The following is a 72,089-nucleotide window of genomic DNA, read 5'->3' on the forward strand; positions in this document are numbered from 1 at the left end:
AGAAACCCTCGAGACGAAGGAGTTGGCGATGCGCCGAGATTTGTTTGTGTTGAACGTTGGTTGTTGTTTATTCCATAAACCCTAGATACATATTTATAGTCCAGCGGACTTTCTAACGTGGGAATAATCCCACCGTGTACGAGACAAACTCTAACTTTTAATCTAGATACAATCTACTATAATTAAAGATACACGGGCAATCTAGCCCAAATTCTCCGTGCAAGGCCGCTTCAGAGATCTTCCACGTGTAATCTTCCAAGCCCATCCTGATCGCGGCCCACCTCCTGATTTGGCCAAAATCTGGTGATAACACTCACTTACTAGGACTAGAACAGCCCACCTTATATACCACTCCAACTCTCTCCCAACTAGCAATGTGGGACTAAACTTTAGCTCCCACTAGTGTTGCCACTGATTATTGGAATGGGCCATGTGAGTTTCAGAATTTGATAATGGGCCATGGGCCAAAGGCCAAATGCCCCAAATTCCAGACAATCCCCCACAAACTCTCATTGGCACATCTCATCAATAAGTTCCAGAACATTGTTTTATATACCGGTATGTCGTGGAGACTGTTAAGTTGAACTTCCACTTAAAGCTTCATATTACACTAGATTGCAACTTGGATAGTGGACTATGCCTTGAACTACAAGTTTTCTGCGCACTAGCTTCATACGAAGCCTAGACCGATACTAGGCTGCCGCGAGGCTTCCTCGCGGTTTGGAGCTTATACGTCATACTCCAGGGTCTTTCATGAGTTTACTAGAGAGCACCCAACTCTCATAGATTGCGACGTTTAACAATCACACTCATATAGGTGTGTTCTTCAAAAGATGTTCTGCAGGACAACATCTTTGCTAAAATAAGCCACTTAGAACACATTAAGATAATTATCAACCTGCCATGCAGATTAGGAGAGTATTGCATCTTACGGAGTGGTAAAATTGCTATAGGGATATATACTCTCCTCCCAGCTAACCAACAGCTTGTCTCCCGGCTCTAATTCACGGGATCTCCGATCACATAGAGTGGGTTACCACCGTGGGCAGCTCATACTATGGGTCTCATACCCATCTCCCTTGATGCATTTTCTATCACATTTCGTGATAGTCCCTTTGTGAAGGGGTCTGCCAGGTTTCTAGACGCATGGATATAATCCAACGCTATAACTCCGGAGTTTCTCATTTTCCTGACAGTTTTCAGTCTCCTCTTCACATGCCTTGATGACTTCATGTTATCCTTAGAGCCTGTTTACTTTGACGATCACGGTTTGATTATCACAGTTCATAGGAATAGCGGGTATTGGTTTCTCAACCACGGGTAAGTCCATCAAGAGCTCACGAAGCCACTCTGCTTCAACGGTAATGCTTGTGAGTTCCGCTTCCATAGTTGACCTCGTAATGATGGTCCGCTTGCAAGACTTCCGAGAAACAGCGCCACCTCCAAGTGTAAACAAATAACCACTTGTGGCCTTAGTCTCATCGGCATCGGATATCCAATTTGCATCACTATAACCCTCAAGTACCCTTGGATACCCAGTATAGTGAATGCCATAACTCGCAGTGCCTTTCAAATAGCGCAAAACTCTCTCAAGAGCATGCCAATGAACATCTCCAGGTCTAGACACAAAACGGCTGAGCTTACTTACAACAAAGGAGATGTCAGGCCTCGTGGCGCTGGCTAAATACATAAGCGAGCCAATGATTTGCGAATATCGCAATTGATCTCTAGCAATTCTTTTATTCTTACGAATTATCACACTAGGATCATAAGGCGTTGGAGAAGATTTGCGGTCGCTATACCGAAGCGACTTAGGATCTTTTCCACATAGTGGGACCGAAGCAATGTAATCCCACCATTGTCATCCTTCAGCGAGCTTAATGTTTAAGATCACATCAGCTACCCCCAAGTCCTTCATCTCAAAACAACGAGATAGGAACTCCTTGACCTCCTTAATCACAGTAAGGTTGGTCCCAAATATCAATATTTCATCGACATAGAGACAAAGAATAACTCCCTCGCCCCCACCATGGCGATAGTATACACACTTGTCAACTTCATTTACAACAAAGCCTTCAGCGGTTAAAGTTCTTTTCAAACTTCTCATGCCACTGCTTAGGCGCTTGCTTAAGCCCATATAAAGATTTCAGTAATTTACACACCTTTCCTTCTTGACCATCTACTACAAATCCATCGAGCTGCTCCATATAAATTTCCTCTTCAAGCTCTCCATTAAGGAAAGCAGTCTTAACATCCATTTGATGAACGAGAAGACCATGTGAGGCAGCCAAGGATAGTAGCACTCGAATGGTGGTCAATCTGGCAACAGGTGAGTATGTATCAAAGAAATCTTCACCTTCTTCTACGGGTATAACCCTTGGCCACAAGACGTGCCTTGTACTTTTCAATAGTACCATCGGGCCTAAGCTTTTTCTTGAACACCCACTTGCATCCTACAGGTTTGCACCCATAAGGACGATCGGTAACCTCCCAAGTTCCATTAGCTAAGATGGAATCCATCTCGCTACGGACGAGCTTCCTTCCGAGTAGTCGGCATCCCGAGATGCATATGCTTCGAAATAGAAGTGGGAGTATCATCCACGAGGTACACAATGAAATCATGACCAAAGGACTTTGCAGTCCTCTGTCTCTTGCTCCTTTTGGGAGCTTCATTGTCATCCTCTACGAGGATTGTCAAAGTGTTCTATAGCCATGGTAGGTTCAGGAAATAATTCCTGAGTAGATGAACTAGGCATCTCCTGAATTGATGAGCTAGACGTTTCTTTCATAGGAAAGATGTCCTCAAAGAAAGTCGCATCATTCGACTCCATAATTGTACCAACATGCATGTCGGATACCTCAGATTTTACTATCAAAAATCTGTAGCCAATGCTATGAAATGCATATCCCAGAAGAACACAATCCACGGTTTTTGGTCCAAGCTTGCGCTTCTTAGGTATCGGCACATTTACTTTCGCCATACAACCCCAAGTTCGTAGGTAAGAGAGTTTCAACCTTTTCCTTTCCCATTCCTCAAAAGGGGTAATGGTTTTGTTCTTTGTGGGGACACAATTTAGGACATGACACGCAGTCAATATCGCCTCCCCCACCATGCCTTGGATAGACCCGATGTATCTAACATGGCGTTAACCAAATCAGTTAGAGTACGGTTCTTTCTTTCGGCCACCCCATTTGACTGAGGTGAGTAGGGAGGCGTCCTCTCATGGATAATACCATGTTCCGTACAGAAAGAATCAAACTCGTTGGAAAAATACTCTCCACCACGATCGGACCTTAGCCGCTTGATCTTTCTATCAAGTTGGTTTTCACGCTTCAGACTTTAAAGATTTTGAAGTGATTAAGAGCTTCATCTTTAGATTTCAGGAGGTACACATAACAATATCGACTAGAGTCATCAATTAAAGTCATGAAGTATCTTTTTCCTCCTTTTGTCAATTCACCATTCATTTCACAAAGATCTGAATGTATAAGCTCCAGTGGTGCCAAGTCTCTTGCCTCCGCAGTCTTATGAGACTTACGTGGTTGCTTAGCTTGCACACATACTTGGCACTTGGATTTCTTGACAATAGCAAATTTCGGAATTATATTCATATTCGCTAGCCGCGTCATGCACCCAAAATTAATATGACAAAGTCGTGAATGCCAAATATCGGACTCACTATCATTGCAAACATGATTAATAATTTGAGTACATAAGTCTGACAAAGATAAGCGGAACAGGCCTCCGCACACATAACCCTTTCCAACAAATTGTCCACACTTGGAAATTACAACTTTATTGGACTCACAAACCAACTTAAAACCATCTCGACATAAAAGCGATCCGCTAACGAGATTCTTATTAATGGAGGGAACGTGCTGCACATTCTTCGACTGGATGGTCTTTCCGAAGTAAACTTCAGATCCACCGTACCAACACCACGAACGAAGCACGTGAGCCGTTTCCCATCAGGACGGAGGAAGTCCTTGCGACCTGATAAGAAGAAAACATAGACACATCAGAACATACATGTGTATTGGCTCCGATGTCTATCCACCAATCAGGAGAATTACATACTGAAAGGACAGTAGGGGAAATACCGTACCCAACGTCCTTCATCTCAGTATCAACGCCAATAACAATGTTTGCGGACTTGCCGCTGTTCCCACGCCGATCATGGCGTTCTGGGCAATCGGGAGCCCAATGTCCGGGAGCGCCACAAACATGACAGGTTCCTTTCTTCTTATAAGGAGTCTTCCTCTTGAAGTTGGTTGAGTTGGAGGCTTTGTTCTTCTCATCAAACTTGCCTTTTCCATTGTTCTTATTCTTAGACTTGTGAGATTGGAAGTTCTTCTTCTGTACCACATTGGCACTAGAACCTGTTGACGTCAGAAACCCACTGGCGGGCAGAGACGGGCAACACCGTAGAGCCGGGAACAACTAGGGCTGCGGCTGGCCCTAGTCCCTCTGAGCGACGGCCCGCAAAGCCTCCTGGTCGCACGCACCGATGTTTATCACAAGGGCGTGCCACCTGACCTATACCTGGTCGGGAAGGTGTGGATGATGCCTCGCTTAGTTTCCTGCAGGGCACACACGTAAACGTTAAATACGAGCCTCGATCGGCTCTCGGGTTATCCCGTGAATCGGCTCAAAGAGCCGATCCACCCATGATTCAGACGAGGTGTCCGAATATATGGTGGTCCTGCTTGATCATGGTAAAGCTAATGAGATCTACGACGATGTGGGGTTTTCACCGCATAATCGGATCGTCCTACTCCAGGTTGGGCCTCGCGGCCACGCACGGTGATCGTAAGCCGACCCTAAGCAAGGCCTAAAAACTAACACGAGGTTGATCCTCGGAACATCCTGCTTAGGGCCAACGAACGACACCCTACATGCCGCTGGATCCTCCCCCCCTTCGTAAGGCCTAACTATTGCGAGATATTAAACTAATCCTTGTAGAACAAGGAGTAATCGTAACGGATCAGATCTACTAAACTACGATCAAGCGGGGTGCCGCCCCTACGCCTAAGATAGGCGTAAGGGCGGCTAGACATGCAAGGGTTGCACTACGAAAGCATGTAACATGAAGAACAATGCTAACCCTAACATGTCTAAGATAACTACGTTGCTCGCCATCAAAAAGGCTTCGATACGAGCAACGCATGAACAACGTAGGCAGGCTTGTGCTGCCTAGATCGCAAGATGCGATCTAGGCGACATGATGCTTACCGGTAGAAACCCTCGAGACGAAGGGGTTGGCGATGCGCCGAGATTTGTTTGTGGTTGAACGTTGGTTGTTCTTTATTCCATAAACCCTAGGTACATATTTATAGTCCAGCGGACTTTCTAATGTGGGCGTGCACTAAACCGTGCACGAGTAAGATTCTATCTCTAAACCAAGATGCGATCTAATATGTTACAGATACACGGGCAATTAAGCCCAACTTGGTATAAAAGGCCGATCCACATATTCCTTCTATATATCTCTTCAAACCCATGTTGATCGCGGCCCACCTCCTGATTAGCCAAAATCTGGTGATAACACATGCCCCCTGGTTTTGGTAATGATAATTTCAAAACCACTCTGTTTTTTCCTCCGAGGGGTCGTGTCATGGCGAGGCGAAGCTGTCGCGACATGCTTCATCATGACGACTTGCCTTCCCAACTTCTCTGCACGATTTGACAGTTTTGGCACCATGTCCTCGAGAACTGCTCGAAAATTAAAACCCCCAACTCCTTTTATTTAACCGCATCGAACAGTTCTCCCCTTCACCCCTTCCGCATTGGCACTCCAAAAAACCCTCCCCTGCAACCATGTCTTCTTCCTCTTCCTCTTCTTCTTCATCGTCTCGCGCGCCGACGCCGGAGCCGAACCCGGCGGAGGCCCATGCTGCCAACACTCGCCGCGCCATTGAGGCCGGGGAGGAGTCTAGCCACGACTTCTCCCTCTGGTCGGAGGGCGACAAATCCTCGACGGACGGGGAGAGCGACCTCCGCTTCCTTGTCGGCGAGGAAGCGGAAGAGGAGAGCGATGACGATCGCTTCTCTTGGGACGACTTCACCACCCCCGAGGAGATGGAGGAGGACGAAGAGGAGGATGACGACGACAGCTTCCCCGACGAGCCGCCGGCCAAGCGCCATTGCCCCTGGCCGGGGAATCTGAGCGATTTCGACAGTGACGATGACGACGACGAGGAAGACGAGGACAACGAAGGTCCTGCCGGCGGCCACTGGAGTAGCGACGACGAGCCGGCCGGGAGCAGCGCCGACAGCGGCCACGGCGACGATGAGGGCAGCATCGGCCCGTAGATAGGGTCGTAGCATAGGGCCAGTAGTAGTAGGTGGGGCAATGTATCCCCTTAGTGCTTCCTTTTGAGAGCAATCAGCTCTTCATGTAAGAAATCGTGTTCATCAATGGAAAATTTCCCCTTTTTGATTTTGCCGATTTCCTTCACGCCGATTTAGCCGATTCCCCCTTACACTGACTCTGCCGATTATCACTTTGGTCCACGCTCAATGAGCCGATGGCAGCACATCGGTTTCTCGTGACAACTTTCGAGGTAAATCCATCCGTGCTTCCAAACTTCCAGCTGAACAGGGCCAAGCCACAATCATGCCAACCCCAGATTTTCTTTGCCTCCAGGAAATCCCTAGGACTGTCGCTGGATCAACTCGACTGCTGAAGCTAACACTCTTGCAGAACAGGCACTGTTTGCCCACCACTATCTCTTTGAAGTCACAACACTGGTCCAGGACCTACCAACGATCGTGGCTCTCCTCCCACATTCCTCTCCTCCGCTCCGGCAGTTCCCTTCTGCAACAATTCATCACCTTTCAAATGAGCTTTGATGAATAGGGAGCCGATTTCGACGAAAGTCGGCTCCGTAGAATAAGACCTTGAGGGCGAGCTGCCCCCCGAGCCTCAGTCAAGGCGAGGATAAAGGTGGACCAACCTAGTAGGCCATCATCGGCTTCCCAATTGTGGTGCTTTGCATCGGCCGATTCTAACAAATCGGCTTTCCGGATCATCGATATTTCGGGGCAGCCTGCCCCGAGCCTCTGCAGTTCTATCAATGTGGCGGTAGGGTTACCACCCATAGAGCCGATGCACTTAAACGGGCTTAGGAGAAAATCACAACCCCCTCGTGTCTTGCTACTCGAGTCGACCCCTCATTTCGGCGATCCGACGTCGCTCCCGGCGAGAATGTTGATGAAGCCGTTACCTTTATCAAGACATGGTGACCATGGGCTGCTCTGATCTGTATGTTCACGTTGCTCTTGCTGTTGGCCAGGGCCGTGATCCTCCGTCTTGCAGACAATCATCAGCGGCTTCCACTGAAACAAAGGTAGCTCTGGTTGCCAAAAGTGACATCCCTGCCAGCACCGCTGATCTTGAAGACTTGTCAATGGGGGTTAGGAGTCTTTGAAGAGAGGATTCGAGCCACCAACAGCTCCCTTGAGGAGCTTACTTATTAGAGCTTCTTCACGTAACTCTATAACTGCTCCATTGGGTTCCCTTGAGTCGATGGCCGTACATCGGCTATGCTCGAAATTTCTGAATTTTCGGCCGATTTGTGTATCGGCCCCCATACTCAAATACCCATCATTAAAGGATGAGACTGCTTTTCCTCGTGTTTTATCCTTCCATGTGCCCCCCGAGCCGATTCTGTCAAGAGAACTGATGGTATCGGCTCCGTTGGATCATGTGTTGAACCTAGGCAGACCGGATGTTGAGGATAATTCTGGCCGATCGCTAGAATCGGCCTCCCATTGCTCTCTCGGTGAAGGCTTTGTGATGTCCCTTCACAAATATTTTTGGGGCCGATCACAAGGATCGGTCTCGCCACGTTTATCCATCGACATTCGCTTTTGTTACACGGTCAGGCCGGTGGATAAAACCAGCCTAACCCCGTTCTTTGTCACGTCGATGCGCTCACAGTCGTCCAAATTGATACGTGAGAGCGGCTCTTGGCCTGATGTCTCCCAAATGTCCATGCCGACTCGTTGAAACCTCGACTCGAATCATCCGCACGGACGACTTCCACTTCATCTCCATCCCACTGTATCAGGCATTGGTGCATTGTGGATGGAATGCAACAGTTGGCGTGGATCCAATCCCTCCCTAGTAGGACGGCGTAGGTACTCTTTCTGTCGACGATAAAGAACGTCGTAGGGACGAGCTTTTCTTCCTACGGTCGGATCCACATTCAGAACACCTTGCGCGTCGGATGCTTGGCCGTTGAAATCGCTCAATGTTACGTTGGTCTTGATCGGATCCGAGCTAGAGCGTCCCAACCGACGTAGCATGGAGTATGGCATAATGTTGATCTGCCGCTCCGGTGTCTACCAACATCTTGCTGACAGGCTGCCCATTGATGTAACCTCGCGCGTACAGGGCCTTCAGATGCCTGTAACTCCTTTCCTTTGGCTTCTCAAAGATGACCGGCCGTGGGCCGCAGTCTAATTGCGCCACAGGTGCTTCACATAATCTTGGAGCGCTAAACTCCGATGGAAGAATGAAGACCATGTTTGTGCCAGCCGATGTATCATCATCGGCTTTCTTCTGCTTGGGGTGCCATTCTTTTCTTTGTGGCCATCCTTCTTCGTCCAGGGTTCGCCGGATTTTGGCGGCCAGGTCAGGCCGTGCCTTCCTTAGCGTGCGCAGGTACAATCTTTCAGCTTCTTCTAACCCACGCAGACGCTGAACCCTCCGCTTTTGGGAACGGCTTAGCCCATCAGGACACCACCTGGGCCGATGATACTTATCTTCTTCCTCCTCGTCCTCCGGTTCCTCGAGATCTTCTACCCGAGCGGGCTCAGCATACTTGATCCGAGGTGGGAGAGGCCCTAGACGCTCGAATACGGACACGTTAGCGGCGTTCTTCTTCCTCTGTTGGCATTCTGGGCAGTTCTCGATCGTTGGCAATCGGCTCATTCCTGAGTCCCAGCAATGTTTGAAGAACGGACAGCTCCAGTGCCTATCCATGTTATCCTGCCCCCTTGACCTTCTTTCAGCGCGACGATTGTACCCGTCGTCGCTTCTATCATGCTGACGGTACCTCCTGACCTTTGCCTCAGACCGACAATTCCTTTCATCATCTACGTCGTAGTGCCGACGTCGGTCGTGCTGCTGCTCATATTTGTGGAGGAGGTGCTCGGAGAGTGGACGCTGATACCGCACGCGTCTTATCCTCTCCCCTGTCAGGTACCGCCTGTCATCATCTTGGGGCCGGTCGCGTGGATCGGCCTCCTCTTCGTCGTTGCCACGGGAGTGGCTGCTTTCTGCTTCGTCTTTGCCGTGGCGGCTTGCAAGCCCTGCCATGTTGACACCAAAGGAGGACTTTGGCTGGCCTATGGAGTGGCTGAGATCCACCATGTTGACGCCGGGCGACGGACTTGAGTCTCTATCGAGCTCGATATCGTGCGGCCAGGTCTTCTCAGAGGAGCCGATGGGTTCGGCTTTGAGGGTTGCCTTGATCTCATCATGTTTCCTTTTGAGCTCCTCGGGCAGATCCTCGTACTTCAGTGGCCTGGTGCGTTCTTCTGACGGGGTGGACGGGTCCACTCCATCGAGTGCGCCTTCAGGTGTGAAACCCTTCCACCTGACGCCATGGGAGCGGGTTCGGTGGAAGGAGCCGATGAGTTCGGCTTCGAGAACTGCCCTGATTTCGTCGTGCTTCTTCTTGAGGTCATCAGGCAGGTCCTCGTACTTGACCGGAGAGCTTTCCGCCATCTCGGATGTAGACGGCGACGTGGTGGATGTAGTGGTCCCACCGGGCGTGCCAGAATGTGTTGACGTCAGAAACCCACTGGCGGGCAGAGACGGGCAACACCGTAGAGCCGGGAACAACTAGGGCTGCGGCTGGCCCTAGTCCCTCTGAGCGACGGCCCGCAAAGCCTTCCGGTCGCACGCACCGATGTTTATCACAAGGGCGTGCCACCTGACCTATACCCGGTCGGGAAGGTGTGGATGATGCCTCGCTTAGTTTCTCGCGGGGCACACACGTAAACGTTAAATACGAGCCTCGATCGGCTCTCGAGGTTATCCCGTGAATCGGCTCAAAGAGCCGATCCACCCATGATTCGGACGAGGTGTCCGAATATATGGTGGTCCTGCTTGATCATGGTAAAGCTAATGAGATCTACGACGATGTGGGGTTTTCACCGCATAATCGGATCGTCCTACTCCGAGGTTGGGCCTCGCGGCCACGCACGGTGATCGTAAGCCGACCCTAAGCAAGGCCTAAAAACCAACACGAGGTTGATCCTCGGAACATCCTGCTTAGGGCCAACGAACGACACCCTACATGCCGCTGGATCCTCCCCCCCTTCGTAAGGCCTAACTATTGCAGATATTAAACTAATCCTTGTAGAACAAGGAGTAATCGTAACGGATCAGATCTACTAAACTACGATCAAGCGGGGTGCCGCCCCTACGCCTAAGATAGGCGTAAGGGCGGCTAGACATGCAAGGGTTGCACTACGAAAGCATGTAACATGAAGAACAATGCTAACCCTAACATGTCTAAGATAACTACGTTGCTCGCCATCAAAAAGGCTTCGGTACGAGCAACGCATGAACAACGTAGGCAGGCTTGTGCTGCCTAGATCGCAAGATGCGATCTAGGCAGCATGATGCTTACCGGTAGAAACCCTCGAGACGAAGGGGTTGGCGATGCGCCGAGATTTGTTTGTGGTTGAACGTTGGTTGTTCTTTATTCCATAAACCCTAGGTACATATTTATAGTCCGGCGGACTTTCTAATGTGGGCGTGCACTAAACCGTGCACGAGTAAGATTCTATCTCTAAACCAAGATGCGATCTAATATGTTACAGATACACGGGCAATTAAGCCCAACTTGGTATAAAAGGCCGATCCACATATTCCTTCTATATATCTCTTCAAACCCATGTTGATCGCGGCCCACCTCCTGATTAGCCAAAATCTGGTGATAACAGAACCTCCCTCAAAACTACGAGCGCGTGTGTCCTTTGCTCTCGCCTTCTCTTCCACATGAAGCGAGCCAATGAGATCCGAAACGGAAAACTCTTGTCTCTATGTTTCGGAGAAGTAGCAAAGTTCCTCCACGAAGGAGGAAGCTTGGCAATAATGCCACCGACCACAAATTTGTCCGGTAAGGTACACTTAAACTGCTCGAGTACTTTGGTAAGGGACTGAATCTCATGAGCCTGCTCAACCACGGAGCGCTCATCAGTCATCCTGTAGTCATAGTATTGCTCCATGACATACAGTTCAGTGCCAGCGTCCGAGACCCCAAATTTGGCCTCGAGCGCATCCCACGCATCTTTACCATGGTCGAAAGCCATGTACGGGTCAACAATGTTGTCCCCAAGAATACTGAACAAGGCCGCCTTAAACATGGCATCGACCTTCTCAAACTTTTCCTGCTCCTCTGCAGAGAGAGGCCCCTCAGGTCTAGCATCTATGGCGCTAAAACAGCCTAGGTTTGTAAACCATAGAAGTGCTTTTGTGCGCCACCTCTTGTAATGCATACCATCAAAGAGGGGAGGTCGAGTAGAGGCAGCAACGCTGCTTGAATTGATTTGCCTAAAATCAGGTTTTTGGATTGTTGAATATATAAGCAAATATCCATGTGAAATAATTCGTACAGATAATTGATAAATCATGACTACGAAATAACAAGTAAACTAATCATGCAAACTAGTAAAGTAGATGAACAGATCACATCTAAACAAGACAAACCGATTGCATCTACCATAGAAACTAGAAGAAGAAACTCTAACAGAAACTGAAAGAGAAACGACAAGATCACATACTTCGCAGCAGCTTCGTTGTCGCCCATGTTGAGGTTACCGAGGAAGTCGCTGAGGTCCGGGAAGAAGTTGTCGGTGTGGAGAAACTCGTCGTCCGAGGACGACGTCGTGATGCCAGTAGTCGCGCCGGAGCGCTCCCCAAAAACCTGATTGCCCCTCACCCGTACAGGTTCACGAGAGGCGGGGTTCCGGAGGCCTCTCGTCCTGGCAGTCGGTGCACGCCGACGGACGGGATGAGGAAGACGAAGGCGGCGGCGCAATGAACTGGAAACAGGTAGTCGCATGTGCGTCTGGTACAGACTAGGGTTGGAGTCCGCGCTTATATAGTGCGGTTCGGGAAGGTCGTGGGACGCATCCCACGTCCGAGTCGGCACAACCACGATCCAGAAAAACCGGAAGGCAAAACGGCTGAGTAATGCGTTCATTAATGACTCGAAATTGATTACACAATTAATTTCCCAAACAGCAAAAAAAAAAAAAGCTCGGCTCGGCGAGATTCCCGCAACCCGCGTCGTGACGTGGCGAGGCGAGGCGGGCGGCGGAGGAGGAGGAGTGCGCGAGGGCTCTCTCTCTCTTCTCACTCACTTACTAGGACTAGAACAGCCCACCTTATATACCACTCCAACTCTCTCCCAACTAGCAATGTGGGACTAAACTTTAGCTCCCACTAGTGCTGCCACTGATTATTGGAATGGGCCATGTGAGTTTCAGAATTTGATAATGGGCCATGGGCCAAAGGCCAAATGCCCCAAATTCCAGCAGATGGAGACAAGGCAATGTAGACAGTAGGAAGAGAGCCCCGGCTTGACATTTCTGGGGGATATTACTTGTTGATGATTACATGAGCCTCTGGCAATTATTCATTTTCACTTTTTTAGCTCATGGTTCTTTAAATCAGTCCATCAATTATTCCTTGGCATGATAATCTTGGAGCTCGCGCCTTATTTCACTATGGTACCTTATTGCAAAGGTTGGAGCAGGAGCGGAACAATACATGAGCCTCTTTCAGTATGACTAGAAGAAGGCCTCATTTGGTAAGCTCTCTGTGATACTAGACATTATCCTTGTCTTTCAAGCATTTCTAGCTTAGCCCTTGAATCAGTTTGCCTTTTAATTTAAGCTGTCTTATGTTAGGGACATCTTCTCTGCTTTTCTCTTACACATTTTGTTCTTACTGTACAATTGGCTGCTCTATAATTAGAAAATGTTCGTCCTTAGTGTTCCTTCATACCTTGTACAGAAGGTTGATGTAGCTTCTTTTGCATAGGAAAAACGGTAAGTGCATTTCTATGTTTATGAGGTCGGTTTATAAATTCAACCATAAGATTCTTCACTAAAAACCTCCTATAACAAATCCTGTAGTGAGGTCCTGAGAATGAAAAACGCCTTTTTGGTGACCTCGTCTCAACGATTGTCTCTTAGCGGTTATGGAAAGCATGCAGTCAACTCAAACACACTTTTTGGATTTTTCTTATGGATAGACTTATTATAAGAGAGACACGCTGCAGCACATGGATTTCTGGCTCTCCATAATGTTATAGGTCTTTAGATGCGGGATAATCCTTGAGTTGATGCATAATGTCTTCTACCAAGCGAAAAGAAGAGTATACAATGGCCTAGAGGCCTGGATAGCAAGATTTAGATAACTCTTTCTCTTTTTTTGCCTCTTTATATACCCTCTTTTATAATTCGCAGTCACTATTTGCCTATTGTTGACCTTTCAGAAAATATTTGCACTTGATAAAAGCACTAAACGGAAGAAATTTTCTTTCAGTTGATGGCAGTTGGTTATTGTTGTTGTCCATGTGGTCTTATTTTCCTTCGATTGGAAGGTAAAATCTTATATGACTCGTTGTATTTGTTTGACAGCTTTGAGACAAAAATATAAGAGCTCTGTTTCATGTGACTTTTAGTTGTCTGTACCCACCTATTCCTATGCATCTATTAGTTAAATGAATTTTTATCATAGATGGATAAATGAACAAGCGACCTGGTATGGTTGGTTTTCAGTTTGCACGCTTCACACCTGTAGGAAGCATGGCTTTAAAGGCGGTAAGGCGTCTTAGAGCGGTTAGGGGGCGCTCTGATGCCTAAGCGACGCCTAGGCGGGCGCTTTGGACGCCTAGGCGCCTAAGGCGGTCGATTTTCCAAGGCGGAGGGCGGGCGCCTTGACGCCAAGCGTCGCCTAGGCGACGCCTTAGGGACGCCTTTAAAACCATGGTAGGAAGGGTAATGCGCCTTAAGCATGGCAGTGGTTGCAAACCAAGTATAGATCCAGCTATTATGCGGGCCGCTGATATGTTACTTGTGACTTCCTCTTACCAGACTATCTGAATAAGCTTTGCAATTGCTTATGGGCTGCTGACTATAGCAGCAAATCCACGGTCCACAAATGAGGATGTTTGAAGCCTTTTCATGTACATCCAACATAAGTAAAAAATTATAACACCAGTAACTTTAAGGTGCGTAACAAAATGCAAGAAAATTACAAGACGTAGGGTGCCAGTAAGATTGGAGTCAAATTATCTTTCATACAGAAGAAATATACAACTGAGTTTGGGGCACTTAACACTTACTGGTTTAGTTTTGGAATTTTATCATCATGATAGCTCTTTGTTAGTAATAACACTTGATATTTAGTTTATGTTTGGTCCTTCAGCCGGATGATGCAATCATAAACCTCTTGAGGTGCAGAAAGTTAATTTAGGAATTTACTCGTCATGTCTTTTTCCCTTCTTGATATTCCAGATGTTCTTCATCTGAAACACATGTTGTTAGTGTATACCTGAACCATTTCCATGTATCTAGAACCCATATATGTCTTCACTTAGTTTTACATTGCATTTAACAAGTTGTGATTCCCATCTTGGTTACTGAATTTAAAAGGAGTCCTTATGCAGAACACAAATTAATCGTATGGACTCTGGGCTTGTTCAGGTATTACGAGGGAAAACATCTATTTATGAATTTCAGTTTTGGAGGTTCTGTTTGCTAAAACTAGAAAAATAGCAGTCTTTTGATGTGTTTTATCTTATGGTAAACACTCTAGATTGCAGTCCGACGGGAGTCAATTCATCGGACCCATCGCTTGTCGTCGATCTCTGTACCATCGCACGGTGCACACACCATGTTAATTCCCACATTAAAAGAAAGAAACAGGCCCGTTAATCCAGCTTCATGCCCACATGCACCCGAAATTGTAGCTCCCAGCCGAGTTGCTTCTCCCCCAGATCGTCTCCACTAACATGCGTTGTCCATGCTTTCTTCGCCGGGTCGCCATTGTTCTTGCCAACAAGCTGCACCTTTCCACCGTGCACGCGACCTGCTGCTCCACCCGGATCGAGATCTGCGCAAAAAGCATGTCGTTCCGCCATGGGGAATCATTATCGGGCACCCCTGATTGCCGACGGCCACGGTAGGTGGTGCGGGCACGGTTTAGCCTAGGGCTGATCAAGCTTGACTGTCCCCTCCAAAGATCAGCAGCGGGCAAGAGACTTCTTCCATCCAATATTCCGATCCCCGTGTGGGAGGTGCTGCCGCCGGTGAGCCAGTTCATATCCTCACCGATATCCACCTCTGCCCCGTAGCGTGCCGTCGTGTTCAGTGCCGGCTAGATTGCATGCACTACACGATGTGCGCCTCCCTCGTCAGGCCTAGCTCAACATCAGGCCATCTCGTAATAGAGTTCGCCTGACCAGTTTCGGGCATATTATGCTCGGAAATGCAGGTTCGACAAACTTTCGGATGGTATCATCAAGGCTTCTATTGGCTGTGGTATGTGCTTCTACGTCAGAGAAGTGTTGCTTCTATGACGTACACCATGATTCTTTGTTTCTTACTAGGTTTCTGTTGTATACCAGAGATAGTCTCTGTCATGGTTGTTGGCTGCTTGGTGGAAGCACGGCAAGGAACGGCAAGGAGCTAGACCAATACATGTGGTCGTCGGCCGTGCTTCCAATCCCGAGCATGGTGAAAGTTGTGTTGCAACGAACCGCATCAGTTCCCCAACGACATTGTTTGGCAAGTGACCGTCAAGAGACACGAGCTCGCCGCCCTCAACGGCGAGAAGGACGATGCTCCAGCGGTAGATGCGCGGAGGGCACGAGTGTCTGCCGCCAAGACCAGGGAGGACCGGTGACCCCGAGTTTGTCGTGGACTCCTTCCCGGTTGACGAGGTGCGGGCGAGAGGATGCTTCCGCTGGTCGGCTCGCGTGTTCGACATCCTCGTGCTGGTTGGACGGTGTGGTGGCTGCACTCCAGCCATGTCGTGCGAGGTGCCTTTGCAGCGTCCCAAAGGCTCTAACGGTCATGTTGTCGTGGTCATCCCCATGGCTGCGCGCCTGCGCCTTAGTAGGTGTCGACAATTGCATCCGCTATCCTAACGACGGTGTTTGCCTACGTCGTGCCCCTAGCTTGCTTCCTCTGCCACATGCCGCCGAGAGCTGTGTTCCTAATGATGTCTACATCGACGAGAGTGTTAGATGGAAATATGCTCGAATCAGATTTTGTTTTCATTGAAAATATATGTAATAGTTTTTGGAACAAACGTGGGTTGCTACTTTGCACATGTAATATATACTGTACGTTTCAAGTTCTTATCAGTTTTGCACCCAGCATTGCCATCTTCTGATTCCTGTACAGAAGAATGATGTTACTGTTACCCCATAGTCAAATGCCGCAAGTTTTGTAAATCTGTAGCTTCCTATGGACATGAACAGAGTTTTTATTACACACTAACCATGCTTCAAATATTAGTGTAATATGCTTCACATGTAGTAGCCGAATAAAGCTGATGTAGGACACTGATCAGTTATATAGTTCATGCTTCAGAACTAATTAGTTTTTGCTTCGACCATCGTCAACTTAAGCTTCCATTATCCTGCAACACAATAAGTTTTTCAGTATCACATCTCACAAGTGATGTGCTTCAAACCTAAACACAATATGTTCATATTACTGGTAATCTGATATACGTGCTTCTTTGCACTGATGTAAATGAAGTCCTAGTGGACAAATCATTTTCAGATCGAATCAGCTTTCAGTTATTTTGGAAGCAACCCGTAACAACATTGGAAGTAAGATTCCATCCTTACGAAGCACCCTAGATTACCTGGAAACATATTCTGATAGAGTAATTAGTCTTCTTAGAATACAGAATTAGTTTCCAAAAATAAAAAAACTCAGAGATTAAATCGGGAGTAATTAACAACCTATCCCACGAAATTAGCATCACAATAGCTGTTTTCGGAAGCATTCAATCTGAGTCCGCGTATCATGGAGAGAGTCTCGTGTGGGCCTTGTTTACAAAATCTAACGTCCATCGTGGTTCTAATCCTGCGGCCAGACGTTGGTCCGATGGGAAGGTATGTATCGGGCTCCGATCCCTAGTGGTTCCCTTATCTTATTATTGGCCAATGGTATTGTTCGCATTTGCTAAATCAATCTATATCTCTGTCAGCATATTTTCAGATGCACGTATCAGCTCTAGGCTTTATGACAAGATGAGCATGATAGGGATATGACAACGAAACGGCGTCCATGGAATATGACAAGGGCTTCAGGATAATATCCAAACTCGACCTGAGCCTTTTTCCCCTCTGGTTCCTTCACAAGGTTATGAGCTTATTCTTACCTTCTTTGTGCAAGACCCTATGAGCTTTCAACCTATGTGGAAACATTCCTGGTTCTTCACAAACCGCATCTCTGTGTAAGTTAGATCTAATGATCCTTCAAATGGAAGGTTATATATATTTGGTTCTCTGATACCTTCTACTTCTCTATCTGCAAAATGATTAGTTAGATTATTGATTATTAGGGCCAATAGTCGTTCACTTCATCATTGGGTAAACGCATTAGCTGTTGGCAATTGGCATGTCCTTCTGCTCAAACTTGATATATCTTTTATTTAAATGCAGGGTTTTATTTACACAAAAATTGTGTCTTCACCATGGACAAAAAGATTGCCATGTACATATTGCTTTATTTTTCCTTCTTTCCAGAGTTTTTTGTGCATATATTTGTTGATTGCTTCCTTGCAAGAATGAGCTGAGTATACCTTCTGAATTATACACACCGGTAGATTCTAGCAATGAGTTGTTTTAGCTTCATCCAACTTATTTGTATTAGTGAGCAATGATCAGCTCAAATGGGTATTAACCTAACTGTCTATGCTAACCATGGGCAAATATCTCAAGTGAAGACAAGCCAATAGAAGACATATCTAGATGCTTTTTTTACAATACTGAATACTGTGATTGCACGATGCAACTGAACTCCTGCCTTTTTGTGTCTTTCTATGCCTTCCTATATGTGATACAATACAATTCACACAATAAAATTAGGATGGTAAGGCATCCCCTCAATCTGAATAAATTATTACCTCAGTTCTGACATATAGTATGTTTTGGGAAGCTAATTTAGCTTCCCAAAACATATTACAGTTCCGAACAGAGGTAGTACCATTTTAACTACTGGACCCATTCTTGGATCTCATATTTCTGTGTGAATTGTAGTGGAAATTCATAAACACATTATTGTTTGCCCATCTATTATGTATTAGCGTCATAAAGAATAGAAACCGGTGCGCGAGAGCCACGGGACTGCGCCAAGGGGCATCCCTCGCTCACATTCAGAACTAACATTTGCATTTCCAGTTGAACTCCACTGCCACCAAACCAAACCTTCGAAAACAAGAAATTTGAATGGTGCATTAAATTTCAGCGTGCTTTCCGGTACATGTCATGTGGTCGTCAATTAGAGAGTTACACATTTCCCATTATGGCTGAAACATTTTGTTCTCAGTTTAGCATGTCTACCCTTACCATGAGAGGTACACACTTACTGGATTTTTGTATTCAATGAACTGAACTATTGCAAGATATACTGCCATCAAGCCGGTGGTTAAAAGTCTGAAAAAATATGTATTGCGCTAGGCAATTTTGGTGCGCTAGCTGTCGTGTTATATGCATGAATTACTTACGATGCTGTGACTGATGCCCAACCTTTAGAAGATAATAATCCTAATGTTCGTCCATTCTACGGTAATGATGAATGCCAACTTTGTGAAAGTTCTAACAGTAATAATGATGATCTTCTCACCACTTTTAGTGATGCGTTTTGTTTATTGTCAGTGCATGAATAACTTACAGTACTATGAGTTTCTTATTCATTATATCCTCACAATACCAACCTGTTGGAGTAATCACAACAAGTAGTGTATTAATTAGCTCAACTGAAAGTGTTCAATTAAATTGTTGTGTCTCTGTACCATGAACTTCTTAGACTTCCATTACTTGAGGATGCTTGTTCTTTTTATTTTCCAGAAACCTACTCTTGTGTTGGATCAATTTCGGAAAGAGAAGATCGCTTCTGTTTTGTGACATGAACTTTTCTTGTTGCCATTTGCATGCGCTGAAATTATGCATTGTACTTTCCTTCGAAGATTCTTCAAAGATGTACTCTGTTATGTTGCACATGGAATGTCATTTACATTCTGTGAGTGTCAAATCTTTCTTTGTTCTATGTTAGAAACGGAAAATGTTCTTGTCTGATAAAATGGTTGTCGGAAATTTTGAAGGTGGTGGTGCTTATGGGTATGGGGGCCTGACATCTTCTGATACGGGAGGTACACAGTCAGCCTGAGCGACGAGTTGTTCGATAAGGCAGTGCATGTAGTGGCTGCTACGAGCTCTGGTGCTTGAAGACTCGCTGGCGACTTTGGTGGTTGGTGTAACTTCCCGAAGAAGCACCTCAAGATGACCGAGGTCGCGTTCCTCTGGGTCGCCAAGGCGAAGTCTGACATTGTCCAGGTGAAATTTTGAAGGTAATGACAGTTGAAATTTTCACAAGTTTCTAAATTTCTGGTGGTTTGCAAGGCTAGCAAGTATGGCATTATCATTGTTGAGTTTCGCAAGTGATGTGGTCGGTCACCAATTGTTCCAAGGCTGGAGGAGAAGAGCAGAATCAGAGGTGCAGGTTCTTGGCTAGGTGTCGTGCTGTGCCGGAGTAGGGTGACCTGACGGCCAGAGGAGATCTGGGCGTCCAGATGGCCAGTGGAGATCGGGGCCCAGGTGCTGCCTGGGGAAGAAGGTGCTGCCTGGAGATCTAGGCGGCCTGATAACCATATGAATCTGGGTGACCCGATGGCCAGAGAAGATCGAGGCGGAGGTGCTTCCTGGAGGTGCAAGATAAGGAGGACGACGTTGGGATTGCTATTGAAGACCATGATGTGGATCCCGATTCAGCAAAGGGTACCGGTGTAATTTCGCTCGCTTTTCACCTGGTTGAAAATCTAAAACGTCTTATATTTTGACACGGATGGAGTATTTGCTATAATATATTCCCCTATTATATATGTAAGTGTTTGTTATGTTACTCTAATACTCCCCCTATTTTCATGGCTATATATGAGTGTTTGTTGCTCTGTTTGTAGTTTCGTGTGACTTATTCTAATTTCATACTAATAACACCATTTTGCAGAAACTAAAATATGTATTACCATTAAATTTTACCATTGTTCTTATACAAAATAAATATCGACGAGCTTTACGGGATCGTGCGCCAAGGCGCACTTTTAAATCTAGTATAATAGAACTACTGAAGCTTGAAAGAGAAACCTCAAAAGCTCCTTGCTGCGCATCTGAATGTGCGAAATGAAAAACAACAGAAAACATCAGTCCCAAAACAGATATGAAAGTAAACCCGAGTTCACTACATCAGTTGGCTGCAGGAAATAAATTTTGATTTTATTATCAGAGACTTAGCATGGAAGAACATACCCCTGTATAAACCTGTTTTTATGTGGGAAAGAAAGAAATAAGGTTTTCCCTACAATATCTTTTGCAAACGATCCACTTGTTCTGAAAGTATTGGTGATCTACCTTCTGATTATATGATATATACTAGTGGAGCATGCAGATTAGTACTTGATAATCAAAGAAGTGGTGAACTGTAAGAGATTTACATCCTGTTTGCTAGTAAGAGAAGTACCTCATACTAAGATCAGCAGAAAGATGTTCATGGTAGGAATAAGCTAAGTAGTGGAGCAAGGATGTCCTGTAACAGTTTCATGGCGTTTACCTACAAATTGCATCGATCAATAGAAGCTGGACTCCTCTCTATAGAAGAAGAGAGGCATTAGCTTGCAGACTTTTCTTCGGATTGGGTCCTGCTTGGGCCTTGGGCACGAAGGAGCGAAGGAAGGAGAAGTAGTCGTGAAGATCATGTAAGCGGCGAGGTCGGCGACGCCGGCTAGGTGCGGCTTGAAGACATGCATCCGGTTGACGAGACCGTGCTTGCACCAGCACTGGAGTGCATCATGCGGATGTGGTGCGGCTTCATCAGGTGCCCGTGCCCCTGCCCATAGTAGTAGTTGCCCACCTCCGGGTCATGCCCCAACCCGTAGTGTGGTTACTGTTGAGGACGCTAGCGGCGGCGGCTATGGCGACCGACGAAACGGACGTTGGCGAGATGAGGGTGGACCCGGGTCGGAGGGAACGTAATAGGTTGCGAACAATATCGGCATCAATTTCGTCCGTGATCTGGGCATCGTGGGAGGTTGGTGGGGATGATTTACATCGTGATTTGCCCGAGATTAGCGGGGATTGCTGCGGGATGTTTTGCAATGTCATTGGAGAGACCTGTACCGTTTGATTTTAAGTAATGAAAGGCTGAGATTGAATGTTTCTACCATGTTTGTGCCTTTATAAGTAGTGGAGATGGAGATGGAGATGGAGAGGAGATGGAGATTATAAGTAGTGGAGATGGAGATGGAGATGGAGATGATCTGGGCATCGTGGGAGGTTGGTGGGGATGATTTACACCGTGATTTGCCCGAGATTAGCGGGGATTGTTGCGGGATGTTTTGCAATGTCATTGAAGAGACCTGCACCATTAGATTTTAAGTAATGAAAGGCTGAGATTGAATGTTTCCGCCATGTTTGTGCCTTTATAAGTAGTGGAGATGGAGATGGAGATGGAGATGGAGATGGAGATTGAGATATGGTTAGTGCGTTTAGCGGAGGAGCTGGTGGCATGGACCCTGTATTCCTGTGGGTTCTTTTGTGGTACCCTCAAATAAATTACAGCCATTAATTTCTGTCCATCCAATGGCTCAAAAAGATTCATACCACAGTCTAAAACTAGAGAGGTATGTTACATACCTCAGGCATTTTTCGCACCACAGAAAGAAAAATGTAGACGGACCTGGCCCAATAAACGGGCCCAGCCCAATAGACTGGTCCAGCCTCAGATCTTGTGGTCGCAGGTCGCAGCGGGTAAGGTTCATTCTCTGCGGAGGTCCTGCCGCCGCCGCCGCCGCTCTCTCTCCATCCACAACTCCGGCGCCACCGTCCCCTTGCCCCAAATCTTCCGCAACACCAGAAGCTCATCCTCGACACGCATCCGCCTCCTCGCATTCCCGACTACGTCGCGGACGTCCGCTCGCGTCACCGCACCGGCATGTCGTCGCCCTTGTCGGTCTTCTCCACTCGCGCGTCAGCGGCGCTGACCCTGCTTCTCGGCGGCGTCCACTCACCCCCATCTGCCGTCTTCCCAATACTATCTCGGCGGCGGCAGCCTTGGCCCTTGGCCTACGCGTGGATCACTCATCACTGGATCCAAGATCGGGGGCGCCATCTTCGTCGCTCGCCAAGGTGGCCAAGCACACCACGCGGTTCCAGGAGCGCTGCCTGGCTGTCGTCTTGGCGGTCTTGCGGGAGGTGGTAGGAGGCCGACGAACTCCTTTCATTCGAGGTCAAATGGAAGGAGTCGATGGTAGGCGTCGCCGGCGCTTGTTTCGGTGGTCGCAGGCGCGTCTCCTTCTCCTCGTCTCTGTCTTCGGTCCTTCCGTGTTCTCCTCTGCATGGTGCTCCATATAAGTGCATTTGTGGTACCAGTTTTCCATTAGCACCCAATCATACACATGAAGCAGCTTGTCAGCGTGGATCGAGCAAATTGCACCTAGCACCATATCTTGGGGCATGTTTTGCAAGGAACCACAACCATGACTTGTTTTTGCACAGAACACCATATTTTGTTGTAATCGTTGCACAAAACACTAAGTATGATCGTTACCTCGTTTGATACATAATTACTCCCATAAGCCCACTGACAATACATACATGGACTCCGGCGTGGACCCTGACTAGGACCTGCCGCATAACACTTCCTACTGTTCGACCCCACCGCCACCATCTCGGTCTCCGACCATCGTCGTCGCCTCCCTCCTCTGGAATGAATCCACTTTTTCATTCTCAATACTAGGGCCCGCCCCTGGTCCAGGGGAAAAATGGTCGAGGGGGAGGTAGGTTCTCCGGCGCAGGCGACGCCGGTGGTGGCAACACCTGGTGCGACGCCTAGATGGCCGCCTCGAGGCCAATCCATCGGGCGCGCTCCTCGGGGCGTCCGTGGGCATAGGAAAGGTGTACTCTGAACACTCGTCTTTCGTTGGCACGTACTCCTCCTCCTTCACGGGCAGCGGTGGCAGCGGTTGGTACGCCTCATAGGCCTCGTTGCCGACATAATCGTCATCGAGGCCCTCGAGGTGCGCCTCGATCATCTACCGCTGAGCGTTGTGCTCGGCCTCAAACCACCGGCTCTACATCGGGGAGTCGAAGGTGTACACCGGATCCCGCTGCAGATCAAGCGGGAGGTGGGCTTGGCTGCGGAGGATCTCCGGGCGGCACCCGGAGCCACGCAACAGGATGGCCGACACCGGCACCCGTGCCTGGTTATTAAGATCAGCTAGCGCGTGTGCGTGTGGACGACAAGTGATTGGAGCGCGATCGCGATCTTCATTTATTAAGACCAGCCGGCGTTTGTACGTGGGTGTGGGCCCGCGTCTTCTCACCTCCCTCGACCACTAATGGGGGGGCTCGAGGATTTTCCGAGGCATACACGTTGCCGTCCGCGGGCAGCACATAACCAAACCATGGGCCTAATTGTGTGTCAAACGAGCTAATATCCCTATTTAGTGTTTTGTGCAACAATTACATTAAATATGGTGTTCTGTGCAAAAACAAGATATGGTTGTGGTTCTGTGCAAAACATTCCCTAACATATGTTGTTATGTGCAATTTCCTCGCGTGGATCCAAATGGCATAATTGCACTAGTTCTAGAGTTCCAGGCCTCCCAAAGTTTCCTATAGGTTGTATCTGTTGGGTTAGTTGACATTTTGAGATCAAGGATGAGATATGATTAGGCTGCAAGTTAGACTGCCACTTTGCCCCCAAAACAATTGCTTAGGTTTTTGAGGAATGAGATCAGATTGCATATTGTGCAAGTATGTGTATGCAATTGTGGGTGTGTGTGTGACTGTATGTGCAGGGCTGATCAGTTCTGCTGCATTTAGTGTAACATATCCACTCAAACCACAGTCCTAAAAATTGAAGTACCTAGTGTAAGAGTCACCCAAGCTTGTCTATTTTATATGAGCATTGGTAGGAGTTTTATTTATGTTTATATTTTTTAGAACTATTAACATTAGCTGAGTTAAGGTGCAAGATCGGGTGATTTAAACTCTGTTGGCATTACGTTGCTAGCATGTATAAGATGGTACTTTCTTTATTTTTTTTATATACTGTTTTATAAAATATTTATCTATTTGTTTAAAAAGTGGAATAAAACATGTAAGTGTTGATTTGCGGTAAAACAGTTGTTTTGCTTGAATGTTTGTGTCTGTAATCACATGTTCTCTTCCTTATTCTGTGGTGGAGATGAATCGTAACTTTTTTGTTCTGGATTTTCAATTGGTTCTGTGTGACAGTCCGATCAAATTAAGCAGTCACATAACATAATTTTATAGTATTACCAATTGGTTCTGTGGATTGAACTAAGTATAATGGTTATAATAATATGAATTTTGTGTCACTTCACATGTTGGCTTGAAGCTTATGTGAGTGGTGTCTTAGATCTATAAACAAGTTTCTTGCTCCTTAGTGCTACCTAGTGTAGTTCTGTCTGTTACATGTTCCTTATCTCTATCTTAATTGTAGTTTGAAATTTGACTTTCCTTGTAGTTTAAATATTTGTGTACTTTACATATACTGCCAGTCATTGTCAATTTCTCCCAGGTATATCTCCGATATTTCTGTTTAGTCATCTCTGACTACTATAGGCTTACGGTTACTTAGGATTGCTTCTTCAGTTCAACTATGGTTGTTATCAAGTGCACTATAACCGCTGTGCTACTAATAATACTCCTTTAACTCCTTTGATAGGATAAATCTTGGTGTGTCCGCTATATGGTTGCCAATTAATTATATCAGCTTTGTGAGGCTGTTGGCCCAGAGCCTACAAGGTTAGTGTTGTTTTTTTCATCTATTCTAACATTTTTTTTTTCCATATCTGTATATGGTGTATGGATTTTTTTTGAAATGGATGGTAATTGGATATACCCATGGGGCAAGTTATGTATATGTCAATAAATAGATTTTAACCCGATTGATCTATTTGCTCATGTGTTGGGTAATAGAGCGGACCTGGTGCCTGCATATGTTTGCCTGCTTCGTGATAATGAGGGTGAAGTGTGGAAAGTCACGAAGTTCTGTAGGATATTAAGTCCAGAACTTGCAATTGCGCACATTCTTCCATGTGTTAAGTTGGGAGGACAGGGCCGTCACTGAACATCGTTTGTATTCTGCTGCTGTTATTGTCTACAGGCTAACTTGTGCCAATTATATTTGCAAGACTTATCATCGGATTTGTCTCAGCATTTCCTTTGTTAAGCTATAAGACTTGGAAACCAACGTCATTGTTCTTTTTCATGGAGGTGGGTTTGTTGCTTGGTGCTCATACAAGACCATGCCACTTGTTGAAGATAGTGGGTTCAAAGTCAATGCAATGGTGCTGATGTACTGGAAGATGGAGTTTCACACTAAGCTGAGCATTGAGGGCCTCCCAGAGGAGCCGCAAAGGCGTGCTCGGCGAGATGCTGCCGGCGACTCACCTCTGGTTGTGACGGTCACTGCGTCCAAGCTTTATTTATTACTATGGCACATTAACTTATTTAGCATGAAACAATTATTAATTTATCATCACAGATGTACTCAAAGTTGGAGATCTTGATTCAATTACTATTTCTGTGTACATGGCATTACATATCGTCAGGTTAGTATTGACTTATTCAGGCAATTTTGACTCCTAGATTACAGGGTTTCACTTAATGATACCTAGATTCTCTACCATCAATCTGCTGCAAATTATCAAATAAACTGCACAAATGCAAATGTGACTCTTGCCCTGTTATCCTCCCTGGCCTGATCTTCAATTAGTAAGTAAGCTCTTTACCTCACCAGCGCCTTGACCTTACATGTCTGAAAACCGCAAACATAAAAATAAGATTCATGTTACTAGTCAAGTAAAATGGATATGTTGTTTCAAGTGATAGGTCAAGCAGCTCTCATACATTCAGAAGTCATGACAATTCATAATATGCAGATATGGAACAAACAAAGTAGTTCCCTAGAATTACAAAACACTGCAGACCTCAGCACCTAGCAGATACCTGGGAATCAGATAATGCACGGCGTTTTGTTAACTTGCTATTTTCCACAACTTTCAGTTGTATGTACCACATTCATGCATGTTATTTTGAGGGTACAGACAAAACATGTACTATCTTAATTGAAGTGGTAAAACCATCTCCAGAATATAAATGCACCATTCAGCTGGTCCATGACCAAAAGCAAGGGAAGTCTAATACTATATTAATCTTTATCATGGATGCTGCAGAATGATATGAACATTAGCTTTGACTGTGCCACTGATCTACCTAAATTGAAGATTACCGTGTCAAGAGTACCTGAGTTGGCAACTAAGCTAAGAATAAAGAGTCGAGGATTCTAAGATCAGTGTACATGGCCTTTACTTGTTATTCTGTTTTGATGCTTAAATAAAAACACTTCTACTATAACAATTTCTACACCTTTACCCTAAAGCCCCACCGACCACCCTGCAATGGTATGATCTAGTGTGCAGCTTCCCAGTCAAAATTTAACCATTTCATGCATTGCACCTCCTTTCAAGTCGCTACACTGGATGGAGACATGTTCTAGAGACTAGCAGTGGTGTTGATAGTGTGTTCTGAATTGTATGGTCCTGTATCAAAGCAACTCAATTCAACCGGCCAGCTTGAAAAAGTACTCACATTTAGCTAGAATTGACTGTTCCAATTTGAATCAAATCACACAAGAAAGCACTAAATTGAAAAATCAAACCTGCTGAATTATTAATGGCTAAAACTGAGCGCTAAGCACTAGAACAACCACCAAGATTTCATAGTATTGGACAAAGTACTCGCCTTGAGATTAGACTTAAAACACAGAGCACACCTGTTTGTGCGTGGGAGCTAACATATTTTGCCGAGCACGATATCATTGGTTAGATAAACCTAACCTAAAATTCTACATCTAACTGACCTACTTGTCATCTACAAATTCTCTACTGATCTGAACAAGCACACTATTATTGAACCTCTTATTTTATCTGCATTTAATCCTAATTACTGCCAACTCAGCACAATTAATCAAATATGTTCGTTCATGTAGGTAGAGAGAGAAGACGGGAGGTTTCCTAATCAAATTTGTTTTTTTTCATTACTTACGTACAGCTGGGCTGCCGGGCCTAATCTAACTCGTTTAATCTTAACCGATACCTCTCCCATTTTAGGAGTGGTAAAAGGTACTGTAAAATAAGCCTTAAATTAAGGTCAGTATGCTAGTTCCTGGTACGAAAATCATGGCAGGAGTGAAGATCACAGACGAAATTGATGCCGGTATTGTTCGCAACCTATTCCGTTCCTTCTGACCCGGGTCCACCCTCATCTCGCCAGCGTCCGTTTCGTCAGGTCGCCATAGCCGCCGCCGCTAGCGTCCTCACTACATCTGAAACAGAACCATACTACGGGTTGGGGGCATGACCCGGAGGTGGGCAACTACTATGGACAGGGACACCTGATGAAGCCGCACCACATCCGCATGATGCACTCCAGGCTGGTGCAGTACGGTCTCCTCGACCAGATGCATGTCTTCAAGCCGCACCTAGCCGGCGTCAGCGACCTCTGCCGCTTTCATGATCCTCACGACTACTTCTCCTTCCTTCGCTCCTTCGTGCCCGAGGCCCAGCAGGACCCAATTCGAAGAAAAGTCTGCAGTTAATGCCTCTCTTCTTCTATAGAGAGGAGTCCAGTTCTATTGATCGATGCAATTTGTAGGTAAACGCCATGAAACTGTTACAGGACATCCTTGCTCCACTACTTAGCTTATTCCTACCATGAACATCTTTCTGCTGATCTTAGTATGAGGTACTTCTCTTACTAGCAAACAGGATGTAAATCTCTTACAGTTCACCACTTCTTTGATTATCAAGTACTAATCTGCATGCTCCACTACTATATATCATATAATCAGAAGGTAGATCACCAATATTCAGAACAAGTGGACGTTTGCAAAAGATATTGTAGGGAAAACCTTATTTCTTTCTTTCCCACATAAAAACAGGTTGGGAAAAGTGTAACCGCGCAGGTGCGCCCTGCGCACGGCTATCTTCACCATCCATCAGGAAGTTGACTTTTCTTTTTTGCTACTCTCTCAACTACATGCATATAATCCAAAATTTTGTGCCATCTTTCTTAGAAAAGACAAAACTCACATGCATGCACAGATTCTTCCACCAAAGCTAACAATCACAAAAAGACAAATCTACAGTTCGCGTGCGCGGTGCGCACCTGCTCAAAAAATCCAGCCTCAAACAGGTTTATATACAGGGGTATGTTCTTCCATGGTAAGTCTCTGATAATAAAATCAAAATTTATTTCCTGCAGCCAACTGATGTAGTGAACTCAGGTTTACTTTCATTTCTGTTTTGGGACTGATGTTTCCCGTTGTTTTTCATTTCGCACATTCAGATGCGCAGCAAGGAGCTTCTGAGGTTTCTCTTTCAAGGTTCAGTAGTTCTATTATATGCTTGTAGCATATGCAACCTATATTTACTTTGAAGCAAGTGGGAGCAATAGTACTAGCCGTCAAATGGGAGTGTAAATGTGGCACCTTAGATATTTATGCCTTGCTGATGACAAGACTATAACTCTGATCATATAGTCTATAGTATATATTTTGATTTTGTCATGTTTGTTTAATCAACGCATCATATTGGCCCTTCCGATTTGGAGCGCCTTATGAGAAACAAAATTTCCTTGATTAAGGATTGTTTATATCCAAGCTGGCTTAGATCACTTAAAAGTAAAGTTGCAAAACCATAATTCATCATTTGCTGAAAGTTCACCAATATTATTAATACGGCGAAAGAGGTGCTTAATGAGGATGCACCGAGGAAGATGAAGTGGTAGAGATTAGCATGTCGGAGTACATGGCTCGCAGTATTAACGATATGGATTTTTGTCCTTTCTGAATACATGGCTAATGCCATTAAGGTATTCTCTTTCTCCCCCAGTACAAAAAGTTGAAAAAAATCAGTTTTTCTGGTTATTTACAAAAATGTTCATCTTTAATTATGATAAAGTGATATGACTGTATCACTTATGATAACTGATGCTTACTACAGTAGACATAGATGTAATAGCTACCTTGTAAGACAGATTTAACTACTTTTGCCGTGCTACTAATATTTTGTTAATCTTACATGTTAACTGTATATCTCTGCAAGGATGTAATGGTCACTAATTTTTTCTGTTGCTGTCAGAGAGCACCTGATTCGTGGAACATACCAGTGGCTTTTATCAGTGTTATTATTTTGCTTCCTATCATGGGAAATGACATAATTAACGATAGGTGTTTGCTTGCGGTAATGTCAATACTTGTTCAACTAAGTACGCTACTGATATTTTTTTTATATAAAGTACGAAGTGTGCTGTTGGTCAATTCGTAGTAGAAACTGTCCTAGAGAGGTGGAGTTCAAAGCCAATATTTGGTGTGTTTTTGAGTGAATCACAAGTTCATTACAATTTGTGTTTTATTATTACAATTAGTGCCCCATTTACTATGTAAGGCGGTTACCACTTACACCATAAACTTGGGTTGCTAAAAAGCCATATGCAATTGGGAAGCTTATTATATATGTTGTGTTGTGATTTTGTTATATTAATCGAGACGTGTGTTGCACGCGCATGCTAACTAGTAGTACAAGCCCACGTGTATTTACTAGCCCACTCAAGATTTTAGTTAATTCAGTTTATTATACATATTACCGTCTATATGATGCATTCATGTTATTGCGCATACTTTCCATGAGGGCACCATACTGGCGCGATCATTGCTAGTACTTATTATGGATTGACATAAGAGAGTATTTCTGAAAATTACGTGAACATATTTATAGATATGTGAAGATATATTGTCTAAATTACGTAATACATATTTTGATAAGAGGATTTTTTTTCACATGATTATGCTTATGGGCCTGTGACCGGATGCTGGCCCTATAGAAACCGGGTCCCTTAATTCGAAAAGGAAATCTCATGGGTCGTGGGCTATTAAGTTGTGGATTTGGGCCGTTCTGCAGAGATTAGGCCTCAATCTTTGCTTATCAGTTCAATTCTAATTAAGGTTAGTGTCTGCTAGTTTCTTAAATATTTGAATCTTAAAAATTGTTTTTTGTGAAGTCTTAATTAGTTGGATTCCGGTGTACATACATAAGTTTCAAAAGAAAATCCACTCTACCAATTATGTACTCAATTTTCTTTATTTAGTACATATCAATTATCTTGATTTGAGGGAACATTTTAGAGTATGAAAAATGACTAAGTAAGGAATGCTTAATTATAGCAATAAATTTTGATTCAATAGGACAATTAATTTCTTTATTTTGAGGAACACTTTGATGGAATGTTAATTATGCAGATAATAATTTGATTGTTTATGATTTGGTGGGCGGCCTATATATAGGGCAGATGCCTCCGCCTCAGTGCACTATATATACTACTATCCTAGCCCTCATATTAAGATATATATCGACTATAAACTTTGCGCAATCGAAGCAACAAGCCATGGCCATGCAACATATACTCGCTCCTCGTCTTCATAGCTTCCATCCTCCACGCCGCCTCATCCACCTCAAGCAACTCAACGATAGATGGTACGACTGTGACTGCGTACGACATCCTAGAGCAAAACAACTTGCCACGGGGTCTTCTCCCGCTTGGTGTGGAATCATACGTGCTCCACGAGGGTACTATAGAGGTGACACTTCCGGGCGAGTGCAACTTCTTTGTTCCAATCGGCGGCGACCAATACAAGTTTCGGTATGGAAGCAAGGTCGGCGGGGTAATTAAATCCGGATCCCTAACCCAAGTGTATGGCACTAGGTTTCAGGCGGTATCTGAGTGGCTTGGGTTCAACACGGTTGAGCGTGTCGGTGATCAGCTCACAATCCAGGCCCAGGCGTTGGCAAAGTCATTCCCGGCAAGCGCCTTTGCCAATAGCCCCAAGTGCAGCTAAGGGTCCAAACGACCAGCAGCAGAAAGCACACACTGTGTTTTGTTTGAGGTGCCTCATGCATGTGTGTTGCATGCAAGTTTTTTCTTATATTTCAATATCCAACATGTCTTGTTGTGAGTCTGTTGTATATGAATAAATATATTTGGTGAAAGATTAAGGCCGGGAGTATGCCAAGTAACTACTCTATCCTCTCACAAAATTGTTACTCGCTTTCGCCCATTTATTTGTTGCAGACAATGTACAATCAAGCATGCTGTTGAATAATTAGGTATAGGAGAAAGAAGGAGCAGTATATTATAGGAACGTGTTCGATGCTTCGTTAGGAAAGCGCAGGTCAAGAAACTCTACGCGACGCGTAGCCGTTAAAAAAAATGTGCGGGTGCTTTTTCGCGTCGCCTTTGTTCGCGGGGGATTTTTTTTCTTTTACATGACATGATTATGCAGATATTGTCTAAATTAGGTAATATACTATTTGTGATAAGATGATTTTCTTTTTTTCTTTTACATCACATGATTATGATTATGGGCCTGTGACCGGATGCTGGCCCTATAGAACCCCCTTAGGCCTTAATTCGAAAGAGAAATCTCATGGGTTCGTGGGCTAATAAGTTTTGGATTTGGGCCTCGATCTTTGCTTATCGGTTGAGTACTAATTAAATTAAGGTCAGTATGCTAGTTCCCGCTACAAAACAGAGGCGAAATTTCTTTCTGGCCGGAGACTGGAGTAGACGACAATGGGGTCGTGTAGCAGTGGGCAGTTGGCTTATGGGAGCTGAAAAGAGGCTGCCCCCGAGGCCCGAGCTGATGAAAAGAGAAAGCTGATTCCCTCCGTGAACTACCTCCTCCATTCCCCTTGCCAGCCGCTAGGGTTTGCACCGCGAGGCGCATCTCGCCGCTCCCACCTCCCACCTCGTTCCCCCGCCGCTCCCACCTCCCACCTCCTGTCCTTCGCATCGCCTTTGTTCGCGAGGGATCCGGCGGGGAGCAGATCGACGGCGGATCGGCTTGGCTGGAGAGTGGAGACTGATCGAGTCGTCCAGACCTCCGGCCCCGGCCTGGTCCGCACTGTCGCCTGCCGCTTTCTAGGTCTCCGGTGAGCAGCGACACCCGCATTAACATATTTATTTATGTCTGGGGCGGATTTCACACACACCTGCAGGCTGACGAGATTCATCCGTGTATTCTTGATTTGACTGCCAATTTTTTTTACAAACAGGATATTAATTTTGTGGAATTTGCGCTGTCGTTTCTGTGTCGTTAGGTGCAGCCACTGAAAGCTTTTCTTGTTCTGTACAGTCTGCCTCGCTCAACTATTCTTCCAACAGGCACTAAATATTAGTATTAGTCATGCTTCCTTTTCTATATTGTCTACAGTACACAGTTAAAGGATCCGCCTAACAAGGAAATCCCTACTGAATAGTGACTGTATTGTTTATAGCTCTACATCAACTGAAATCCAGTAAGCAAATAAAGAAAACGAAATTAGGTGCTGTTGGCAACAACAACAACAACAACAAGGTACCATCAAGGGGTTAAAAAGGGAAGCATAATGTATGTTCAGTCATCAGAATAATATACTAAGCTCAATCCATGATTCACCCAACACCTTCTAGCAATGCAGCATGGCACGTCTTGAGGACGACTTAATTAATATCCAGAAAATACAGACATTTTGCTTCCTCCATCCTTTACTGTTCTCATGCAACTGAAATTTAGATGTAGCTCCGAAGCTTTGGGTTGTCCTTCTAAGGATCCAGTTTCTCATACCGGCCTTGTGAACTTTTTGCAGGTTCACTCATGAACACTGTGGTTCAACCACGACCATCAAATAACATAACTTTATATTTTTCATAATAGCATGCTTATTCTCTTGCATTTTGTTTATTGATATATGCTACAACATTTTGGGCATTTACCTAAATTTTCTTCCAGCTATCTCAGGCACCTCAACAATGGACTTGCAGCGTTCTGCTCTGTTCCTTGCCCTGTCCTTCCTCCTTCTTCACGGTGCGCAACAAGGAGCTGCCGCCACTAGCTCCGGCGATGCTAACGAGCAGTGGGGCTACGTGCCGGTACGACAGCAGAGTACGTACCAAAGTGCCCTCTTGCTTATGCCTCAACAAACTCTTTCGATGTTTTATGCATTTTTTGTGTGCACAAGTCTAACTCTGAACTTTGGCGCAGAGGCCCACGTGTTTTGGTGGTTTTACAAGAGCCCGCAAAGGGTCTCGTCGCTGGTGAAGCCATGGCCGACCATCCTGTGGCTGCAGGGTGGCCCGGTACGTTTCTGCTATATTTTATCACTCCTAAGTCTTTTCTTATTTGAAGCAACATACACTCCGATTTCATTAATAGAAACTGCATCACCACAAGATCCTAGTTTAACATGATTTAAAAAGAACAGAAAAGTAAACTAACAGGGAGTCCTCTCCTTCTCAGCCTAGCACTTGGATCCATCCTGGAAGGTTATCATTTTCCAAATACATCACAACACCACCGCAAAATCATCATTTTCTTCTTCCGCCCTGAAAACTGGACCAACCATATGTTGAAACAGTCATCTACACTTCTGAAACCGCAAGTACTGAAGTACAACTATCAGTATTACAAATATATTTGGCCAGCGGGAAGCAGAAGAAATGATCAATAGATTTGTCATCACCACACAATAAACATTTTTCCTCACACATACCCCCAATGTGTAATAACACATCTCTAGTCAGGATGCTTTTGAAGCACCATCGTAACAGAAAATATTGATTCACACACTCAGTTTCACTCCCCATAGGAAGAAAAAGAAGAATGTTAAAACAGTCATCTTTTACCGCTAAGTAGCTCGCCATTTCTTTTCTTTGGTCGATGACAAAGTATTAATTAACATTATCTTCATCGTGTTCTTACAGGGAGGGTCAGCTGTCGGGCGTGGCAACTTCCTAGAGATCGGGCCGCTAGACGCCAACCTGAAGCAACGCAACTCAACATGGCTGCAGAAGGCCGATCTCATCTTTGTGGTCAGTGAGTTGTTTCTTCATCACATACCATTCAAGGTCATTTGTGTTGGAAGTAACGAGTATGTTGGCACGCAGGATTTACCGGTGGGCGTTGGGTACAGCTACACGGAAGACCCAAGTGTAATCGCAACGACGGACTCGCAGGTGGCAGCAGATGCCATTGAGCTCGTAAGTGCGCTCACCAAGAAGATACCTACCCTGCAGAGCAGCCCGCTGTTCCTGGTCGGCGAGTCCTATGGTGGCAAGCTTGCTGCCATCATCGGTATCTCCATGTCAAGGGCCATCCACAGTGGCATTCTTCAGCTCACACTTGGCGGTGTTGTCCTCGGTGACAGCTGGATCTCGCCAGATGATTTTGCGGTGAGGAAATCATGTTTAGTTTCTTGGAGTCTCTTAATGGACAAGTCAGTTCCATTTTTTCTTGCAAAAAACTGTTCTCATCCAGTGCTTTGGTTCCATCCAGCTCTCGTATGCGCAGTTGCTGCACAGCATGTCAAGGTTAACTGACAATGCAGTAGCACCTGCCACTGAGTAAGAGTTTTCTACCTCTAATTTACCTTGATTTCCAAAGGCATGCGCATGTGAGCACTAATTTTATTCTTCTTCCCCAGAATGGCAGCAAAGCTAAAGGAGGAGATGGCATTAGGACAGTTTGCCACAGCTCGAAAGATTTGGATCGACTTACTTGATTTAATTGACTCGGAAACTGACAGCGTGGTAAGTGTTCAATAACCACCACTTTGTATGAAACACTGTGTAGATTACAGCTATTAAGTATTAAATTCTTTTCATGATAAAGTGTTTCCCAGTACTCACCACAAATTGCTAAACCTGCATGACCTTTTTGCAGAATATGGAAAATTTGTTGCTTGAATCCAACATGAACTCGTTATTGGCTCAGTCAGCTCCCAACACCATCGACGATATCATGAATGGGGCCATTAAAAGAAAGCTCAAGATCATTCCCAAGGATCTCATGTGAGTGTCATCTCCTTCTATATATGTCAAAGTCTTAAGCCACTATATTGATATATTTCCTCTTGTCTATAAAACTGCCCTCCTTGAATTAATTTGATTTCAATTGAACTGCAGTTGGCAGCAGGTCTCAATTCCGGTCTACAAAGCGATGGCTAATACCTTTATGAAACCAGCAATCAATGAGGCAAAAATAATAATGACTCAACTTATGTAATTTCTTTGACTGTGATGTAATTTGTGGTGTCTGATACATTCCATTACGCAGGTTGATGAGCTGCTATCACAAGGTGTGGATGTGACTATATACAACGGACAGGTGGGCAGAAAATATTTCTCGTGACATTATCAGCGATTTTTACTTGGAATTCTAAGAGTGTCAGATTATATATCTTCTTTTTAGCTGGAATATCTACTATTCCAGTTTCTGGTACGGCCAGCAAAATCAGTTGTGGCTGAATCTTGTCCAAAATTAGGCACATCATCTGACCATACACATGGCCTTATCTTGCACCATGCATCGCTAGAGTAATCCGTTTCAAGTCCTTGTGCAATGAACAATGCTAAAATTGAAAAAGTTGAAACAATCAAAAAACTTAACCTCTCGGAACGTGGCACTTCATCTTGTCCAAAATCAGGCGCATCATCTGTCCATACACATGGCCTAATCTTGCACCATGCATTCGCTAGAGTAATCCGTTACAAGTCCTTGTGCAATGAACAATGCTAAAATTGAAAAGGTTGAAACAAGCAAAAAAAACTTAATCTCTCGGAACGTGGCGCCATTGAGGGACCTATCTTGGTCAGTGTCCTGGACCACTAGCTTTGGAATAATAGAATCCATCTTTATGGTTACTCGTGTCATGCCCCATCTCTGTGCTGCACATACTTCGGAGAAAGGCTTCAGCTTGAGCGTGCAATGGGTCCTGTATATGTGCAATATGCCCAGATCCTGCACCTACTGCTTCTCCCATCATGTTCTATCTCCATTTTCCACCAGATTGGCTCTACAGTTTTGCACTTCAGGAACAGGTGCATCCATCCTCTTTTAGCCGCTGGCACATTGGGTAGATCGTGTTGATGTCAACACCATGTCACCATGCCTGTTGTTATACTCCATCTAGGAGGTTGTTAGCCACATAAATTGCTGGACCTTGGATGGCAATGCAGGCGCCATATGCTTTGCCAATTGAACCCTAGCCCTTGGATTCTGCTCTCCCTTGGCTGCACTCTATTTGCTATCGACTGAATTTGGCGCTACATCTTGTATGCCGAATTAACAATGAACATTCCTTTTCTATCATAGTGCCAAGCCCACGCATCTTCGAAATATTCGCATAACGGTAGCGCCATAATACTTCTCGCATCCATCAGCCAAAAGATGTCATTTACTAGTGCTTCGTCCCACTGACCTGTAATAGGATCAGTCAGGGGTTACACCTTCTGGATGACTGTGTGACCGACCAGCGATATTCGTCCCAAGGTAGCCATAGCCCATAGGTCTTGCTATATGTCGATCTTCATGCTACTGCCTACTCTTCTGATTACTCCGTTTGTCAGAGCATCTACTCCTCTCATAATTCTTCTCCAAGTAGCTCCCTCATTTACCTCAGCACTGATCACATGAGAGTTCTGGTAGTACTTTGCTTTGAGTACCTGGACACACAAAGTTGTCAACAGCCTCCATCCTTGTTTCGCTGGCATCGCTAAGTTGAAAGTGTACAAGTCTTGTTGAACCCCCCCCCCCCCACACACACACACACATCCTGTATCGTCCATCAAAATGTGTTTTTTTTCTGTATGCAAAGGTTCTAGTTCCCGACCTCCCCACATGGACAAGCAAGCCCAGCCGCTGCGCAGGTATGTACTCCGCTTCTCACACCAAGACTGTTCATCATCATGGTTTTTCGGTGACGCTTATATTCTTACTGAATCCTGTAGCAGACTTGTCCCTATTTGTTGTCTGCTCTGAGCAAACTTCATAAAGATTCTTAAAGCTTCGTGCATTTGGGCACACCCATATCCCTTCCAGAACCCCATTCTGCTCAGCACTATTCAATAAATTTGAGAATGCCCTGTAGAAGGCTTCTACCTAAAATAACTTCATCCGTCATTATTTCATTGAATTTTAATAGGTATCTCACTGTTGTCACACACCTCATAATCAGCTGGACAATCTTTGCTTGAAACCTCTTTTCCATCATTCTCTTAAGGAAAGGCCATTCCACTCGGTCATTTATAGGTTTTATTTACTCACATCTGGTTTTTGTGTCACCACACCCTCAACACCGGACCTTTTCTTCTGCATATAATTTGTGACTCTATAAGCTAATAAGGAATTATGAGTGATTGACCTCCCAAGAACAAACACACACTGAATAGGAGCAATAATTTCTGGAAGAATCAGCTTCAGTCTATTTGCTAAAACTTTCTATTTCTAGATCAACTTGTAAAGAACATTGCAAAGGATAATTGGACAGAGATCTTCAAGCAATCCAGATTCTTTACCTTTGAATCAAAAACATGTTGGTTTTATTCCAATCATCCAAGATGGCAATTTTGTTTAGTACCTTCACTTCAGCCCTAACCGTGCCCCTCACCAGCTTCCCAGTAGCACTACTAAAATTTCACCGACATGCCGGGTCTGGCCTTCTCAGCCGTGACCTTCTCAGCCGTGAAATCTTTCATAAGCCAGAATCATAAGCTCCTCCAAGCAATCACCTGCAGGAGGGGTGGTAAAAAGATCTTAAGAATAGTTAGTAATTACCGCTGCCATCTCTGAATTTAGTATATTTTCTGAGCATGAATGAATAAAGTGTGTTTCATCTTCTGAAGTTGGATGTGATCTGCTCGACGATTGGCGTAGAAGGATGGGTGAAAAAGCTAAAGTAAGACATCTTGATTTGCCTATGTTGTGCAATTTCAAACATGTTTGTTCTAACTTAATTATGTTTTTTCAGATGGGATGGCCTGAAGAGCTTCCTGAACCTGTCAAGGCAGCCTTGGAACTGCGACTCTTCAGGGCACTGTTCTGGCCCCATCAAGGCGTATGTTAGATCGTTCAAGAATTTGCACTTCTACTGGATCCTTGGAGCTGGACACGCCGTAAGCCTCAGTACCATCAGATGTATTTCGTAGATTGAATGCCAAATCTAAAGTGTTACTTGCATGTGCTCTCTACAGGTGCCTATTGACCAACCTGACACTGCACTAAAGATGATTGGTAACATAACTCATTCATCACGCAAGTAGAAAAGACTCGTACGGAAGTTGGAGTAAAGCGTGCTGTGAGAGACCTTGTGAACTCCTAGGCCTTGGAACTTTGACTGCTGCTCGAACTAGTATCAAGTAGGCAGTAGTACATTGCTGAAGACGTAACTATTGATATGTTGCCCACGTATTCAGGTGGTGCATTGGACCTGTATGGTGCGCATTAATGTCTGTAGTCAGTAAGTGCAGGTATTGGTGAATGACACTCCCCAGATTGCAAGTATCTTTTGGTTTAGAATGTGTATCTCAACATTGTCAAATTTGCCACATCACAGCTGGTTACCCAATGCGTTCTGGTTATGTAGCCATGGATCGATACTAGTTTGAAGACAGAATTGCGACCGCCATCTTGCTCACAGGTTGTTGCACATGTGTGCAACAAAATATGGCGATGGTCCTGACGTGCGTGCAGGCTGAGCCAGTCTCTTGGTGAACATAGTGGTCTGCTGCGCTGATGATCTCACCATCGGTTTGTGGCGAGCGAGCAGCCACCATCATTTCTCCAGCTTTAGGTTCCTTTCTCCGGGCGAAGGGTCGCTGCCAACGCCCTCTCCAGTCTCCATCGTGCGGAATGCTCTGCTCCGTCTTGGTTGCGTGTGGTGTATGGAACATGGATTATTGATGACTCGCAGATTCCACTGGACAAGACGGTTCAGAGAAAACCGGTGTTTAGCACTTTTCAGAATCCTGAGCTGAGCACTTTTAACAATGTTTTTCGACCCAAGAAGGAAGAAGTGGACGTTTATCTGAGGCAGCAGCAGCACAAATCATGAATAGAATGGAGACAGCAAGAACCAGAGCAGCAGCTCCCATGGCGACACAACGCGGTGAGGAAGAAGGTACTGTAGTGGTGACACCTACACCTACAGGAACTATTGATCGCCACACTCGCGACATGCACAGCATACACGTGGAGAAGCAAGTCCAACTGAGTGGGAATAGAGAGCAAGGTCAGCATGCCACCGTCGACAGCTCTCTACAACATCAAGATCAAGAGGAGGAACCAGACACTGAGAAAGGTATAGAAGAGATGGACTTTGAGTACATACAAAGTCAGCAGCAAAACCAGCCTGCGTTTCAGACACTTCAGCAGTTAGAGCGGGAAGGGGTTTTACCGTATACTCTCAGTGACTGTTTGGGCCACGCAAGCCTCGTCCAACGCCAAGCCCAACACCAACTGTCCTGACCCCACAGCTCCTTCAGCTTCCAAACACCTAGCAATCACAGGTGTCTTCCACCCACAGCAGAGTTCATTCGAACAAACCCCTGCAGGCAAACTCCACTTCAGAGACACTGCCGCCCCTCCCATAACTGCTTCTCTGCCACCCCAAGTTGGAGAACACACCGCCGACGATGTCTCCGAGAACAATAGGCATTTGCCTCGCCGTTCCCACCCATCTACCCACATTCATCACCAGAGCCGCCAGCCGCTTCCTCCACAGTTTTCTGCTACCAAAAGGCCGGCCTCGCCGGCGGATCCGCTTCTCCTCCCGCCGAGGAAGAGGGCGGTGCTGGCCTCCTCCGATGGAGCCCCGCAAGCATGGCTTGCGCTCGGCATCTCTGCCAGTGCGAGCCGCCGACAGATCGGGCGAGGTGATGGAGGATCAGGAGCTGGGCAAGATCATGTTCAGGCGGGACTCTGCTCCGATCCTGCCTCGGGTAGGTCGCCGGGAAGAGGAGCGCAGCAGCGAAGCGGAGAAGGAGATCGCGGAGAAGAACATCCAAGGCAAGAAGGGATCCTTGGAGGTAGGCCGCACCCGGGAATTTATGCGTCAAACTTTTGGCGTCGGCCTCAGCAGGGAAGAACAGCGCCGCCGAGCAATCAGGTGGCCAACGGTGCCTCCAGTCCAGCGATTGGGAATCGCTGCCGAAGATCTCGATGGGATTCGCCAACGCCAGTTCAAGCTCGAGGTATGAACCGATCTACTCCTGGATACGCTCTCAATATCTCTGGTGCTTCCGTTTGGCGCCGTGACAGCAACGCCGGCGAGGTGGGCGGAGGCGATTCTGTGCGCTCTGTTCGGAGGTCTGGGAGCTGCTGTGCACGCCATGGCTCAAGGGGAAAGCTCGCGCAATGAACCACTATCCCCAGACATTGCCAATTAGGATCTCCACTCGCCATCCTTGGAATCGCAGGGCACTGAGGATTCTCGTGTCGGTCACTTCTAACCTTCTGGAGTGGCTCGCGGGATCAACATGGTTCATTATCTTGCTCCTCGTCCTACTGCAGCCGTCAACACTATACATGCTACAACCGAAGATCAATTTGCAGGCAGTGATCTTCCTAGCCAGATACATATGCAGGAAATTCAGAGTAGCGGTCAAGAATCTGTGGACCAACAGGCAGCGGCGCCAGCCTCCAAGGCGCCAGGGGCGCCATGAGAGCTCTAGCCTGGAACTGCCAAGGCGTTGGCAAGGGCCTAGGCAGTCCTAAAATGCTTCACCTTGCCAGGTGTTATCACCAGAATTTGACCGAGTCAGAGGTGGGCCGCGATCAAGATGGACGTGAAGAATATACATGGAAGAAATACGTGAATCGGCCTTTTATACCAAGTTGGGCTTAATTGCCCATGTATCTGTAACATATTAGATCGCATCTTAGTGTAGAAGTTAGAATCTTACTCGTGCACGGTTTGGTGCACGCCTACATTAGAAAGTCCGCTGGACTATAAATATGTACCTAGGGTTTATGGAATAAACAACAACCAACGTTCAACCACAAACAAATCTCGGCGCATCGCCAACTCCTTCGTCTCGAGGGTTTCTACCGGTAAGCATCATGCTGCCTAGATCGCATCTTGCGATCTAGGCGAGCACAAGCCTGCCCACGTTGTTCATGCGTTGCTCGTACCGAAGCCTTTTTGATGGCGAGCAACGTAGTTATCTTAGACATGTTAGGGTTAGCATTGTTCTTCATGTTACATGCTTTCGTAGTGCAACCCTTGCATGTCTAGCCGCCCTTACGCCTATCTTAGGCGTAGGGGCGGCACCCCGCTTGATCATAGTTTAGTAGATCTGATCCGTTACGATTGCTCCTTGTTCTACAAGGATTAGTTTAATATCTGCAATAGTTAGGCCTTACAAAGGGGGAGGATCCAGCGGCACGTAGGGTGTCGTTCGTTGGCCCTAAGCGAGGATGTTCCGAGGATCAACCTCGTGTTGGTTTTTAGGCCTTGTTTAGGATCGGCTTACGATCACCGTGCGTGGCCGCGAGGCCCAACCTGGAGTAGGATGATCCGATTATGCGGTGAAAACCCCACATCGTCGTAGATCTCATTAGCTTTACCTTGATCAAGCGGGACCACCATATATTCGGACACCTCGTCCGAATCATGGGTGGATCGGCTCTTTGAGCCGATTCACGGAGATAACTCGAGAGCCGATCGAGGCTCGTATTTAACGTTTACGTGTGTGCCCTGCAGGAAACTAAGCGAGGCATCATCCACACCTTCCTGACCGGGTATAGGTCAGGTGGCACGCCCTTGTGATAAACATCGGTGCGTGCGACCAGGAGGCTTTGCGGGCCGTCGCTCAGAGGGACTAGGGCCAGCCGCAGCCCTAGTTGTTCCCGGCTCTACGGTGTTGCCCGTCTCTGCCCGCCAGTGGGTTTCTGACGTCAACACATTCTGGCACGCCCGGTGGGACGACCTTCAACATCCACCACGTCGCCATCTACATCCGAGATGGCGGAAAGCACTCCGGTCAAGTACGAGGACCTGCCTGATGAGCTCAAGAAGAAGCATGACGAGATCAAGGCAACCCTCGAAGCCGAACTCATCGGCTCCTTCCACCGAACCCGCTCCCATGGCGTCAGGTGGAAGGGTTTCACACCTGAAGGCGCGCTCGATGGAGTGGACCTGTCCGCTCCGTCGAAGAACGCACCAGGTCGCCGCGGCAGGAGATCAACTACATGGTGGCTCATTCGCTGCACCGCCACTCCGAGAGCTCGGTGAACACCTTGGAGCGTGTCGCTCGCGCGTCGTCCAGGAAATCATGAGTCACCGGTACTCCCCGTCGGGACCGGCTCTGGGGACTTTCAAAGGAGAGATGCCGCTCCAGCCCCAGCCGTTCGCATGGGCAGCACCGGAACTGCTGAACTCAGCGGCATACGTCGTCTACAAGATTGGTGGTGATCCTAGTGACTACCAATTCCTGCCTGAGCCACCTAAGGAGGTCCCGCACGGATACGCGTGCGCATACGTGCCGGACAGCAACGCCTGGGCACTCTCGAACCAGGCTGCAATAACGGCGGCCTCTGGAACGGCAGGAGGAACGTCGAGAGCCGATCTCGAGAAGCAGTCGTGGCTGGCTAAGTACGCCGCCCCGACAAACCTCCAAAGCCCAGCTCCTGCAGTTGGCTTAGAACCGGAAAAGCAAGCATGGCTGGTTAAGTATGCCACCCCGGCGAATCTTCAGGGTTCGACACCTTCAGCCATCACAGCGGATCAGATTTGTACAATTCTGAAAGATCAGTTCGGTATGATGCCGAAAAGGAAAGCGTTCGGCTACACCAAGCCGTACCCCAACAGCTACGAACTGATCCCGCTGCCACCCAAATATCGGCTCCCGGACTTCACAAAGTTCAGTGGGTCAGAGGGGTCCAGCTCCATCGAGCATGTGAGCCGATATTTGGCACAGCTGGGCACGATCTCAGCGTCAGATGAATTGCGCGTGAGGTTCTTCTCACAGTCCCTCACAGGATCGGCTTTCGGGTGGTACACATCGCTGCCACCGAACTCCATCCAAACTTGGAAGCAGTTGGAAGAGCAATTCCATGAGCAGTATCATTCAGAAGCTTCCGAGTCTAGCATTGCCGATCTAGCACAGCTACGTCAGAAGCGCGGAGAAACTGTGACAGAATACATCCAGCGCTTCAGGAATCTTAGGAACCGATGCTATTCGGTTCGTATAACTGAAAAGGAAGCAGTCGAGTTGGCAGTAGTAGGCCTTGCAACACAGCTCAAGGACATGGCCTCCCAAGCAGATTATCCCTCGCTGGCGCACGTGGTTAAGAAACTTTCAGCATATGAACAGCGCCACCCGGACCTGTACCAAGACAAGTTCAAGCGTGCAGTAGCCCTGGTCGATGCGAGAGGAGGACGAAGTTCCTGCGGGAGACCAAGAAGTAGCAATGGCTGAGTGGACTCGGGGAGGAACCCCCGTGTCCCGCAAATGGGTAAAGCCACCAGGCCCGCCTGTGGGATTTGATTTTGACGTGACCAAGACTGAGCAAATCTTCGACCTCCTACTCAAGGAAAAGCGATTGAAGATACCCGAAGGTCTCAAATTCCCCACGGCGCAAGAGCTGAATGGAAAGCCATACCGCAAATGGCATAACTCGCTCTCCCATGCCACCAACGACCGCAGGGTGTGGCGTCGGCACATCCAAGCGGCGATAGAGAACGGGCGTCTAATTTTCAACCAGTACGCCATGAAGGTCGATACCCAGCCCTTCCCCGCCGTGAACATGGTGGAGTATGCTTGCCATGCAGGGTGCCGGCCGGGTTTCCTGTGCAATATCAACATGGTAGATCTTGGACACCACGCTGGCAAGGATGGAGATGAGGGCAGCTGCTCTCATAGCAAAGATACGAGAGGAAGCCGCTCCACGCGATCGGCTCCGCCAAGACGGCAAGCGCTACGTCACGGAGGGAGAAGTGAAGAACATAAGATATCGCCGACCTCTCTCGATCACCTCCTCAACAAGTATGTGGGTCAAGTACGACCAACGCCGACGGTCCGAGCGATGATGATGAAAGAGTTCGTCCGGCCGGAGAAGCCGAAGACATCGTCGGCAGAATCGCGATGAGGAGGAGCACGAGCGTTGTGCCAAGGGAAAGGCAAGGGAGCAAGGCGACGAGGACAGACACTGGAATTGTCCCTTCTTCAGGCACTGCTGGGATTCAGGAATGAGCCGATTGCCAACAATCGGCAATTGCCCAGAATGCAACCGGAAGAAGAAGGAGGCAGCCAACGTGTCCGTGTTCGAGCGCTTAGGACCTCTCCCGCCACGGAGCAAACGAGCTGAGTCCCCTCGGTTGGAAGATCTCGAAGATTCAGAAGACGAGGGAGAAGAAGAAGACAGGTACCACTGGCTAAGGTGGTGCCCTGATGGACTCAGCCGTTCCCAAAAACGCAGGGTTCAAAGATTGCGCGGCCTGGAAGAAGCCGAGAGGTTATACTTGCATACATTGAGGAAAGCAAGGCCTGATCTGGCGGCAAAGGTTCAGCGGACCTCGGATGAAGAGGGTCGTCCACGGAAGATGGAGTGGCGCCCCAAGCAAAGGAAAGCCGATGATGAAACATCGGCTGGCACAAACATGGTGCTCGTTCTTCCGACGAAGCTCAGTGCTCCACGGTTACACGATACATCCAAGGTGGACGACAGCAAGCGCACCAACATGATAAAATCAGAGATTGGGCTGGTTCGGTCTACCGGCCTGAGCGAGTAGCAAGAGCACATCGATGAGCAAACGTGGCGAGGCTGATCCTTGTGATCGGCCCCAAAAATTTATGAAGGGAACTTACAAAACCTTCACCGAGCAAGCAACGTGGAGGCCGATTCCAGCAATCGGCCAAAATTATCTTCACCCACCATTCTGCCTGGGTTCAACAAGTTATCCAACGGAGCCGATACCATCAATTCTCTTGACGAGAATCGGCTCGGGGGCACCCAGGTGGATAGAACACAAGGATATGCAGTAGAATTATCCCATCTCATCTTTGGTGATGGGTATTGGAGTATGGGGGCCGATGCACCAGTCGGCCAAATTTCTGAAAATTCGAAATTTTTCGAGCACAGCCGATGCAGCAGACATCGACTTAAGGATATAAAAGCCGGTGCGTGGCCATCGACTCAAGAGAAATAAGAGCTCGGATCTTCTCTTCAAGGCCAAGAGCAGCCTGGACGTGCAGATCAGGTCAAGGATGGAGCACATCAGAATGTCTCCACCAAAGGAAAGGAGCCGATCTAACTGGCAAGGCGCAGGAAGAACTGAAGAAACTCGGGGGGCAGCTCACCTTGAAGGTTCTCTGCTTGGGGCTACGTCATGAGTTAAGGCTAATGTCGGCACATGTGTCTGGTTCGCCTTCACTAAGGCTCGGGGGGCAGCTCGCCCTAAAGGTCATTGCTCTAGGGAGCCGATTTGGTTGGAATCGGCTAGCCCTGCGACACAACTGGTTTGGAGAGCGGTGTTCTGTTACAGAGTCATCAGTTTGAGCATCCAAGGCGGTTCCAGGGCTCTTTTAAAGTCGCTTGCTCAAAGATCAAGTTGCCAGCTTACCAAGATCGGCTGTGTCATCGTCATCGGCAGAAGCCAACTAGCTTGGAGGGATTCTGCTGCAGCTCTGCTCTGCCACGACATGACCCGACGAGAGAAAGCGTAATGATTTTGGAAATGTCATTTCCAAAACCAGGGGGGCATGTGTTATCACCAGAATTTGACCGAGTCAGAGGTGGGCCGCGATCAAGATGGACGTGAAGAATATACATGGAAGAAATACGTGAATTGGCCTTTTATACCAAGTTGGGCTTAATTGCCCATGTATCTGTAACATATTAGATCGCATCTTAGTGTAGAAGTTAGAATCTTACTCGTGCACGGTTTGGTGCACGCCCACATTAGAAAGTCCGCTGGACTATAAATATGTACCTAGGGTTTATGGAATAAACAACAACCAACGTTCAACCACAAACAAATCTCGGCGCATCGCCAACTCCTTCGTCTCGAGGGTTTCTACCGGTAAGCATCATGCTGCCTAGATCGCATCTTGCGATCTAGGCAGCACAAGCCTGCCCACGTTGTTCATGCGTTGCTCGTACCGAAGCCTTTTTGATGGCGAGCAACGTAGTTATCTTAGACATGTTAGGGTTAGCATTGTTCTTCATGTTACATGCTTTCGTAGTGCAACCCTTGCATGTCTAGCCGCCCTTACGCCTATCTTAGGCGTAGGGGCGGCACCCCGCTTGATCATAGTTTAGTAGATCTGATCCGTTACGATTGCTCCTTGTTCTACAAGGATTAGTTTAATATCCGCAATAGTTAGGCCTTACAAAGGGGGAGGATCCAGCGGCACGTAGGGTGTCGTTCGTTGGCCCTAAGCGAGGATGTTCCGAGGATCAACCTCGTGTTGGTTTTTAGGCCTTGTTTAGGATCGGCTTACGATCACCGTGCGTGGCCGCGAGGCCCAACTCTGGAGTAGGATGATCCGATTATGCGGTGAAAACCCCACATCGTCGTAGATCTCATTAGCTTTACCTTGATCAAGCGGGACCACCATATATTCGGACACCTCGTCTGAATCATGGGTGGATCGGCTCTTTGAGCCGATTCACAGGATAACCTGAGAGCCGATCGAGGCTCGTATTTAACGTTTACGTGTGTGCCCTGCAGGAAACTAAGCGAGGCATCATCCACACCTTCCCGACCAGGTATAGGTCGGGTGGCACGCCCTTGTGATAAACATCGGTGCGTGCGACCAGGAGGCTTTGCGGGCCGTCGCTCAGAGGGACTAGGGCCAGCCGCAACCCTAGTTGTTCCCGGCTCTACGGTGTTGCCCGTCTCTGCCCGCCAGTGGGTTTCTGACGTCAACACCAGGATGATCACAACATCTAAACCTCAGGTAACTTTCATTTCAGAGATCAAATCGACCAAATTCACCTCTGTAGACATTGCTTCTCGTTTTAATATGCATGACAGTATTGTAGTACCTTCAAGCAGAAGATCAGGAGGACTCTGGCTTTTGTGGACTGACGAGATGGATATTACTATTCAGACGGCCTCCTTTAACCTAATCTTAGCTCTAGCAAAGGACAAATCCACTAATGTGTCCTTTCGTTTAGTATGTGTGTATGGTGATCCTTATCATAAAAATACCAGTACTATTTGGACTCAGGTTGCAGATTTTGCAAATGTAAATAGCAACCTTCCCATCGTTTTCTTAGGAGATATGAATGACATTATGTATGAAAATGAAAAAAGCAATGCTAATGTCAATATTAATCGTTTGGCTTTATTTAGAGACCTTGTTAAGCAGGCTGGCTTGTTTGATCTTGGCTACAATGGTCCTGCTTACACTTGGACAAATAGGCGGTTTTCTTCTACACCTTTATTTCAACGCCTAAATAGATGTTTAGCCAACAACCAATGGTGTGTCAACTACCCAATCACTAAAGTTTACAATATGCCTTTAATCTATAATTTTAGTGATCATGCTCCCATTTTGCTATCAACTAATGGTAAAGCCACTAAAACTAAATCTCATTTCAAATTTGAAAATTGGTGGCTCAAAGAAGATGACTTCCAAACCCATGCTAAAAGTTATTGGCAGCAATCTATAGGCAAGCCTTATCATTCCAGAGCTAATCACTTAGCTGCCTCTTTGAAAATTTGGTGCAAAAAGAAAAAACCTTTGCAGGAGGAACTAAAGGATCTGGAAGGTGAATTTTTAAAACTGCAATGTGCTCCACCAGGCAATCAAGACTTTGCAAAGGAACAGGACTTAACCACCAGGTATGAACAAACAACTACTAAATTAAATGATTTCTATATGCAGAGAGCAAAGAAAAGCTGGGCAAAAGATGGTGACAGAAACACTGCTTTCTTTCATAGAGCAGTTGCTAGAAGAAGAAGAAATTCTATTATGTCAATAAGAGATGAGCAAAATGTAACTCATTTTATGCCTCAACAAATTGCAAACACTTTTGTCCAATATTTCAGATCCATTTTTGCATCCCAAACAAATGATCCAGCTCATTGATGACCCACAAGTATAGGGGGTGTATCATAGTATTTTCGATAAATAAGAGTGTCGAACCCAACGAGGAGCAGAAGGTGTTGACAAGCAGTTTCGATGAAGGATTCACTATAAATGCTCACAGACAAGTTTGCAGGAGGTTTTGATATAGCAGATAAATAAAATACAAGTAAGTAAAATGCGAGAGTAATAATTGCAGCGAGTGGCCCAATCCTTTTTAGCACAAAGGACAAGCCGGTTTGTTTACTTATAATGACCAAACGTTCTTGAGGACACACGGGAATTTAGTCTAGTGCTTTCGCTTCATATAGTTGATTAATCTTCATTGTTTTGATAAGTGTTGTGTGGGTGAACCTATGCTAATGCACCGCCCTTCCTAGGACTAATACATACTTGTGATTAAACCCCTTGCAAGCATCCGCAAATACAAGAAAGTAATTAAGATAAATCTAACCACAGCCTTAAACTCGAGATCCCGCTATCCCTCATGCATCGATATACCAACGGGGTTCAGAGTTGCTCGTCACTCCGGCAACCCCACAATTAGCAAAAGAATACAAGATGCATTCCCCTAGGCCCATAAAGGTGAAGTATCATGTAGTCGACGTTCACATGACACCACTAGAAGAATAACACCACAACTTAAATATCAAACCATTAAATATTACTCAACATAGTTCACTACTAACATTTAGACTTCACCCATGTCCTCAAGAACTAAACGAACTACTCACAAGACATCATATGGAACATGATCAGAGGTGATATGATGATGGATAACAATCTGAACATAAACCTTGATTCAACGGTTTCACTCAATAGCATCAATAACTAGTAGAAATCAACACCGGGAGAGTTTCCCCTATGAAATACTCAAGATCAAACCCAAATTGCTACAACGGAGACGAGGTGCAGCGGTGGAGATGACGGTGTCGGTGGTGGAGATGATGATGATGATGATGATCCCAATGAAGTCCAGCTCGATGACGGTGACGATGGCGACGATTTCCCCCTCCGGGAGGGAATTTCCCCGGCGGATTTCTGCCTGCCGGAGAGCTCTTTTCTCTCTGGTGTTTTTCCGCCCCGCAGAGGCGGCGGTGTCTATCCTCGATGCCTCCTCGCACCTTAGGGTTTTCGGGAGATGAAGTACGCGAAAGGGCGATGGCCGAGGGGGTCGTGGGCCCCCTCCCCACGTGGCGGCGCGCCGGCCTTGGTGGCCGCGCCAGCCTATGGGGAGGGCCCATGGCGGCCCTCCTCGGCCTCCCCTTTTGGCTGGCTCCGTCATCTGGACAAATAGGAGCTTCGGTATATTTTCCGTCAATTGTTGATCTTCAGAAATATTGTATCCTGACGGTGCTTTTTCCAAAGAGAATTCGACTTCCGTGAGTAATTCTCCAATAATCATGAAACATGCAAAATAGGTGAAATAACATAAGTATCATCTCTAAATATCAAATATATCAATGAATAACAGTAAATTATGATATAAAATAGTGATGCAAAATGGACGTATCAACTCCCCCCAAGCTTAGACCTCGCTTGTCCCCAAGCGAAACCGAACTCAGTAAACAAGACCACATGTTTATGGAGTGAAGAGTCGATAAATAAAACACGGACAAGAAGCATCACATTTATTAATTCACACAAGACATTCTAGTAAACAACTTCCTCACATAACTCAACTTGAAATAAGTAAAGAAAAATCACAAATAAAGGTGCATAGGAAATCATAATTGGTGATGGCAAACTTTGTTCTTGGTCAAAGAACTATTAACATATTGTACTTATCTTTCAAGCAGAGCCTTTATATTAGAGCTTATATGGCAGAACTTACATGCTCAATCATAACAATCTCCTCATAATCATTGATAACTTTCAAAGTCATATGCACTCAGATAAAATTTGTACTAAACCAGGAAGAATAAAAGACATGATTAAATAGATCACAATATAAATGGTTGGATCACAACAACTCAATTGCTTGCTTGAGATAGAGGAAAATAGGTTTACTGACTCAACATAAAAGTAAAAGATAGGCCCTTCGCAGAGGGAAGCAGGGATTAAATCATGTGCTAGAGCTTTTTAAGTTTTGAAATCATAAAGAGAGCATAAAAATAAAGTTTTGAGAGGTGTTTGTTGTTGTCAACGTATGGTAGTGGGCACTCTAACCCCCTTGTCAAACAGACTTTCAAAGAGCGGCTCCCATGAAGGACGTTATCTCTACCAGCAAAGGTAGATCATCCCTCTTTTCTTTTGTTTACACATGTACTTTAGTTTTATTTATGGATGACACTCCTCCCAACCTTTGCTTTCACAAGCCATGGCTAACCGAATCCTCGGGTGCCTTCCAACATTTCACATACCATGGAGGAGTGCTATTGCAAAATTAAGTTGCTTACTGATAAATCAGGGCAAAACATGTGAAGATAATTATTAATGACAGTTATTAATTGGGGCTGGGAACCCCGTTGCCAGCTCTTTTTGCAAAATTATTGGATAAGAGGATGTATATGCCACTAGTCCATTGGTGAAAGTCTGCCCAACAAGATTGAAAGATAAAACACCACATACTTCCTCATGAGCTATAAAACATTGACACAAATAAGAGATAATAACTTTTGAATTGTTTAAAGGTAGCACATGAAATATTTACTTGGAGTGGCGCAAAATACCACATAGTAGGTAGTTAGGGTGGACACAAATGGCATGGGTTTGGTTTAAGGTTTTGGATGCACGAGAAGCATTCCCTCTCAGTATGTGTCTTTGGCTAGCAAGGTATTTTCGTCTTCTAAATTTTCTTGTTTTTATCAACTGGTATTTCAGGTTGGATAATTGCATTGTACAACGAACTTACAGAGAAATTTCCATTGAATTGTAAGTTCCAACAAAATTCATCGTGCCCTTCAGACAACTGAATGGATTCCAAACGTAGAAGTAAGGCATTCCATGCAAGAAGTCTCGGACCGATTAAATCCCGTCTAAACGTCACTGCCGAAGGTGAGGTTGCCATTACTAAAGCAGTGGTATCACTTTTGCGACGAACAACGTTGTATAACGCTGGATATTGTTCAGAGAGAAGCATATTCCTTACCCATGTATCCTTCCAGAACCGTATCTGCGATCCATCCTTAATATTGAAAGTACCATATCTGAAGAAAATTTCTTCATTGCCATTACGCCTGCCCAGAAATGCGAGTCTCCCGGTTTTCAATGGATCTGGGGTAACGCTTTCTCGCCAATGTACTCTCTTTTAACCATAGTCTGCCATACGCCATGTTCTGTTAGAAGCTTAAAGAGCCACTTACCTAACAAAGCCGAATTCTTGACCTCAAGGTCATGAACCCCTAGCCCACCCATATCTCTGAGTCGGCATACAATAGACCACTTGACCAGTCGACTTTTTTTTTCACTATCCCCTTGCCAAAAAAATCTCGATCTATAATAATCGAGCTTGTGTAACACACCTTTTGGCAAGATGAAGAAGGATATCATATACAACACCATGTTAGTGAGTACTTCATTAATGAGAACCAGTCTTCCTCTGAGGGATAGCATTTTACCTTTCCAACTACTAAGTCTCTTCCGGAGTCTTTCCTCGACTAGTTTCCACTCAGCTATAGTTAATCTCCGATAATAAATCGGGATGCCTAGATAGTTGATAGGAAACTGGCCCCGCCTACAGCCAAACAGGTTCCGAATATTCGGCGACTGAGTTCGAGCTTCACCAATGCAGAACAGTTCGCTTTTATGGAAATTTATTTTGAGACCCGATAAATGCTCGAAAGCTACCAATATTAGCTTTAAATTTCGAGCTTTTTCGATGTCATGTTCCATAAATAAGATATTATCATCCGCGTATTGAAGAATTGATAAACCCCCATGAACAAGATGTGGGATCACACCTTCAATTTGGCCATCAGATTTAGCTCGTTCGATCAAGATAGCGAGCATATCAGCCACAATGTTGAATAATAGTGGTGATAGTGGATTGCCCTAGCGTAGGCCTTTTCGTGTCTAAAAGAAGCGTCCCGTGTCATCATTGACACGAATCGCAACACTTCCTCCATACACAAAATTATTGATCAATGCTTTTCACTCGGGTGAAAAACCTTTCATCATGAGTATCTGATGAAGAAAAACCAATTAACTTTATCATAAGCCTTCTCGAAGTCAAGTTTTAAAATTACCCCATTCATCTTTTTGGTATGGAGCTCATGAACCGCCTCACGTAGAACTACAAACCCATCTAGGATATTACATCCTTGCATGAAAGCGGTTTGAGATGGCCTGACCACATGATCAGCCACTGTATTCAGTCTAACGGTGGCCACTTTCGTGAAAATCTTGAAACTTACATTTAAGAGGCAGATGTGTCTATATTGTTAAATCCTTTCCGCCTCTTTAAATTTGGGTAGTAACAAGATAACCTCACCAAAATTTAGACAGAATAATTCTAGCTATCCAGCGTGTAAAACACTGAACATTTCTAGAAGATCCTCTTTAATGGTATCCCAGAAAGTCTGACAAAATTCAGCAGGGAAACAATCTGGACCCGGGGCTTTGTTATGTTCCATTTGGAAAACCGTTAAAAGAGCGTTCTCCTCTTGAGACACTTGGGGTATATCTGCTATTTGGGACTCACCGAGAGAGAAGGAACTCTCTTCTGGAGAATCAAATAAGCTCTTGTAATAATTAGTAATGTAGGATTTGAGTTGTTCATGGCCTTCAATTAGATCCTCATCTTGTACTAGGGATTGAATATGCTTTTTCCTCTGACGGTCATTGGCAATCCCATGAAAATATCTCGTATTTGAATCCCCCTCCAGAATAAATTGGGATTTAGAACGCTGGTACCATTTCAACTCTTCTTCCCGAAGAAGACCCGCTATTTGAGTATTAGATTGATTTTTCAAATCTAATTCAATGCTGGTAAGCGGTCTCGCTTCAGCAAGCGCTTCTTACTCATCAATGATAGTTGATAAGCGAAGCTTCTCCTTTTTAAGAATACCAGCTGTATGACTCGTCCATCCAGAAAGGTGTTTGCGAACTGCTTGCGTCTTTTTATTCCACCTTAGAACCAGATTGTTGGCATATACTGGTTTTTCCCATACATTTTTAACCATCTCGTGAAAACCTTCCCGTTGTAACCATCCAAGTTCAAACTTAAATGGTTTCTTAGACATCGATCTTGTTAAACCGGTAGTTAAAAGTATGGGAGCATGGTCTGACAGTTTTATTGATATCGAGTGTATTGTTAATAAATACTTTACAAGGCATGTATAAATTGATGGACACAATCATTTGTGTAAGTCAATATTTTAATCTTCTTAGTATTATTAGTATTATAATAAATCTGGCTATTCTTTTGTCTTTGAAGCTCCACGTCTAGCTTTGCTACAAATTAGTCCCTATTTTATTTTCAACTGATTTTTCACATAGTTTATTGAAATAAGAACCAGCTCAATATATTGAACTTCGAAAATACAATACACGCGCTACTTCCAATCACGCGTGGTCCTTGATTATGAAAAAATAAGTGCCTACAAGCACTAATGATTGGTTCGTAACTAATTATTTTTCTTAGTCTTTTTGGTGTTTGTTTTCAGATTGCCATTACATTCTAGATCTTAGCACAATATGTTCTTCATATTTTGAATATTGAACAATCCAGACAACAGGTTATGTTGTCAAAGTCTTACTCCCACTACAGGAATGGGCCGAGGTGTCGATGGCCTGGCCCTACGCCGAGGGCCAAATGTCGGGGCGTCGGCACAGGACGGCTAGGCCAGCCTAATAAATAAAAACCTGCGTACAGAAGCCCTCGGCGCATGCCGGGCTACGCCGACGGCTGCCTTTGGTGCCTCTATGGCCGTTGGCGTACGCCTGAGCACGCAGCCCACCCCAGCCAGGCCGTGATGGCCCTGAAACGGCGACATGTCTATGCCGAGAGCTACCATCGGCATTGCCTACCCCCCCTTTTTTTTTCTTTTCCCTCTAGCTTCTCCCATCAAGTGACGTCACAGCCGAGGGCCCGTATGCCGAGGGGTAGATCTGGCCGTCGGCCTCTCGCGTCTACGCCGAGGGTCGTGTGGTGTCGCCAAGGGCAACCTTTGCCGATGGTCTACGCCGACGGCAGCCCTCGGCATAGGATACGCCAACGACCTCTCCTGTCTACGCCGAGGGCCCATCGCCATCGGCACCTTGAGTGATTCCTGTAGTGTCCCTAATCCCTATGCTTTCAGAAACATGTGTATGTATCGTTATCCTCTCCCATGCAACTAAGCACGATTACATTCAGATTCAATTGGGCTTCTCTGCTGCTCAATTGTCTCCACGGCACAATGAGGATGTTGCGCGACCCAAATTCAGACTCATAGTTGTAGCTTGAACGCAAATTAACTTTTGACCTAAGTTTTGAATCATCAAAAAAGCTGCCAATATCGCTACTTCTAGTTTGTGAATCATTACCAAGCTGGAAGTATCACAACTGCTCTTAGTCTTGTATTAATAAACTTAATCATCAACTCCGGTGAAGCTGTACCCTCCAGTTTATGCAAACAGCGCTCGGGCCCCTCCTCCATAAAAACTTATATGTTGCTAATTTGTATTGTGTACATATAGTAAACATCAGATCAATACTGACGTGTACTGCTTCACTTATCGATCAATCACTGATCACCCTCCGAGTTCTACATGTTGTGATCAAATGATCGATCCATGGCTTCGCCGCCGCGTTAAATGAAACATTATGCATTCGTGCCTAATAAAACTTCGCACCCGCAAATGAAACATCGCGTCGAATGAAACGCTGCGCCCAAGAGTCTGACGCCATCCTAAGGAAGATTTTGCTCATCCTCGAGAATTTTTGGCAAAAAGGACCACCTGAAAGGATCGTATGCCGCACCTAGAGGGGGGGGGGGTGAATAGGTGCTAATCAATTTTTAGTTCTTTTTCAATTTAGGCTTGATACAAAGGTAAATTCTCTAGATATACAACTAAGTGAATTTACCTATATGACAAGATAAGCAACTAAGCAAGATATAGCTACACAATATAAGAGATAGAATAGGATAGAGGTAACCGAGAGTGGAGCACGCGATGACACGGAGATGATTCCCGTAGTTCCCTTCCTTTGCAAGAAGGTACGTCTACGTTTGGAGGAGTGTGGTTGCTACGAAAGCCAAACCAACAGCCACGAAGGCTTCACTCAGATCTCCTGTGAGCAACGCCACAAAGGCCTAGCCCACTTCCACTAAGGGATTTCCTCGAGGCGGAAACCAGGCCTTTACAAGGTTCTTGGGGCACACATCCACAACTGAATTGGAGGCTCCCAAATCTGTAACAATACAACAATCAACAACAACACATCAACACAAATCAACTAGGGAACCAAATAGGAACACTAGCATGAGATCCCTCAAACAAATGAGGGGGAAATGAAGAACGCTTTGGTGAGGATGTAGATCGGTGTCTTCTCCTTCGAATCTCCAAAGATCAAGAGCTTCGGTTGGGGGAGGAAGGAGATCTTGCAAATCTTGTGTTCTTGAGGTGGCTCTAATGGTGGTGAAACTTGGAAGATTTTTCTTGCAATGATTGAGCAACTTGTCCCTTTGGAGAAGAGAGCTATTTATATGATTGGAGCTCTCAGATCTGACCGTTGGGGCGAAATCCACTAACACCGGAAGTTCCGGCCAGGATGGCCGGAAGTTCCGGCTGGCACCGGAAGTACCGGCCAGGAGGGCCGGAACTTCCGCCAGAAAAAAACTTCGTCAGACAACCAGTTCAGCATATGTTTGGGCGGAACTAGGGCGGAACTTCCGGTGACCGGAAGTTCCGGCCAAGTTCCGGAATTGTGAGAAAACCTTACTGGACTATACTGAGCCACAATTGCCGATTTCCGGAACTTGCCCGGAAGTTGGGCGGAAGTTCCGCTGACCGGAACTTCCGGCCACCAGCGTCGGAACTTCCGGCCAGGGAACAGAAACAGCAAGCAACACTGCGCTGAAGGGGCTCTGCAGAACATACCAGGGCGGAAGTTCCGCCTGCTGGTGCCGGAACTTCCGCCAGAAGTAAAAACCCTTCAGAACTTCAGAACAGGCAAACCATCTCGCCGAACAAATATATATTCCGAAAACTTGTACCTGTCTACATCAACACACATAAATATATACCTAGTGTTGACATCAAACACACAAAACCCAAAAGGGCGGGAAATGTTCTTTCAATCTCCCCCTTTTGGTGTTTGATGACAACACAAGTATTTGCAAGGAATGAAGCATGTAAACCAACAATGTGCAAGATGTAGAGGAGCTCCCCTAGATATGAGCATTGGTACATAAGAAGCTCCCCTATATCTTGCAACCATCTTCCATGGGTTAGCAATAAGATCATGCACAATACAATATAGTGATAGGCATATGGATAAAAAGATCATGCACACATAGATAACCATGGAAGACTCACATACGGAGTTTACCATACACATAGATAAGGTTCCAAACACATAGATAGTGTTTACAAGCCAAATAAACTAGGACATAGTTCGACACCACAAGATAAATAGAATCACAAGCGATAAAAATCAAAGCCAACACGAGCTTGTGACTCCCCCATGCAAATACCCAACGGAGAGCAACCTAATAAGGTTCTCACTCTCCCCTTTGGCACCAAGGCACCAAAAAGGGAAAGGAGAAACTACACGTCCCAAGGGTCGGCGTTAGCCCAGCCGGGAGGGAGGTTCGATGTAGCGCCGGGGTAGGGAGGAGTGTGAGGAGGAGACTCGATCTCAAGACCATCTGGAGGGAGAGGCATGCCATGCCGAGAGACCCACTCGCCTCCGGAGTGATGTTCTCCTCGGATCCGGGAGGAGACACTTCCACCTCAAGAGCCCTCATGATGCTCTTCCGACGAACCCGAGACTTCTTGGCTTCGCATGCTGCCGATACCGACGGTGGTTGACCTGCAGAGGTGAGGCAAAAGATCTGACGCATGCGGCGAGCAAGCTTAGAAGCCCAACTAGGTGGCTTCTCATCCATGGGGGTAACATCTTCTATAGGGGAGTTGTGGCGCTTGGTCCTCAAAACCTTCACTTCATGGGATGTGATATTGAGAGGAATAGAGTGAATGAGGGTACTCTCATAAGTATCAACCCAAGTGTCCTCAATGAGCTTCATAATGTATGGAGCAAATGCCGGAAGCTTCTTCTCCATCACACATGACCACATCTCATGATAGATGTAGTCCATCACATCAAGCCTCTCACCGGTGCCCTTCTTAGCAAAAGAGTTTGCCATGAGATCCACTTCATAAAGATGTAACTCATCAAGTTTGCCACCCTTTGGTCCAATGGTTTCCCGGTAGACTCTAAGCATAGTGTCCCAAGTAGGGAGAAGATCCGCATTCTTGCCCGAATACCCCAACCTTTGATGTAGAGGGGCTCCAAGACTTCCCTTGTTTGAGCAAAGGAGCTATCATGGCACCTCCAACCATTTGCATCAATGTCCGGGTAGCCAGGGTATCCAAGGGCGCTTCCAAACTTAGCCAAGTTAGACTCAAGGAGCCTTTCATGAGACATCCACCGGAATGTTCTAGCTGCATCCGATTCAAAGTGTACGGTGGCATAGAATTGTTGGATCAACCCGACATCATAATCCTTGTTGAGCTCCATAATGGGATAGAGCCCAAACTCACCACACATAGCATAGGCTTCTTGAAAGTACGTAGAAGCGGCCATCTTCCCGGTGTCAATGGCATGTTGAGGGGCTACCCCCTTCTTGAATGGCACATACACCTCATAGAAAATCTCTTCTTGAGTCTTGTTGCGGAACCTCTTATCCGTAACCCTATTGCTCCGAGGGGTGAGGTAAGGGTTCATATCACGGAGCTCCTTGTACTCAAGATATTGCATGTTCTTGACGGATACATGGATGTTCTTGCCTCTCACTGCGGGTGTCTTTTGCCTTTGAGCGGATTGCTGACGAGCGGTGAGCTTGGATGGTCTAGTTTGCTCAAATTCTTCCTCAATCTCATCCACATGACCCTTGCCTCTCTTCTTGGAGCTACCTGGTATGAGATCAACATGATAGGGATGATAAGTGAGTGCACACTAGCAAGGAGGCCAAAACCAGAGCCTGCACAGGATATTTAGTAACAACAGAAAAATTTGCCAGGCCGGAAGTTCCGGTGAGAACCGGCGGAAGTTCCGCCCCGGGGCGGAAGTTCCGGCGTGTGGAGCCGGAACTTCCGGCTGTTCGAACACAGCGGCAGTTTCTCACCAGATCTGAGGCAATGGCTTGGTGAACCGCATTACAACAACATCCTATGCAAGATCTAGTAAAGGAAAGGCATCTAGAGATGTTCTACCATAGCTTTGCCTAGAGTATGCCCTATAGTTCATCTAGTGAGGTCTACCCACACATAGAGAGGGAGAGGGCACAAACCGGGGGGAGCCATGGAGGAGGAGAGGGAGGGGATGCCAATCCACGGAGCCGATCCGGCGGAGGACGCCGGAGGAGGGAGATCCGGCCGGAGGGAGGAGCAGCCACCACAGGGAGAGAGAGAGTTTGAACAGATCTTGGGTGGGGGAAAGTGAAGGGGTAGGAACTGCCTCCCTGATAACCCACAAGTATAGGGGATCGCAGCAGTCTTCGCGGGTAGTGAAACCCAATTTGTTGATTCGACACAAGGGGAGACAAAGAATACTTGAAAGCCTTAACAGCGGAGTTGTCAATTCAGCTGCACTCGGAAACAGAACTTGCTCGCAAGAGTTTATCGAGTAGTAACAGCTTTATAGCAGTAGCGATAGTGAAATAACAACAGCAGAGTAACAGAGACAACAATAGTGATTATAGTAAACAGCAGGATTAAAATACTGTAGGCACGGGGACGGATAACGGGCGTTGCATGGATGAGAGAAACTCATGTAACAATCAAGCAGGGCATTTGCAGATAATAAAACGGTGTCCAAGTACAAAGCAATCAATAGGCATGTGTTCCAATTATAGTCGTACGTGCTCGCAATGAGAAACTTGCACAACATCTTTTGTCCTACCAGCCGGTGGCAGCCGGGCCTCAAGGGAATCTATCGGATATTAAGGTACTCCTTTTAATAGAGTACCAGAGCAAAGCATTAACACTCCGTGAACACATGTGATCCTCACATCACTACCATCCCCTCCGGTTGTCCCGATTTCGTCACTTCGGGGCCATTGGTTCCGGACAGCGACATGTGTATACAACTTGCAAGTAAGACCATAAACAATGAATATCATGATGAAATAATAACATGTTCAGATCTGAGATCATGGCACTCGGGCCCTAGTGACAAGCATTAAGCATAACAAGTTGCAACAATATCATCGAAGTACCAATTACGGAAACTAGGCACTATGCCCTAACAATCTTATACTATTACATGACCAATCTCATCCAATCCCTACCATCCCCTTCAGCCTACAGCGGGGGAATTACTCACACATGGATGGGGGAAACATGGCTGGTCGATGGAGAGGCGTCGGTGGTGATGGTGGCGATGATCTCCTCCAATTCCCCGTCCCGGCGGAGTGCCGGAACGGAGACTTCTGGCTCCCGAGACGGAGTTTCGCGATGTGGCGGCGTTCTGGAGGGTTTCTGGCAACTTCGACTTCCTCCCGTGCGTTTTTAGGTCGAAGGAAATAAGTAGTCCGAAGGAGGGCGTCGGGGGCCGACCGAGGCCGCCACACACTAGGGCCGCGCGGGCCCCTCCTGGGCCGCGCCGGCCTAGTGTGTGGGGCCCTCGGGCCCCCACCTGGCTTGCCCTTCTGGCTCCGTAAGTATTCTGGGAAAATAGGACCTTCCGCATAAATTCCGAGGTTTTTCCTGAAAGTTGGATTTCTGCACAAAAACAAGACACCGTAACAATTCTGCTGAAAATAGCGTTAGTCCGTGTTAGTTGTATCCAAAATACACAAATTAGAGGCAAAACAATAGCAAAAGTGTTCGGGAAAGTAGATACGTTTTGGACGTATCAACTCCCCCAAGCTTAGCTTATTGCTTGTCCTCAAGCAATTCAGATTAACAACTGAGCGATAAAAGAACTTTCACGAACACATTTGTTCATATGATGTAAATATTCTCATGCTATGGCTAACACTTAGGCAGTTCATAATAAGATACATGCAAATAAGATCATCTAATAGCTTTGTAAATCATGGAAAGGTACCAACAATTAATAATTAATAAGCATCATGAATCATGTATATAAGCAGGATTGCAATGTTCATAAAAGAGTATGATAGAGTGGTATCTCGCTTGCCCATATTTGATCAGCAAAACATAAATGCTCGAGCACCTCTCGAAGTTCATAGAAAGACTAGAAATAGTGATTGTCAAAGATAAAAGCATCAAAGTTATACCACAATCAATCATATTTTGAGACAAGCGTATTACACTAAGAATAACAGTTGTGCTCTCAAGAAAGTGCTCAAAGAAAGGATGGAGACACAACATAAAAGTAAAAGATTGACCCTTTGCAGAGGGAAGCAGGGATTAACATGCGCTAGAGCTTTTCATTTTTAAAACAGGAGTAAAATTGTTTTCAGAGGTGTTTGTTGTTGTCAACGAATGGTAATGGGTACACCAACTACCTCGCCAACCGGACTTTCAAGAGCGGATCCCATGAAGGACGTTATCTCTACCAGCAAGGTAGATCATCCCTCTTCTCTTTTGTTTACACGCGTATTTTAGTTTTATTATGGGTGACACTCCCCCCAACCTTTGCTTACACAAGCCATGGCTAACCGAATCCTCGGGTGCCTTCCATCAATCACATACCATGGAGGAGTATCTATTTGCAAAATTAAGTTGCAAACTCGATGAATCGAGCAAAACATGTGAAGAGAATTATTAGTAAAGTTTGATTAATCGGGCTGGGAACCCCATTGCCGACTCTTTTTGCAAAATTATTGGATAAGCGGATGTGCCACTAGTCCATATGAAAGTCCGTCCGCAGTAAATGACAAGGTTGAAAGTTAAACACCACATACTTCCTCATGAGCTATGAAACATTAACACAAATTGAGAAGCATTTTGAAGGTTTAAAGGTAGCGCATGAGAATTTACTTGGAATGGTTTGAAATGCCATGCATAGGTATTTATGGTGGACACTTTGGAATAACTTGGTTTTCATGTGTTTGGAAGCACGAGCAGCGTTCCCGCTCAGTACAAGTGAAGGCTAGCAATAGATCGGGAAGCGACAATCAAGAGAGCAATGAATCGTCATAATCATGCTTGTGACAAAATAAATTAACTGAGGCATAAAAGTGATACAAGAATTCTGAAGCAATGTAAATCATCGAGGCTTAATTGACTTTTGTTCAGTCATATGCATGCGTGAGCATGTGCCAAGTTAATTCAAACGAATTATTCGTAGGAGGATACCACAATATCATACGTATTTATGAATAAAACAATGCAAGCAAACATCCATGACATGCTACTCATATTAATAAATTGGAGCTAAACATGAGAGATCATGAACTACTAGACTTTCTTAAATGACATATACCTCACATGAACCAACTAAGCATGCTCACATGGATGAGTATATGTACAAAAATGAAAACAAATAGAGTTCATACCAGCCTCTCACCATAATCAGATCGTCGTATATCGTCATTATTGCCTTTTCACTTGTGTAGCTTGGATAATATGAAATGAAAACCACGCTCCAGCCACCGAAGACCATTGAACTCATAATGAACTTTACAAAACCAAAGAAGAACAGCAAATATTTTTGGTGTTTTCGAATTTGGAAGCAAGAACAAAAGGAAACAAGCAAACAAAGCAAAATATTTTTGGATTTTCTTATAGCAAACCAACGATAGCAAATAAAGCAAGATAAAAGCAAGAAACTAAAATAAACAAGTGGTGAAGAGAAACAACAGAAATATTTTTGGTCTTTTTGTGTTTTAGGAAAGAAACAAAGCAAAAACAAGAAATGGCAAACTAGAAAAGTCACATAAACACAAAGCAGCAGAAATTCGTCAAACTTGACAAGAAGATACGATACTCGATTTTTAAGAAATTCTTCCACTGCTGAAATCGAAAAGTGTTCAACTAATGAAAGTTAGATAACAACCTGGGGAACATGCACAAAAATTGGCTTCGTAAAATATCGTTCTGGCTATTTTTTGAGAATTTTTTCGGTAACAGTCCAGAATCTGTTTTCAGGCAGCACTTACCCAAATATCATCTCCCTCTCATTAGAAAACCACTCAAAGAAACTAAACAAGTATGTACAAGTACCCAGCAACCATAATATGCAAAGAATGAGTGATGCCGGTATACCTCCCCCCAAGCTTAGGCTTTTGGCCTAAGTGGAGATCAACCCAAACGAGGGTCTGGGTTCCATGCCGGTGGATCATACATGGCGTAGTCATAATAAGGTCCCGATGCAGAAGAAAAGCGTGGAGGCTCCTCATGCCCAACTTGTTGATGCGAAGAACTTGCTGCATCGGATGACGAGTCGAGGTGTTCCTCGTCCTCCTCCGTGTTGTCTCTTGCACGATGGCCTCCTCCCTCTATGTATGCATTAAGTGCACTTTCCGTGATCCTACTAATTTTTCAGTTTTCTTAGTTATTCTCCAAGCTTTCTTGTAAAATGTTATTCTATAAGACAGGTTGCTCAAATTGGACGAATCAGAAACAAATTCATGCTTAATCATGGAGACTATGTCAAGTTTCTCTATGGGAAGTTGAATATCAAGATGGTGAGGTTCTACACCATGCATAGCTAATAAACGAGAGGCGATGAGACCTCCACAAATTCTTCCCTTCTCACGGTTAGTAGCAAGTCTGTTGGCTATCAAAGCACCCAAGTTGTAAGTCCTATCACTTTGTAATGCAGCGAGCTAGAAAGGCTAGATCCTGGATAGATAACTTACTTCCATTCTTTCTAGCAAGAACGCACTTGGTGATGAAATAAGCAAAGTAACGAATAGCTGGGAGTTGAATGCTACTGATTTTACCACCATCCTCTCGAGAAGCTTCTTCCATGACAAATCATCTTGAAGAGGTCCAAGAACTCTTGCGGCGATCCCCTTATCTTTTCGCATGATCCCCATTGCGGCACTCTGATTGCTGCACAAAAATCATTGAATGGCAAGTTAACAATTTTATTATAAATCTTGTACTGAACCATGGGGTTAGATTGCGACCAATTGAACTTAAAATCCTGCACAACAGACATAGTCAATTTTGCATATTGGCATGGTTCACCATCAACAAAATCATCCAACCCTGCACGAGAAATTAAACTTCGAACATCTTGCAAGATTCCTGCACTACTCATAAAATCCACGCACGGGTAGTAAGCGGGGTATACTCCTTCTTCGCGGTGAACTCTCATGACCGGTTGCACCTCCAATTCTTGTTGGTTGAGTTGGTGCCTACTCCCTTCCATTTTCTGAAATTTTTCAACAAACAATATAAAATTTGATTTGGTGACATATAATTGAGGGAAACTACCATAGGAACTTGCTATAGTACTAATCATGCATCAAAACTAGTTTCTACCACTTAGAACAAGCATGCAAGCTCACTAAACATGTTACCTACATCAGCAAAATATTCAAGATATACTCCACCAAACAAAATTCTACTTGGATAATCGGAGGAGTCACATACCGGAGAGCAAATGTGCCAAATTTCAGACGGAAATCTGGGCTGAGCAAAGAGATCGAGAAATCTGGAGCTCTTGAGCAAAAACGCGAGTGAGAGGAACCTGGTGCGAGTTTTTTCGGGAGAGAGAAGAGAGTGGGAGGAAGAGATGATGAAGTGGGGCAAAGGGGGACCCACACACCGGGTGGCGCGCCCCTGCGGCCGCGCCTGTGGGGTGCCACCCGGGGTGCCCCACTGGTCATCCCCAGGTGCTCCCAGGTGCATTTTCGAAAAATAGGACCAACGGTATAATTTTTGTGAATTTTTGAAAACTTTGAAAAATGCACATTTCTGGGTATTAAGTTTAGGGATTTCTATTTTCGTGCCCTCGGTTCCTTAGTTGTGCTCAGTTTTCCCCAGCTCCTTAGTTTTTCCTCAGTTTTCCCCAAGTGCTTGTCTGAAACCATCACAGGTGCTATAACGGCCGGTTGCCCGACGGTTGACCGTTATCTTCTGACTAGTGGGGCCACGTAGAGCCCGCAAAGACACGTCAGACCATCCATCTTTGTTTGACCGTAAGCATCGCTGTATCCCTGACCAAAACACGCACGAGTGGGGCTTCGGTTTATCGAATGACAAGTGGGTCATGGCGCTGATACAAGGGGCAATACACGGGTAGGAATAGATTTTTAAACGGAGCTCTACAGCGATGGCACGGAGGAGGTGGCATGCGGGGTGCCGAGATGAGATCGACGTCCACAAAGAACTGCATGAGGCGAGACCAGACGCATTAGATAGATATGAACTAGACGCGTTTAACCATGCAAAGAAGAGAAGAAATGGTCGACGACATCGACGACTACCTCAAAACTTTGACTGACCGTGTCCGACACGAACGCGAACAATGTAGAGAAAACTAGTGTCTCTCCTTTCTGGCGTGTATAGATGGGTGCTATAAGAGTGTGGTGGCGAAGGGAAAGACCTCGCGGTGGTCTGTGGCGTCCAACATAGCGGGGCGGCGTGGCCGTGCCCACGTCGGCGTGGATGCATGTTCGGCATTGGCATCAGCATGTACGTTCGGCATTGACCTCGGCGGTATCTCTGGTGTGTCAGTGATCGAATGAGGGGACGGGATTGAGGGTGCATCCCGACGGTGACCTAGCAGATGGCGTCGAGCATAGCCGTTTCGACCATGCCGATATCGGCATCGGCAAAGTTTGGAGGCTGTGGTGCTCGAATCAAAGAGGGATTTGTTTCTTGTACGCCAAAAGTGATTTGAAACAAGTTTCGTGTTGAAGGTTAGGTAACGAAAGTTTGTAACTAAGCCCAAAATTATACTAGCGCCATGGTGAGGTTCTTTTTGATAGAGCTATACGGTTGGGCAAACTTTTTTGACACTTTTTAGATAGGGTTCCTTGTTGTTACACGTATGGCATCATGTATGGAAAATTTGGGATCATTTGGAGATGTTCGAAAAAATCACTTTGCTTAAACGCATGCCGTTTCGTCTCACTGAAACCAGCTTTTCTAACAAGGTGATTTATTCTACCTCCTCTAAATGACCTCAAATTTCATACAGCTGATCTTCTATACATAGATAGATAGATTGTTTCGTTTTTATATTTTTCGAACTTTTTATTTCCCTTTATAATATCTAATTGATTTACAGGTCAAAACCTCGAAAAACAGCATCATGTATGGCATCATTTTCGCCATAAATTTCAAATTTTGTGAAACTTTCCCTTTTAGATATTCCTTGTTGTTATAGATATGGCATAATGTATGCCAAATTTGGTTAGGTCTCACTCGAAACCAGCTTTTGTAACAAGTTAGGTTTTTTCGACCTTCTCAAAAGGGATTTTTTTCTACCTTCTCTAAATGACCTCAAAAATCATACGGACGATCTTCTATACAAAGATAGGTAGATTGTTTCGTTTTTACATTTTTTTGAACTTTTATTTCCCTTTATAATACCCATTTGTTTTCAGGTCAAAACCTCAAATACAGAGATAGATAGATTGGTTCGTTTATCATTTTTTACCGTGAATAGTAATGGCTACAAGAAATCGGTAATGGTCTATCAATTTTTGCGTGAAAAGTAATGGATACAACAAATCGGTGATGGTTTATCATTTTTTGCGTGAAAATTAATGGCTACAACAAATCGGAGATGGTTTATCATTTGGGATTTTCGTGAAAATTAATGGCTACAACAAATCGATGATGGTTTATCATTTTTTGCGTGAAAATTTATGGCTACAACAAATCGGTGATGGTTTATCATTTTTTGCGTGAAAAGTAATGCCTAAAAGAGTTTATAATTTTTAGCGCGTGAAAATAAATACAGAAAACCGCCCTTTAGCATACTTAGAGAGTGGAAGGTAACCGCCGACAGAGAGAGAGAGGGGTTATCCCGCCCGTTAGATCATACGATCAACGGTCGGCGGGCACGATCCGCGTGACATGGGCTAGACCAATCGGGGCAATGTTGCACGTGTGAGAGAATTTGTGGAGGGAGAGGGCAAAACTGAGTAGTATCAAGAAACCAAGGGCACCTATGTAAAAAACAGACTAAGGGATTCAAATATGAGATTTAAAAAATGGAAAATGCGTGTTTTGTACAATAAAACCCTCTTGGCCTATCTTAAACTATTTGCAATACAAATATACATGAGTGTGAGAATTGTGGCCTCATTTAGACAAAGTATGTTTTGGGGAAAGCTGTTTTGGGAAGGGTTTATTGTGGAAAACCATGCACCTTCATAGCTACTAGGTGATTTGAGAAGGCCTTTGAGAAGTGGCAATTTGTGGTAAAACTTGATTTATCTATGACTTATCTATGTTTTGAGAACTGGCAATTTGTGGTAAAGACTCCATGAGTATGTGCCACTATTTTTCGGAATTTTTTGCACATTAAATGACTCATTTAACTAGTTAATCCCATTTGTTGACCGTCCGTTGACCAACTACTTGAGGGTAAAACCGAGCATATTGCACTAGCCAGTATTAGCACTCAAGGGGAAAACCGAGCACACAAAAAATGCTAGTATAATGCTCGAGGTTATACCTGAGTATATCTAAATTTCCGGGGTTAGACTCGAGGACGCGTGTTGCGGTGCGGAAATGAAAGACGTGCAATTGTTGACGCGTAGACGCCGGTCGCGGTGCGAAGTCGAAGACATGCAATCGTGGACGCGTGGCGCATTGCAGAAGTCCAAGACGTGCAGCGGTGGACGCGTAGGACGCGGGTCGCATTAACCACCCCTTGCCTTTATAGACGCCTCCTCCCACTATCTCTGTCACTCCCACTCGCCTACGCAACGCCCCCTCTCTCACGTCCCATCATCTTCTCCAAAGCAAAAAACCCTCTCCCTCTTCCTCTCCTCTGCCGGCGAGATGGACAAGGAGAATGCCAATCCCATCGTCCACGGCGCCGGCGGCTCCAAGCGCGACGCCTCCCTCTTCGACGCCGTCCCCTCAACGGACGTCGCCGCCGCCTCCGCCGGTGCATCGGAGGCTGCTGCCGCCGGTCGCGGCCAGATCCCGCCGGGATGGGACCCCTACGAGCCGGTGCCGTACGTCCCGCCCCCGAACCGCTACGACACCTCCATAGAGGACCCATGGAACGAGGTAACTACGGTTTGCTTCCTTTTTTTGTTCCCCATTCCTTTTTGAACCCTATTTGTGCTGGTGTAGATGGATCTGTGGATGGATGAGTATTGTGCTAACATTTGCGCCGATTTTATTCCATTTTGCTTTGATCCCTCCTTGATTTCGTTTAAGATTTGGGGTTCGGCCTTTCGGTTAATTTATGCAAGTAATAATGGGATCTCAATCGGTTAATTTATGCAAGTAATCATAGGATCTCAATCGGTTATTTTATGCACGAATCAAAAGATATCAACCGTTTAATTTGCAAATAATCCGGAATGTGTTCAAGTTCAGATCTGAAATCTGTTTCTTTGCCTATGATGAATCGGTGGGCACGTGATTTTTACAGGGAGGGTTCAGCGAACCATTTCGTGTACAAATCGTTGTGCATGAGCTTTGGTTCGCTTACACCGTCCCCGTAGACATATAATCGTGTCCACTCTAACCGAGGCTGCCTCTCGTTTTTCCTAACTTTGTTATCATGCACGTTTGCAACTCATTCACTAATAAATTCCCGTTTGATATGGATCAGCTGTCTGGCAGCGACGACGAGCACCATGACGTCAAGACTCGCCAGGTGCTGCGGAGGCTGCAGGTCGGCCAGTACGTCTCCTACCTCGACGTCGCCAAGGGTGTCTACAGGTGCCCCTTCTGCACTAGGAGGCTCGGCGGCACCGACTTCAACCGCGTCCTCACGCATGCCGAGAACATCGGCCACACCAACCCCAAGGTCGGCGCGTCGGTGAACCCCAACTCCTTCCGCGCCAAGCACTTGGCGCTCGGCATGCACCTCCACGAGCATCCGGCGGGTGGAGATCTCCGGCGGGCGCATGCCTCCGCTCAAGCCCAAGGCTCCCAAGGGGAGCAACAAGTGGAGGCAGAGGCGGATGGGGTAGGCGGAGTCCCGGGACGTGTGCTGCCGCTGCCTCCTCCATTTTGTTGTTGGGATCCCTTTCTTGTTAGCTAGGGATCCCTCGTTGTTATGTTGTTAGTATGATGGTACCGTCATCTGCTGTGAAGAACCTCGAACCCTACTATGTTTGGCTGCTTGAATGCATCTTATTATCTATATTATCTATCCCTATTCTACTATATGACCTTGTGAATTTATCGTACATTCCCTGTAGATTTGCTTCTAGATTTAACTACATACATATGGACTAGATGGAGTACTAGATTGGGCTCCCTACTAGATTTGCTGCCATATTGGGCAAACAACGAGGGCCAAAAGGCACAAATAATAATTGAAGAAAGACAGAAATGCAAGCTTCTCTAGATTTGATACTAATTAGGTGAAAAAAGGCAGAGAGAAGGAGGCAGAAAAGGTACTCTCAAAAGGGAAATGCCAATGACTGAGAGAGACAAAACCCAGCTCCTGCTCATGTGCAACCAAACGCTATCTCGTCCTGTCCCACGCGGTCCCTTTCTACCAGCCCCACGCGACGCGGGCCCACACAACGCGGCCCCACACATCAGCACGGAGCGGTCAACTTAACGGGAATCCTGCCGTCTGAGCTGCCTTCTGCGGGTTTCAAACAAGCACTTGGGGAAAACTGAGGAAAAACTAAGGAGCTGGGGAAAACTGAGCACAACTAAGGAACTGAGGGCACGAAAATAGAAATCCCTTAAGTTTATTATTACTGGCCAGGAAATTTTTTGAAATCTCTAATTAACTAAGGAACTTTACAAAACAAAAGTGCTACAGCAAGTAGAACAAGTGGAGGAAGAAAGAGATGTTGTTTACCTCCTCTATGCATATAAAAAGTATTTGTTAACAAGGTTGATCAAGTCTTGCCACCAAATAAATTTTACATAGCATAAGAAGAAATAAACCTCAAATCAATCATGTTACCTTGAATTGTATTGATATGGATCCAATCATAAGATTTTGATATCCTTCTTTAGGTTCATATATAGGACGATCGATAGTTCCAACTTTGATAGTTCTCACATTAGAAATAGTATTAACTCCACATACTTTATCAATCCTCTTGGGGAAATAGACGGTGTGCTCCCTATCATCAACAATGAAAGTAACCTTTCCTTTATTGCAATCAATAACAGCCCCTGCGGTGTTAAGAAAAGGTCTCCCAAGCATAATAGACATATTATCATCTTCAGGCATTTCCAACACAACAAAATCAGCTTAATATCAAGCGATTATTAGTAACTTGAACAGGAACATCCTCACATATACCAACAGGAATAGCGGTAGATTTATCAGCCATTTGCAAAGATATATCAGTAGGTATCAACTTATCTAAGTAAAGTCTCTTATAAAGAGAAAAAGGCATAACACTAACACCGGCTGTTTTAACATAATTATTCTTAATAGAACAAGGAATAGTAGGTATACCTGGATCGCCCAACTTCTTTGGAACTTTGCCATTGAAAGAGTAATTAGCAAGCATAGTGGAAATTTCCTCATTGGGGATTTTCCTTTTGTTAGAGACAATATCTTTCATATACTTTGAATAAGGAGGCAATTTAATAGCATCAGTCAAAGGGATTTGCAAGAATAAAGGTTTCATCCAATCACAAAATTTATTATAGTGTTCTTCTTCCTTTGATTTTAGTTTCTTAGCAGGAAAAGGCATTTTCTTTTGCACCCAAGGTTCCCTTTCATTACCATGTTTCTTAGCAATAAAATCTTCTTTAGTATACTTTTTATTTTTATCTTGCTTTTTAGGTTCATCTTCAACTTCTTCTTTATCAGAAACATCATTCTTATCATTACCATTATTATTATCATGTTCATTACCACTTTCAGTTTCAGCATCGGAAATAGAAATACTATTAGGATCATTAACAGGTTCGAGAGGATTCTACAACATTTTTATGTTTCTTCTTCTTTTTCTTAGAAGGAGCACTAGGTTCAATGCGTTGAGAATCTTGTTCAATTCTTTTGGGATGCCCTTCGGGATATAGAGGATCCTGGGTAGAGACACCACCTCTAGTTGTTACTTCATAAGCATGTTTCTCTTTAGAATTATTTTTTAATAAGTCATTTTGCACTTTAGTAAGCTGATCAATTTGAGTTTGAACCATTTGAAAATGTTTAACAAGCATCTTAACATCATTGGAGGTTCTCTCCACAATATCATGCAAATTGCTAATAACTTGAGAATTTTCCATTAGATGATTCTCTACTCTCATATTAAAATTTTCTTGCTTAACAATATAATTATCAAACTCATCTAAGCATTGCGCGGGAGGTTTTGAATACGGAATATCTTCCCTAGTAAAGCGTTGAAGGGAGTTTACCTCAATCATGGATGAAGGGGGAATTATCTCACATATATCTTCTATGGGAGGTAGATTCTTCACATCTTCAGATTTAATACCTTTCTCCTTGAGAGACTTCTTGGCTTCCCTCATATCTTCATCATTCAATTTAATTAAACCCCTCTTCTTCAATATTGGCGTTGGAATTGGTTCGAGCGTAGTCCAATCATCATGATTCCGGCCTATTTTAGCCAATAATTCTTCGAGCTTCATCCGGAGTTCTTTTCCTGAAAACACAACCAGACACAACTATCCAAATATGCCCTAGACTCAATGGTTAGTCCACTATAAAATATATCAAGTAGATCATTCTTTTCTAAATCATGTCCAGGTCGAGCTCGATAAGAGAACAAAATCTTGCCCAAGCCTCGGGCAATTTCTCTTCATCTCCCTGGTCAAATCTATAAATTTTACGTAAAGCAACATGGTGAGCACTAGCAGGAAAGTATTTTCGAAAGAAAACATCACGCAAATCAGTTGGACTTTTAATAGAACCAGGAGGCAAATTATTATACCAAGTTTTAGCATCATCCTTTAATGAGAAAGGAAAAATTTTAGCGACAAAATAAGTACGCATCTTGAGATCATCAGAAAACAAGCTACTCATAGAAGAAAGTTCAATCATGTGTTCTACAGACACTTTCTTTTTCAGTACCACAAAAGGGTGCTTTCTCTACAATAGCTATATGAGATAGATCAAGAGAAAAATCATAATCTTTATCCTTAATGCATATAGGAGATGTGGCAAATTTAGGATCGGGAGATAACTTATGTCTAACGAGTATATTGTGTGAGAAACTTTTTAATTTTACTTGCATCAGCAGTAGCATTGCATCTATTAATAAAATCATCATTAAGCTCCACATAATCTTCATCAGGATCATCACTAGAATAATCAAGTTCAGGTGAATTAACTGGTGTAGTAGCATTAGGAGTTTCAGTATTTTCAGTTTGTCTAGACCTAGCAATTGTAGCATCTAGAAAGGATCCCAATGAACCACTATCATCAAGCACAGCAGAAGCATCATCAATATTATAAAAATTCTCAGATCTAGCAGAAGTACCAGCATGTGAAGCATGTGGTGGTGAAACAAGTTTATCAATCACAGATGGTGAATCAAGAGCGACAGAGGTACTCGGAGTTGTACCTTTTCTTGTAGTGGATGGTAATATGGCGACTTTAGGATCGCGAGTTTTACCCATGATGGAGAATTTGCAGCGAACAATATCAATCCAAGTGAACTTCCAAATAA

At 45.3% G+C, this 72,089-nt stretch overlaps 1 protein-coding gene across 3 annotated transcripts; it reads left to right on the top strand.

Moving 5' to 3' along the window:
• The first annotated feature begins 32,033 nt into the window (after positions 1–32,033).
• LOC124701582 (serine carboxypeptidase-like 51) lies at positions 32,034–38,864 on the top strand. 3 transcript variants are annotated; one of them, XM_047233673.1, is made up of 13 exons: positions 32,034–32,338; positions 33,185–33,337; positions 33,437–33,531; positions 34,156–34,263; positions 34,339–34,623; positions 34,727–34,794; positions 34,875–34,980; positions 35,114–35,241; positions 35,356–35,425; positions 35,507–35,557; positions 38,074–38,126; positions 38,199–38,343; positions 38,422–38,864. In XM_047233673.1, exons 2-13 carry the CDS (start codon positions 33,205–33,207, stop codon positions 38,488–38,490), a joined length of 1,311 nt encoding a protein of 436 aa, XP_047089629.1. In that variant the 5' UTR covers positions 32,034–32,338; positions 33,185–33,204; the 3' UTR covers positions 38,491–38,864. The 3 variants fall into 3 exon arrangements, with proteins under 3 accessions (XP_047089629.1, XP_047089628.1, XP_047089627.1); XM_047233672.1 differs by having other exon boundaries at positions 32,038–32,338; positions 33,194–33,337; XM_047233671.1 differs by having other exon boundaries at positions 32,039–32,345.
• Positions 38,865–72,089: the final 33,225 nt, after the last annotated feature.

The sequence above is a fragment of the Lolium rigidum genome, chromosome 3 (genome assembly GCF_022539505.1).
Source record: "Lolium rigidum isolate FL_2022 chromosome 3, APGP_CSIRO_Lrig_0.1, whole genome shotgun sequence".
Classification (NCBI taxonomy): domain Eukaryota; kingdom Viridiplantae; phylum Streptophyta; class Magnoliopsida; order Poales; family Poaceae; genus Lolium; species Lolium rigidum.

What these genes read in the sequence shown, in the direction of transcription:
- LOC124701582 (XM_047233673.1), top strand. Translation starts at nt 33,205, where the DNA reads ATGGACTTGCAGCGTTCTGCTCTGTTCCTTGCCCTGTCCTTCCTCCTT. An exon ending in ACTCGGAAACTGACAGCGTG is followed by an intron (nt 34,981 to 35,113) that starts GTAAGTGTTCAA and finishes ACCTTTTTGCAG; the next exon opens with AATATGGAAAATTTGTTGCT. An exon ending in GGATGGGTGAAAAAGCTAAA is followed by an intron (nt 38,127 to 38,198) that starts GTAAGACATCTT and finishes ATGTTTTTTCAG; the next exon opens with ATGGGATGGCCTGAAGAGCT.